The sequence below is a fragment of the Rhinopithecus roxellana genome, chromosome 21, assembly GCF_007565055.1.
Source record: "Rhinopithecus roxellana isolate Shanxi Qingling chromosome 21, ASM756505v1, whole genome shotgun sequence".
NCBI lineage: Eukaryota > Metazoa > Chordata > Mammalia > Primates > Cercopithecidae > Rhinopithecus > Rhinopithecus roxellana.
In genome coordinates, this window is record NC_044569.1 from 77,955,290 (window position 1) to 78,026,273 (window position 70,984).

Sequence of the window (70,984 nt, forward strand, 5' to 3'; positions counted from 1 at the left end):
GATAGGCCCTAGCATTTTAATTATTTTTTATGTTGTGAGTAATTTATTATTCATTGGCTATCTTCCCTGTAAATCTTGTCCTAGCTCTGTAAGGTTTTTCTTTGGTGTCCAACAAAGGGTTTCATTGCAATAAGAATCAAGGTGTGTCTAAAATCTTACCCAGAGCCCAAACAATGCCAGTCTTCCAGACCAGCCTGAGAGTTTGGGGTGGGGAAACAGAGTCATTATAGAGTATCTTCATCTCTCTGCCCAGAGAGCACCAGAGTTATCACCCATGCCCTCCTAAAAGGGTGTCTCGAAGCGTATTTTGCTGTAGAGCAGAATTCGGAACCAAGAAGACAAGGGCTCTAATTGAATCTCACAGGATTTGTATGCAAGAGAAACCCAAAGGAATGGATTGGCTCTTCTTCAGAAACTTTTGCCTTTTGATCGTTCTAGTGGTAAGTAGAATTTAAAGAGGTGGGAAGGAAATGCAGCCTCAAGGTCTTGTCTCTGTCAGCAGATGGGCTTTCTACATGGGATTTATTCCATTTTTAATCCCCTTCCTACAAACAGAGTTCTAGAAGTCCAGCCTCTGTTAATTTCAAACAACTCTCTGTGCCTTGAGGAACAAACTGCCATGGAGAAGCAGGATGAGAATCTGGCTGAATTAAATTTATATGCCCTCAGAGACATAATCTACTTCACTTTAAATGCTAGGACTATTTTAAAATTTTTAATTGGAAATAAAATTCATATTCTATGGTCATATAAATAAATCAGATAGATTGCTGTGAAAACTCCCAGTGCAAATGGGTTCCAAATTTGAAGGGAAGTTAATTGAGCCCATTTCTTTTCAACAGTTATCTCCCTATGAGTTTCTTTCAAAGTGGAGGAATGATAGCCATGTTGAAATTACATTGCAAATAATGATGAATATTTAAGTCACGAAAATTTTTTCCAGTCAGATATTGCTAAAGAAAAATGAAGCCCAGCCATCAAGACGAACCTTTTCTCAAATTATTAATACATTCCTACAGACCAGCAAAGAAATATTTAAATGACTTATTTCTTTACAGTAAACATGTCATTTTGGATATTATATTACTTTCCTCTAACCTTTGGGTGCCCAAGGTGTGACATGATTTCCAGACAGGCAGCATACATAGCAAGTATCCTACCCTAGAAAGAGATAATTCCAACTCCAAAGAACAGAGTTCCAGTTGGCCAATCACCAAACTATTGCCAATTCAATTAGAAAAGTTTTGTTTAAAGAATCAGTTATACTAGACTAGACTTAAGTCTACTGATGATTAAATGATAGAACAATTCAGTCCAAATAGCTGAGAAAAATAAGTGGGAAGATAAGAGGACAGGATTATTAGGAATTGTACAAATTTTTCGAAGTAAATTAAGATGAACGCATTATAGTTGGCCACACTTCAATCTCCCAGCAGTATCCACATTAGTGCTACAACCCACGCTTAGAAAATGATTCCCATCCTATTCTTAGGCAAGTGGCAATTATACCAGACTCCTCTGAACATCAGTTGTAAGAAACAGAGAGTAGCTAGGGCTGGGAGAGATGGGAGCACATCATTCTCCAGTAGGCACAATGAGAGCTACTCTTCTGGAATTCACATATCTAAACTTCAAGAGCAGCTCAGGAGCCAAACATTGCCAGCACACAACCCCAAGCTCAAAAGGGAACGTGAGAGCAGTGGTAGAATATTGCATCCTCTGAGTTTAGGAGACAGATTATTAAACAAGACAATTTTTGAAAAATATTTTTAAACTTAAAAACACAACCTAGAAGGGCAATATTCTGTTACAATGATCATTATTTATTTACTGCATAAAATAAATGTTACTAAAAGAAGAGGCAAGAATCAAACTTGGTCTTCAATAGAAATAGTAAGTTATTAGTATATACCTCTTGTTACACTTCTACTGAGTTTTTCATGCTTTGACTCAGATAAACTTTTGGTTTTCTGTAAGGAAAACTGTATGTGTCAAGATTTTAGAGGCCACTTCTGAGCACTAAATCTTACCTCCCATTGCCTTCTGCACAGGCATGTTTTATGATAATATTATTTAATTGAAGAGTTGATTATTCTCCTTGATCTTGAAAGAGTATTGTATTTCAGACTCGGGATATTTTTTGGTAGTATTTATTTATTTTCCTTGGTAACACTAGCATTTTTAATACTTAATTCCTCCTACTCCTCATTGATACTGAAGTCTTTGTGTTTGACATTTCATGGTAATTGTGAAAAAGTTCTTTATGTATTTTTTTCTTTATGCATGTATAATAGATCCCTTACCATATCAATCAATAATGTCTGGAATTGGGAGGTAGAGACTTCTAGCATGTTTCAAAATTGAAACAAATACAAGAATTGTTTAAGGAGAATCAATATGATGTTATAGATATTATAAGAAAGTAGGCATGCCTACTTGTCTTTAATTTCCTGAACTTGAACTCTGCCCCTTCTTCATTAATTAAATCAAAGACTTTCTGGGGCATCATTGCAGCTTACACTAATGAGGGTGTGGCAGCCTCTCAGAGACTCCCAGGTACTTTGTGTCAGCTACATCTCAACCGCAAAGAGTACTTTAAACAAAGCTCTGACTGGCTAACCAGTAAAAGGTACTCAAAACTCTAGATTACAATAGGGCATTGATTTTATCACGAGTCATTCGGCATTTTCTTCCTAAGGATGCTTATCGTGTTCTTCTCCTATAAAACAGATAGGGGTGGTGAGGGACAATCAACAGTGAATTGAGACTCAGAAGTCCCGGGTTTGAATCACAGCTCCTCTTCAAAGTGGCTGTGTGACTTTGGCAAAAGGACCCAGCTTCTCAGGGCTTCCTTTGATCTCATGTGAGAATATATGGTTAGACATGATGTTATTAAGTTGCTTCTACTGTAGAAACTCTGCAATTCTAAAATTATCTCCACTGAATACTTACATAGTAGAAGTTCATTTCTGGCTCATAACTAGTTTTCATAAATTTGGGAATCTGAGGATTTAGGTAATGCTACAGATTGTATAAATTTTATAAGGAAGGACTCACTTAAGGCAGGACAGTCATTAGCTGGAAGAGGCCTATATTATATCAAGTTGATAAGGTCATAAAAGACAACCATTTATCAGATAAGAATTTTTCTCTATGCGTGGTGACCATTCATGCTACATATAAGATGTAAACACTTCCATTAAATAGTCTGATTCTGGGAAGTAAAGAAGGTAGGTGGCTAAATATAGCTATTATCTCATTGCAAGTTGAGAGCAGGCATCAAAATTTGAAAACATATTTAAATCTAACTTCGCCACTTATCAATTTAGTTCTCACATGCACTCAAATATGTTATTCTAAAACATGGAACAGAAATTTGTTTTTATTTACTCGTCAGGCAAATTTCCAGAAGTATGATGGAGAGAAAAACACCTTATCTGATTTGGTTTGATATTTGTACTAAACAGAATACCCTAGATTGCTTTAAATGATCAGTTTCAGTACTGCTTATTACAGAAAGAATGTACTCATCACCCCAAAGGTTACATCAAAGCAAACCTCACCTATATTATTGTTTTGTTGATATAAGTGGCTAAGGAATTACTAAATGTATTTTAAATCAGTGGATAAGTTTATATTTTTTGCCTTCAAATTTCTGCAGAGTCCATGGTAAGAACCTTATATAAAAAGTTTTATATCCCAAGAAATATCTGGTATTACCATGACCTATAACTTAGTATCGTTTTCTCAAGAATATCTGCTTATTGACTTGCAGGATAAAAATTCTGCCCTAAAAAGATTTCATGGCCCTTGGGATTCTACGACCCTTTTCCTTTTTGAAAGATACTTTCTTTGTGTGGGGGAGAGCTTCTGGATCCTGAGTGCATAGTCTGATGACTCTTTTCTAGTTCTTAAGTATCCAGGAAGGAGTTCCTTATAGAGCAATGAAACCGTTGATTAAGCTGCAGTAATGTTTCCTTCCCTTCCCCAAGTGGGAGCACAGTTGGAATTCTTCACTCGTGGAAAGCAGCTCTGACTACAGGGTGTGTGACAACAGTGCCTGGAGGGAAATCTTTAGACATAACTTGCATGAGAAATGTTTGCCCTTCTTTTCTACACAGAAAATTACATGGCTTCCAAACTAAAACGTCATTATTGATACACCTTCAATTATAAACAAAAGTGGTATAATTAGGCTTGAACTTGGCAACTCTACCGTAGACCTAGTAGGATGGTAACTGCTTTACTCAATTATTATTATAAGCATTATTCAGGCAAGAACTGCTTATTAATGAGTTGGTCCTACATATGTGGATGACTTCAAAACTGACTACTTACTTCAGTAGCCTTGTTCTGTAGCTACCACTTTAAATACACTCAGAATGTAAGAGAATAATATCTATTCCAATATTGCAAGAAGCATATATGACTTAGAGTCTACATATCTTATGTAAAATCATCGTATTCTCTCTAGAAGTAAGTATTAAAAGAGAAAACAAGACTCATAGAAATTTCTGCAGTTTTCTAAAAGTTAGATGACAATACAGTATGGCATATTCCTCTATAATAATGTATTATATGTAATATATATGTATATATTCCTCTCTGGAATATATACATTATTACAGGTCAAAACTTGTCTTGCACACGGAGAACAGTGTCTGTCACATGCTTTGTCAATGAAAATGTTTCAATGAATGAATGGATTTAGTTTCTAACTTATCTTTCTTACCAAGTCACTTCATCATATATTTCCCACCCACATGTTGATGAGCAACTTTAATATGGTTAGTGAGCTTTAAAAAGAGCTCGACTGTTTCAAATTGAGACAAGGTGTTGGTTCTCTGAAGCTGCCAACCACTACATTTCCATTCTAACACCTGACATTAACAAAACATTTCACAGTTAACAAAACCATTTGAAGAGATTACAAAAGTCTCGAAAGGCAAATCTTACAAATTAAAAAAAAAATGTTCATGGGGTAAATTAGTCAGACAGCTCACAACTGGGACAGTCAGGATGTGAACCCAAAACTCTTTCCGCTCTGCCAGCATTGACTCCCTTCCCCTTTTGGGCCAATGCCCAACACTGTACATTCTTTGTTTACATTGCCTAATTCATCCCAATATCTTTTTTTATTTTCCTGCTTGCCTCCTGTTTTAACATGTCACTCTTTCTAGGCCTGTGTCTTACTCTTCATTTCTCTCTCAGAAATTACCACAGACAGAAATTTTAGTTTCTTTTCTTTTTCTTTTTCTTTTTTTTTTTTTGAGATGGAGTCTTGCACTGTCACCCAGGCTGGAGTCCGATGGCATGGTCTTGGCTCACTGCAACCTCCGCCTCCCGGGTTCAAGCAGTTACCCTGCCTCAGTCTCCCTGGTAGCTTGGGATTACAGGCACCCACCACCATGCCCAGCTAAGTGTGTGTGTGTGTGTGTGTGTGTGTGTGTGTGTGTGTGTGTGCGTGCGTGTTTAGTAGAGATAGGGTTTCACTATGTTGGCCAGGCTGGTCTCAAACTCCTGACCTCATGATTTGCCCATCTCAGCCTCCCAAAGTGCTGGGATTACAGGCATGAGCCACTGCGCCTGGCCAAATTTTAGTTTCTTAAGCATTTTTATATTTCCAGTAAAAGTCCTGTTCAAGTTTTTGCCATTAATGCAACCTATCGAAAGGACATCCAAAAATAAAGTGAAACAGGAAACTGTCATCAACCAGGCCCAGAGAGACTGTAACACACTCAGGATACCACACATCTCTCTGGGTTATGTTTGCTCCCTCAACAGCACGTGCCTCCAACTCCCTTTTCTAGTACTTTACCATTGTGATGACTGGCTCAGCCATTTCCATTCTGTGTGTGTGTCTTTTACTCAGGGCCTCAGGTCAAGCCACATCAGTGGATGATGCCTAAACCACATATTGCTCTGAAAACATGACTTTCGGGCTGGTCCAAAGGTAGTGAGTTGTCTCAACTGATTGTTCACAGTCACTTGCAGGTCAAGCTCCTTGTTCTATTCTTTCCCCCCTGTCTCACTACTGCACTTGACTGGTCTTAAGAAAGAAAAAATTTTTAAAAGACTTTTGTAGGCAAGGAATTTCCACAATTACCTAGGAGTCCATGACTACTTTTCACAGTTTAACTGAGGTTCATACAGTTATACTATGCTATGCAATTTAGGAGGCTGCTGTCATTCCATGCTTCTTCCAAAACACTTATTAACAGGTGTTTCCTAGAAAGTGAGGGCTCCTGATAGGGCTTACGATTTCACAGGGCCTGGGAGTAATACCTGGCAAGTTCCTTCCGGGAGACCTGTATATAAAGTGACAGGATTTGGAGAGTGTGGCTTCTGTTACCCTTATCCTTAGAACCAGCTGAGCAGGGAGCAGAAATACCACAAATGTACTATGGAAGCACAGCACAGGTTCTGCTAGATGAGAACCCTGGGTTCTAGTGTTCCACTTCCCTGGCCTGAAAATAACTAAAAATAAAAAATTCAGGGACAGCAAAAGGATGAAAAGGGGCTTATACTCAAAAATTCTCAGAGTTACTTCAGTTGAGCTGGGCTCCGTAGAAAGGATAAGACCAAGGTAAAATGAACTCAAAACTCCTCACCCCTTTAAACTACAGACAAGTCTGCTTGATGTGGCTACTTTCAAATCCTTAAAAATGATAGACTAGTACTTTTACATGTCACGGGGCACTATGAACGCGCCCTTGAAATCACAGAAGAAAACTCTTCCTTCATTCTTCCTTCCTCTTTACAAATGTACTGAGCATTTGCTGTGCCTGTCACTTCCACCTTGGTCATTCTATTTGGATCAGAGTCTGAAACAGGGAGAAGCCAGGGAATTTGTCCAAAACCACACTACTGAGTTCTCGCGCCCGCATGTCTCAAGAAATTTTTGATAAAACACATTGTTTTTTATTAAGCCAAATTATAATTTAAGACTACATATCCACTATGAACTATAAATCATTGAACTTCGAAATATACATGTGATATCAGCTTAATTGTTACTATAATAGTCTTCAAATTGGGACACATATTTTGCCGAATGCATATTCCTTTAAAACTCTAGTTTTAAAACTCTAGTTTTATTCTAGCATTTTCCAAATCCTCAACTTCTAGTCTTTCTTCAATTCAATCTACCTCAGCGTGCACCTGAACTTGAGGTATCAAGCTAGTCCTTCTCTCCCAGATCCCCCTTAAAAAGTCACACCTCTCAGCCATGGCAAACATTATTCTGTTGCACTCCAGTAGATTGTGAAATTATCTGGAACACTACACTAAGGAATAATGGAAAATATTGACATCAGTATTGAGAAAGAGAGTTAATTTCAAAGCACTTAACAAATCCTTTTGCAAGTCATGGTTTTCAATTATTTGTCTTCAACAAAATTAAAAGAGGACCTAAAGGAGTTGTCAACTTATACATCATTAAAAAATCATTTTGATGATAAATTGCCTGATAGATTTAGGTCATGTAATTCAGAATAAGTTTTAAGAATTTAATGACTCTGCTACCAGAAAAAAATTCCAGTGTCATCTGTTAATATGAACAAGTTTTCCCATTTCTTACAACTGAAAGACAAAACCAGACAAAATAGAATTGGTTCTGAAGCTTGTTTAATTCTAATAATAAGTAATATTTATTTATGAACTAATTTTTCTAAAACTTCGTCCCCGTGTTTGCAATGCATTTCCAATAAAGTTTCACTTTTCATATTTAATTATATTGCATTGAAATTTCAATATTTGCATTTTGTTTGCTCAGCTGTGAGCTAAGTATATTTGTAAAACTAATCCAATTCAGAGAAAAAAATGTTTCTTTACACTTAGAGTTTCACAATGACAGAAATTTCAATAAAATAAAATTTCTATTCATACCTGTATTTTCATTACAGACAAGTATGCTAGACTGCTCAACAAAAACCTTAAAATACATTAAAATATGTTTGAAGCTTGAAAATATATTCCAGTAGATGAACCTATGGAAGGAATAATTCATCAATAGAAAGGTGATATAAGAGTTCAAGGAGTAATAGGAGTAAAATAAATTCCAACTGACAAAGAACTTATTCATCTGTTTTTCTAATGGATGGCACTGAGCATCAGAGGGCAATAGCATGTAGATTCTTGCGTCTCCCACAGCTCCTCATATGTTCCCTCACCTTCCAGCAAAAATATTATTGACCATTTCTGGAACATCTGCTGACTTAGAGCCTTTACAACTGTGTTCTTGTTTCACCCTGGCTGAAATGTTCTTCCTCATCAATTAAACTAGCTTCATTCTGCAGAGCCCTTTCAAATCCCTACTCTCCTAGGAAGTCTTCTTGAAATTCACTTGGATAACTTGAGTTGCCTTCTCTATCCTCCATCAGGCCCACTGAGGTATCCTAACCTGCTGTATAGACTTATGTGTTTGTCTTCTCTAAAATGTAAATACTTTGGAGGGCAAAAAGTCTATTATTCATTTGTGTTAGCCATATTTATTTCATATTATCAACAAAATGTATATTTAAAAATGAATTAATAAAAGGAATTGTCAATGTTTTTATGACATGGCTTCCTCTAAATTATGCAGATTTATGCTAATGTGGTATCTTCTATTAAAACAGGTGGTGATGGAAGTAAACAGTGAATTTATTGTTGAGGTAATGTATAATAAAATTATTTTCTCAATTTAAAATTAAAACAAACACTGAATTTTGTAATGTGTTATATATAAAAATCAGAATATTTGAAATTGTAATTATCCAGATAAAAGTTAAGAGAAAGAATCTCTGGTGAACTGAAATAGCAATGGTAAAGCCCAGGCTCCCAAATCTATATGCTCTTAGGCCATGTGTTTGCAATAGCATGTTGTCTTAGTAACTCCTGTTTATCAAACTATATCAGTAGTTAACTTATTTATGTTTTCCAACCACTAGCAAAGCAAAAGAAGCAAAGTGACACTTTAAAGTGGGAAAAGACTGTTTAGACACATTAGACAGAAAGATAATTAATGGTTCACCAATGAGAAAAAGGACAAACATTCAAATTGTATAATCACAGCTGAATGGAAAACATACAATCTGGTGCCATTTAGAGTGGAACTCAGGACATAGAGCTGCTGTCCTCTATCTCTGGCAGAGCTTTATTTTATCACAGTAGTTAAATTTTCCTTATGATCCTCTCAAGTCATTGGGAAAAAACAAAATTACTTTTCTCATCTTTTTGGTGAAATAGGAAATAGGTGGTACATTTCAGTAAGTTGTATCAAAATGGGGAAATGATGTAAATACCCTGGTTGTACTATACGCTTCATTCAGTGAAACCCCTCCTTCCCACAAAGTGGTAATTAAATGAAGCTTAGCCTAAATAAACTTATAATCACCTGTGTTTCAGGGGGTACATTAGGACTTACAAAAATAAACACACACATATATATAGTTTATGCATATATACACATATGCTTGCACATGTAGTGACATTTCTAATCTCATTAAGAGTATGAAATTCTTAACTATACATCAACAGTAGCAACTTAAGGCTACAAAAGAAAAACCATATAGCAAGCACAGATACAAATGACAATATTGCAAAGCCTTATAGGTGTCCATGGAATTATTAGAGGAATCATCAATTCTTCCAATATTAATAATATGTTTCTAATTCCTCAAAAATATATTTGGGTGCTTAGCCACAGTGGTGTCCTTATCAACAGAAGAGAAAAAGTCTCTTCTCTCTTTTAGGTAAGCACGACTCACCAGCACAACTTTTATGTTATATGGGATGTGCATACATGGAGCAATGATAATCTTTAAACTCTGCAGACTATAAATTCTGGTGAAAGCTCAATGAAGCATGAGGTAGGCAAGGCTCCTATATGGTGAAGATAGATTGAAAAAAGGAAAACTGCCCAACTTATACAGTATAGCACATCATGAGCTCCTCAAGTAGCTGATCAAATTTGTTTCACTAGAATCAGATAACTGGAACCAAGACGATTCCAAAAGGAGTGGCAGCCAGGGGTAACCAAGCTGTATGTATCCAGAGTTGTGAATTCGTGAAAACGTTCTCTGTTCTTCAAATTCAATATCACTGTTTCTTCCAAATGCACCTTACAATATTAAATAAATGTCCTTTCTAAGTAAAATTGTTCTAACACTGTAAGACACCCGAACCATTTTTGCTTAAGGTGAAGGAATTTGACATTGAAAATGGCACTACAAAATGGCAAACAGTCAGACGACAAAAGCGGGAGTGGATCAAGTTTGCCGCAGCCTGTCGAGAAGGAGAGGACAACTCGAAGAGGAACCCCATTGCCAAAGTAAGTGACGAAGCAAGCTGATGACAGATGCTTTTGCAGAGCAGGGAAGCTTTCAAATATTTCCAAGATTTGCAGCCTTCACTGCTCCACAGTTATTTAAGAAGACAGAATGTGGTCATTTGCTCCAGTTGCTGAGCCTCCCTGCACAATTTGAATATCATGTGCAGGGAGGCTGATTGGGGAAGGCAGTCAATGCAAGTGATTCTAGAAGAAAGAGCTGGATCTCCAGCACAACTGGGCTTTGTTCATCCATTTGTGTTCTGCTCATTATTGCTTGTCAATGTCATAGGAAGTGTATTCACTTAATGACAGTCTGAAGACTGGCCCTCCAGAAAGTCAAGCTAAGTTTACGGCACTTGATGAATTCACTCCGAGAAAGTAAGGATAGTATCAAAAGTTCCCACCAGATTTCCACACCCAGAAAATAAGAGAGTCTTAAAAGACTTTCACAAGTAATGCCTACTGAAAAGAAGGAGAGTTAAAGAATGTGTAATAAATTGATCCATGAGGGATGGGATCCACATTAATAGCTTCATTCACTCTTTCTGGGCATCTTGATCTTGAACAGTAAACTGATCTGCAGAATTCCCTCCTTCCAGCTTTACATTGAAACGTAGTAAGCATCAGCAATGATGTTACAGATACAACCTTAGCTCAAGAAAACAGATTTATTCTCTCTCAGATGTTTTCAAATTGGAGGGATGCTTTTAAATTATTATTTCCATTCAACTCATAGTGGTAGCTTTATGTTATTCCACTTATATTGCATATTCTTTTCTTTACCTTTGCATTTTGGGAGGTTCTTAAGTTTTCTTCTATCCAAAAAGGGCCTTTGGATTAGAGTTGAGATAACCCAAGTTCTATTTCCAGCAGTCTTTATTCGACGGTGAATGTGCGGGTAACAAATCTTACTATTTTACTGAATGCTCTTATCTTTAGTATATAGGTGAGATTTCAAAACTGTTTCAGTTTAAATTTATCAGCAATAGATAAAAAAGCTACTAAAGCAAAATCTATGTGGCAGAATATTTGCCATAAAATCTATTTGGCAGAAAAGTGGTGCAGTATGTTTACATTTATAAAATTATTACCAATATCTCTAACCACTATAGTTCTCTGATATTCTCAATTTATAGACCATTTTGACTAAATCTCAGACTCCAGCTTAGGTAGGATACTTATTAATATGACACAAGTTTTTAAAAAAAAATAGTAAAGATTGTAATTTCTTTTGTGAAGCTCTTTCTGCATATGCTAAAAAATCAGAGAATTGAACAATGTGTTATTAATAACAAACCCAGCATCAAGTGTGTATGTTGTACACATTACCTCACATAATTCCCGCAACAAATCTGTGTGATAGGTAATATTATCCCCATTGTAAGCTGATCTGAGCAAAGTTAAGTAAATTTTCCAAGGTCACACAGGACTAATTCATGGTGCCAGGTTTCAATCCAAAGCCCATTTGGTTAAGAAGCCCATTCCCTTCTCATTCCACTACACTCTTAAGTATTATCTGCTCTAAATTGGATCACAATCCTAGTTATTTTTCTCATAGATTCGATCAGACTGCGAATCGAACCAGAAGATTACATACCGAATTTCTGGAGTAGGGATTGATCGACCACCATATGGGGTATTTGCCATTAATCCTCGCACTGGGGAAATTAACATCACTTCAGTGGTAGACAGAGAGATAACTCCACTTTTCTTGGTAAGTCATAGCCGTATGTTTTGATTTGTTCATATTAGTTTTCTTCCCTTTTTCAAAAAATATTGCCTTAAGATAATGGATTACTTTTGATAAATCATGGTAGACTGAACCCAAATAGAAGACTTGAAGGAATGGAAAGAGTGTGAAAATAAAAGTTTATAGTTTAGGATTCTCTGGTGTGTTGCATGTACATGTAGTCAAGTGTCTTGATCATATTTAAATTATTTGACTGTACTACAGTCTGAATTCACTGGAAAAAATTGTTTCTTTGCCTATTTTCTGATATATTTTCAAGCATGTTACTAAAATTCCTTTGGTGGAAAAAGACAGCTTTTTTCCAACTTTCCACAGATCTATTGCCGGGCTCTGAATTCACGGGGTGAAGACTTAGAAAGGCCTCTTGAGCTTAGAGTCAAAGTTATGGACATAAATGATAACGCTCCAGTCTTTTCACAAAGTGTATACACAGCCAGTATTGAAGAAAATAGTGATGCCAGTAAGTAGAATGACATTCCTTCTCTGTGTCACAGCGTATCTACTTCTCTTGGTCAAAAGCTTTAGAAGACTGACATACAGGAAATGTAAAGGACAGAAAAAGTCACACTTGTATTTTGAATAAACCCCACATATTTTAACTTATGACTGAGCTAGAAAAGGAAATCTATGTCTAAAATGATAAAATAAAATATCTTCTTACTTGCGGAAGATCCCTACAGGAATTTAGCAGGTGCTTAGCACCTTCCCTAGAGATTGTTACTGGGCACATGAACAACTAAATCCAAGTGAGCAAACTGAGGAATAAACCAGGAATGTTTAAGAAGGCTCTGTTCTGGTCTGTTACTCAAAGTGTTTGGCTGACCCACACCAGGTAGAGCGTGATGGTGCAAGCACGTGCAGTTGTACCCATCAGATCATTCACTAAGGGTAATCATTGATCTTCACAGACTACATAGCAAACTATATTCTATTCTCTCATTTTCTTTCATTTTTTTCCATTCCACTTAATTCCATTTCCAGTTCTAATACCCTCTGTCTTTCCTTCATATTAGTTCTCCTGAACTTCTTTCCTTCCTATTCTTATGCTTTTCTTATATGGCTATTTTCCTGTCTCTCCTCTCCCTTTGCCTTCTGACCTTGATTTTATGTCCAGCACATGAATATGTTTGTTCCCCAATCCTCTAATGTCCCTTTCCCTTTCAAATCTATGTCTGCCCATATACCTCTAAACAAATTTAGGGGGAAATAATAGGAAAAATAAATTTCAGGAGAAAAGGCAGATAAACACAGTATGTTTTTTTAAACTAGGATGGTCCTCCCATAGAGAGGCAAAGAGATTTTGCCTAGAAGAGCCAAAGTCCAAAGTCCATCTTTGATTACTCATGAACACACCTCAAGACAACATTGGTGAAGGAAGAGAAGGTGAAACCCACAACCAAGTCCCCCTGCCTAGGAAGCAAAAGAACATCAAGGACCTGACAATTCTGAAAAATCTGTCCTGTAGATTGATGTCTCTGGGGATTTGCCTAGGATATCTATTCTTTCTACCTATGAGTAGTTAGGAACTTCTTATATTGCTATGGACAAGTCTTCTTTTCAATAATTATATATTTGTGACTGTTTGGTAAAATGCTATCTTCCAGTGCAACCAGGAGTAATTATCTGCTTTCTGGATAAGTGGCAATTAAGAATACAGGTGTTCAATAAATAATTACAATGTTGAATTTAATTAAACTATAATCTTAATTAAGCTTTTGAAAATGATTTCGCAAGACGATGGCAAAAAATAAAACAGATAAAAATCTGTTTATTCAGCTTTCTGATAAAGAATCTATTGAACTTCTTCTTCGTGCTTTAAAGAGAACTATGTTTTGCTACTAATTTAGCATGTAATCATTTAAGGAGTGCAAGTACTTTTAAAACAGTAAAGGGTTTTATAAAGTAAACCACAATTATTTTTGTAATCACTGGTAGAGCTGAAAGTTATGGTACTATATTCCCATGGACAACTCAAACAGCGAGAATTCAGGAGAAGATCAACCACTCTGTCTTCTTATGCCTTATGATTTGCTGAATTTATTCTAGGAGTCCCAACCATTCTCCACCTCCATTTCTATTTCTAGATGCACTGGTAGTAAAGTTATGTGCCACAGATGCGGATGAAGAAAATCATCTGAATTCTAAAATTGCCTACAAGATCGTCTCTCAGGAGCCGTCAGGTGCACCCATGTTCATTCTGAATAGGTACACTGGAGAGGTCTGCACCATGTCCAGTTTCTTGGACAGGGAGGTAAAGCCTTCTGTGAATGAATAGGAAATAAAAAATCCAATTATGAAAAGACAAAGATAAAATGATCTATGTGTACCCTTACTCCAATATAAAGGAGTAATTTTTAATAAAAAATTTTAATAAAAAAATTTTAATAAAAAATTTTAATAAAAAAATTTTTAATAAAAAATTTTAATAAAAAAATTTTTAATAAAAAATTTTAATAAAAAAATTTTTAATAAAAAATTTTAATAAAAAATTTTAATAAAATTTATAAAAATTTTTAATAAAAAATTTTAATAAAAAAATTTTTAATAAAAAATTTTAATAAAAAAATTTTTAATAAAAATTAAAAGCTCAATTATATAAATAAAGGAGTAGAGAAATAATGGCATTGAATGCATTGGATTCTATTCAAAACAAACCTAAGTCTTACATTCTTTTTCATCTTGATTAAGCAACACAGTATGTACAACCTAGTTGTGAGAGGCTCAGATCGGGATGGAGCTGCAGATGGACTGTCTTCTGAGTGTGACTGTAGAATCAAGGTTTTAGATGTCAACGATAATTTCCCCACCTTAGAGAAAACCTCAGTAAGTTTGTATTCTTATCATCCTTTTACCACAAGTGTCAATAATCAATTTGCTTTCATGCTGGCTCATGAGCCTGGTTCTGTCTTACGTATGGACATACTCAACTTTGTTGTAGAAACTTTGGAATTTCTTATGTATAGTAATATACCTTCAAACTGTATATTTGTCTTTGACTCACTACTCCAAACAAGCCTTCTCTGTGAAAGCAATGAACTGTCTACTCTATATACTCTATTCACAGAAACACAGAAATCTGTTGATCTAATTCTGGGAATGACATAGCAACATTAAGGTTTTTGTACGTGCCTCATGATTTGCTGAATGAATTCTACTAGAGCCCCAAACATTCTCAACTTCCATTTTCATCTCTAAGCATGAAGAAGCATAAAATCCAAACTAGCAGGGCCAAATCTGACTTGCTGTCTGTTTCAGTTTAAAAACAAAACAAAACAAAACAAAAAACGTGTTATTAGAGAGCATAGCTGTCCTCATGTCTTTATATGTTGTCTGTGGGGACTTTGTGCTGCAACAGCAGAGATGAGGAGTTACAACACCAATTCTCTGGCCCACAAAATCTAATATATTTACTAGTCAGCTCTTTACAGAAAAAAATCTGATCCCCTGTCTAAAAGAATAAAGAAAATTAACAATAAGCAAAAAAATAAAGAAAGAAAGAAAAGAAAAAGAGATGAAGTGCTAATTTGATCTTGATTTTACATACAGCACATGAATGTCAGTGTTATTATCTTGTAATCATTTTATTCTTATTTTCCTGATTGGACTATGGGCATTTAATAATGGTGCAAAAATCATTGACATAGTTTGTTGTTAGTATTTTAAATAATAATTATGTGTTCTTAAGTACTTTTCTTCTTTTGAACATTCATTGACTACAAAATTGATCCCCGCATTTTAGTACTCAGCCAGTATTGAAGAGAATTGTTTAAGTCCGGAACTGATACGATTACAAGCAATTGATCTTGATGAAGAAGGCACCGATAATTGGTTGGCGCAATATTTAATTCTCTCTGGAAATGATGGGAATTGGTTCGATATTCAAACAGACCCACAAACCAATGAAGGCATTTTGAAAGTTGTCAAGGTACAGTATAAGGATCTGCAATATTTCTTCCGCAATATTTTCTTCCAAAGAAGTTTTAAATGACCTTAGAGACAGAATAGAATCTGCCTTCAGAAACAGTACTTCATAACTTTGAATATTGCTTATATCAAGGATCCTAAGTAACTACTGTGTCAGTCTGAGTCTCCTAGCTAGCAACACAAAATTTATTACCAAGAAAAATAGGAAGGCAGTTTTGTTCTGACAGTGTCCAGTATCTAGTTATGAAGATAAGGTAAGCACCCCCAAATTAGACAATGTATGGGAGTTCACAGTGTAATAAATAGTACAGATGTCATGATATAAAACATAATTAATTGCCAAGGGAATGAAATATGAAATAATGAATGAGATAAGAAATGGTGAGATCCTTCTGAGCTAGATTTGTCTGGAAAGATTTCATGCAGGAAACAAGACTTAAGCAAGATATTATAGCTAAGATTGCTAATGTGGGTAATAAAATAAACAAACACGCAGAGTGAGAAAACATGAAGCATGTTCAGGGCATGGTGAGCAACCCCGTGGGGCTGTAGTAGGGAGGTAATGAGAAGTCAGATCAGAGAAATGAAGCTGGAATCGATCCCCTGAGAACCTTGCATACTGAACTACCAGGTTTGATTTTTTTTCTATAGATTAATTTTTCTTTAATTTTCTTAAATTTTCTTTAATTACTTGCTTTTAATTCATAGACAATGATAAAACTGAAAAATTTATAATTATAAATGAATAAAACATGAGTTCAACTCTGAAAAGACCAAAGTTATCAAAATTATTATCGTATTAATTAAGTCCTGAGGTACTAAGCATCTGATCTAAGGCAATGGCAGTAAAAATTGAAAAAAAAAAAGGAATGGATATAGGAGTCATTGCCAAATACAACATGAAGAGGAATGGAGGAACAGGAGGTCACCTCCCACCATATCAAATTCTGAATATTTAGTCAAGTTTTTCTTCCAGGGATCAGAATTTGTTAAACCTTGCATCCTGGTTAAAAATCAAGAGCTAGACATAACATGGAATTCTTACCTATGTTCTTACCATCTTAGTGACTGACTTTGTATATTATCTCATATTATGTAACTTTTCTTCACTTTTTGATCTGTCTCCCAACCCACTAAAATACTAGAAGAATTTTGTGCATAAAGAACTTGATCTAAATATCTTTCTATCCCCAGCACCTGGTCCAGTGTCCAAAAGATAGTAGAGGCTCACAAAATTTGAGAATAGTATTGATGATAATATTTACCGGAAACTAATGGTATAGATATCATCCAAACAGAAGTCCCTGGACTTGACTGCATCATTTATAACTTCTGCATAAAATTATAAATATGAAAAAATTAACAATGCAGGCAATGTACTATCTGACTTATGCAATGTGCCTTCTGTGATAACAACATTTTTAAAAGATATACTTAATTGCTAAAAAAAAAATTGAAATATTAATTTCATGAAAAATTTGTCAATGTAATTTGGATGTTGTATATACAAAGCCCTATCTATTTTTTTCTGAATAACTTTCCAAGTCTCTTAAAAAGAGAAAAAATTTGCTTAAAAATACTAAAGTAATAGAGAAAGGCTAATTAAAATGAAATTTTATGTGTGTGTTACTACCTAGCCAAAAGAACTATTTCAGAGAACATAAGAGTAATTTTCTCATGTTTGACATTTTCAACAGCCAGAGGTCAGCCTCTCATTACAGATACATTTGGGATGAGGTTACTAATGTCCTCTTACATCTTCTCCATTTTCATTCAGGATACCCCTTAACTTGTGGAAACTGGCCCTTCATTAATGGATTTTTGACTAAGCTTTATATAACCCTTCTCTAGTCAGAGGAAATTACAAAGATTCTATTCAAAGGATTTAAAGTGGTTCGTGCCTGTAATCCCAACACTTTGGGAGGCCAAGGCAGGAGGGTCACTTGAGGCCAGGAATTCGAGACCAGCCTGGACAACAGGGTGAAACCAAGTCTCTACTGAAAGATGGGTGTGGGGCGGTCACCTGTAATCCCAGTTACTCGGGAGGGCTGAGGCATGAAAATCACCTGAACCCTGACCGGGGAGGCAGAGGAAAAAAAAAAGATGTATTGAGAATTGCTATGTGTTAAAGACATGAAGGCGAATAAGATATGGTCCCTCTTCTCAAGGAATTTACAGTTTAACAAGAGAAAGATCTCAGAAAAATGAAAGTCTCTTTGTCAATAAGAGCCTCTCCTTGGCATTTATTGATAAGTGTATATGAAAACACCAGCAATATAAATATGTGTGTGTGTATATATATATATATACATTGACTCCAACACTGAGAAAAAAGCAAAGCAAAATGCTACCCAATTGGAATTCTAACAAAAAAATTGATTCTCTATTTTTATAATAACTCTAACATTTATTAAGTAATTACTAAACACCAACTATTCTGTTATAAGGTGTATCCAGAGGGTTCACATATTTTATCTCATTTAATCCTCACAACTCTTGGAAGAAAATAGGGTTATTGTCTTTTTTTTTTTTTTTTTTTTTTGAGATGGATTCTCACTCTGTCACCCAGGCTGGAGTGCAGCAGTGTGATCATTGCAACCACCTCCTCCCAGGTTCAAGCAATTTTCATGCCTCAGCCTCCCAAGTAGCTGGGATTACAGGCATGTGCCACCACACCCAGCTAATGTTTGCATTTTTAGTAGAGACGGGGTTTCACCATTGTTGACCAGGCTGGTCTCAAACTCCTGACCTCAAGTGATCCACCCACCTTAGCCTCCCAAAGCACTGGGATTACGGGCGTGAGCCACCGCACCCAGCCAGTAATTCCATTTTTAGAGAAAGTGAAACAAAACTGATGAGGACAAATTGCTAGTCTCAGTTTACCCAGGTGGTAAATGGCAGAGACAAGATCCAGTCAGAACTCTCTGGTCCCAAAGTCATATTTAACTGCCAATTTCGTGTCTCACTGTGTAATCAGGGGCCAGTAAAACCAATTTTAAGAAAAAACTATTGGGAGGATCCGAGACGGGCAGATCACGAGGTCAGAAGATCGAGATCCATCCTGGCTAACACGGTGAAACCCGGTCTCTACTAAAAAATACAAAAAACTAGCCGGGCGAGGTGGCGGGCGCCTGTAGTCCCAGCTACTCGGGAGTCTGAGGCAGGAGAATGGCGTAAACCCGGGAGGCGGAGCTTGCAGTGAGCTGAGATCGCGCCACTGCACTCCAGCCTGGGCGACAGAGCGAGACTCCGTCTCAAAAAAAAAAAAAAAGAAAAAACTAGCACCCCGAGATTTTCCCTCCAAGTCTGTGTACCGCTATAAACTCCTTCCCAGCTGTGTGTGCCCTGCTTCTCTCTTCCCGACACATTTGTACCAGAAAATGAGCCTTCCTGGAAACAGAACACACACTCAGGCAGATATCTGACCATTTCCCCAGTCCCCTGCTGTTGAAAAACTGCTATCACATCCTCTTTTGGATGGAGACTTTTAACTTTCTCCCTCTTTCATACTTAATTTTAAAATGAATCAGTGTCCCCACTAGAATTAGCTGTGTCATATTAAATTAGAACAAAACAAATGGATGTGAGAATCTAAGCTTAGCTTCTGTACTACAATTTACAGAAGCCAAATCCTGCCAGAAGCCAGATACATTTCTGGATGTGTTATCTTCATCCTGAGCCCTTTCAGAGCCTCACTCTAGGTCACTGCAGCTCAAGCCCCCACCCACTCTAACACACGCCTGTGTGCCTTGTTAAGCAGTTATTCTTCATTTGTTCCTTAAACTGCAGAGACTGAGTTTCCCCAGCCTCTTCCTTTACTTTATGAAGAGACTCCAAGGTAAACCATTGTTTCCATTGCTCTTTACAATCCCTGACCTCTGGACACAATCAGAAAATCCTGACTAAAGGGCCCCACTTGCAAAGAATGAATAAACAATTTTATGCCTTTCCTCTATTTGGCTTTCCCTCCTAGAGGAAAGATTCACCCCAGACCAATTTCCTACTCCTAGATTATGTGAAGATCTTTAATTGATACAACTTTAGACACATATTGGTATATTTTCATCACACTCTATTCAATGGGGAGAGAACTATTAATATTCTTACAAACAAAAGTGCATTTGTGTGTATACATAACAAAACCACAAGAGATTTCTCTATCAGAATAGAGGTTATCAGGCCGGGCAAAGTGCCTGTAATCCCAGCACTTTGAGAGGCCAAGGCAGGTGGATCACCTGAGGTCAAGAGTTCGAGACCAGCCTGGCCAACAGGCAAAACCCTCATCTCTACTAAAAATGCAAAAAATTAGCTCGGTGTGGTGGCACATGCCTATAGTCCCAGCTACTTGGGAGGCTGAGGCAGGAGAATTGCTTGAACCTAGGAGGTAGAGGTTGCAGTGGGCTGAGATTGCACCACTGCACTCCAGCCTGAGCCACAGAATGAGACCCTGTCTCAAAAACATAAAAAAAGAAAAGGAAAAAAAAAAGAGGTTCTCAATTTTTCATTTATTTTAAGATGGCATGGAATTCTATTAAATAAAAAAAGATTTGTAGAAGAAAGATCTCTTCCGGTTGAAAATTGATTTTTGAGTATATAATTTGTATTCAGTTCTGTGCTAAATATCATGTGGGGTGGTCTATTATGTGGACCAGTGGACTAGGTATTATGTGGACCTGTAAACAGATGTGCAAAAGGAATCAATATCCCAGACCTGAAGGGTTTTGGCTGAAATTCAAGTGTGGCATGCTGAGCCATCTCCCAAGAAGAACCTAAGTAAATTTCTGTGAATGTTTTTCTTATCAGCTCTTCTGAAAAGATGTAACTCTAAAACCTAAGGAAACATTCATGATGTCAGGGAGTTTCACTGAGAAGCAGAGATTTACCTCAGAGTTCTGCTGATGGCAAGCCTTGCTGATATCTTGACTTCTGCTGTTGGAAATGCATTGCAAGTGATGCTTACCTTAGCTTCCAAAACACTTCTAAGCAGACATTGCTCAGCAATTCTTTCTTTGCAACTACTTTTTCACTTGTGACTTTTCATGTCACCACATCAATCATTCTGCATCAAAAGATTCTATTTTTTATCCAGAATACCCATTTCAAAGGTGACTTTTCTCTGGGCATGGCGTTTACTTATTTGAATATGCCCCATAAGGGCGTCTTCCTGTCCACCAGACCCAGCGACTATAATCATCATAAATTCTTTATAAGTTGTTTACATCATTAAAAAAATTACGTGTTTAGTGACATTATATATATTAGCACCTTTTTTCTGCTGATTATACTTTCAAAAGATTCTCAGATGTGAGTTCTAGAAAGGAAATTTGGGTACTATTTATTTATTCATTCAATAGTGTAAACATTTTTTCTTTTATTTTAAAGAATTTTTCATAAACACCTCATTTGGAAAATATCATTTTTCACTTCAGCATTTTTGTATAAAAAGTCCAAAACTCCAAAATTTTATTCCAATTTAAAATCACAGGCTTAAATGATCTACATAGTGGACTATGCTAAAAGATAAACAGAATAACATATCTCAGATACCTAATGCAGTAATAAGTAAATTCTTTTTCATTTCAAAATCTAAACAACATATCTCCTGGACTTTATTCTAGTGTGTGGTTTGCTTTACCATGGGTTCTTACTTTATCAAAAGAGAGTTCTTTGCTGTTTCAGAGTGTTTTATTTTCTTTCATTTCAGATGCTGGATTATGAACAAGCACCTAATATTCAGCTTAGTATCGGAGTTAAAAACCAAGCTGATTTTCACTACTCTGTTGCTTCTCAATTCCGAATGCACCCAACCCCTGTGAGAATTCAGGTTGTTAATGTGAGAGAAGGACCTGCATTTCATCCAAGTACTATGGCTTTTAGTGTGAGGGAAGGAGTAAAAGGAAGTTCTTTATTGAATTATGTGCTTGGCACATATACCGCCATAGATTTGGACACAGGAAACCCTGCAACAAATGTCAGGTACTGCAAATATTTTCTTCATGTTCTATGGTTCTATCCAGTGTTAATTCATGTAGCATGTGCTAGTATATGTTGGTTGTAATACTTTTGGAAGGTTTTATTGCTTTTATTATTCCTTTGATTTAAAAGACTATTAGAGCATTTGAAATCTTAGAATTTTAACAGTGTTTTAGAGGCTTCAATAATGTAAGGGCTCCAACTAGTTATAAAAGTAATCATGTCCAGTGAGCAATTGTAAGATCAAAGAGCCTCCTAAATTACTCCGTGAGTCTTTTTGATCTTTTGTGGCCAGTTTGTACTACCCTGGACCTGGGCCGATTAAGCCATACTGTAGACAATAAGACACCATAAAAGTTGAGTCACCGCTTGTTTTCTTAAACCTGTGTTACCTATGACTTTGAGACTAATTTCAATTCTCTTCTTAATCTCAGAGAAAAAACACAATCATAGAAGCTAAAAACAGTGTTTTAGAAATTTGATAGGCATAAGGAGAGTCAGAAGAGGAGAAATTAAAAGGTAGTATTGGGGCATGAGATACGTAGATTATATGTGAATTAGAACAGTGTAAAATATTCTGGAAATAACCACAGTGAAGTACACAGGTCTTCTCTATATCCTGCCCTTCTCTATCTCCTTTTCTTCTTCCCAATATTCTTGGAGTAAACAAAGTCTACTGACTTATAAGTTACTTTGATGTTCACAGTTTTAGTTATTAAATCAGTTAACAAATTGACAGACTCAAAAAAACCTGTGAAGTCTGCCAAGATGGGTGGAGGTAAAAGCAGTTCAGATAAAGGAACAGAAGACTTGAAATTGTGCCTGGTAGAGACCAGATCTTCTTCCAGTGAGGTCAAGCACTTTAAATCTATCATCTGTAACAAGATCCAGATAGACACACTGAACAGAGGATACCACAACCCCACAACAGGCCATCAGTGAGGTGCTCTGAAATCAACATGGCTGAAAAGCCACAAAAAAATCCTAAGTATACCACATGTGAAAATAAATAAGCCGGCCGGGCGCGGTGGCTCAAGCCTGTAATCCCAGCACTTTGGGAGGCCGAGGCGGGTGGATCACGAGGTCAGGAGATCGAGACCATCCTGGCTAACACAGTGAAACCCCGTCTCTACTAAAAAATACAAAAAACTAGCCGGGCGAGGTGGCGGGCGCCTGTAGTCCCAGCTACTCGGGAGGCTGAGGCAGGAGAATGGTGTAAACCCGGGAGGCGGAGCTTGCAGTGAGCTGAGATGGGGCCACTGCACTCCAGCCTGGGCGACAGAGCGAGACTCCGCCTCAAAAAAAAAAAAAAAAAAAAAAAAAAAAAAAAGAAAATAAATAAGCAATATTTGTTTCTGAAAATGAATAAAAGATGTTTTATATTGCTATTATTTAATAAACAGAGCTGAAATAAACTCATACATTTTATTAACAGTTATACTAGGAGCCAGAAGAGTAAGAATGATGAAATTTTAAAACTTGCCGATCTGTATATTAATGTATATATCATTGAATTTTTATTGATATATATACACTTTTTATAAACCAAGGCAATCATCACTATAAAACATAAAAACACAATATTTAAGTTTGCCACATTGTAGCTCTTATGTGATTTAATAGTACTAACTTTCATAAAAGCATAATAATGAATTTTTTATTTACAAACAGATATATCATAGGGCATGATGCAGGCAGCTGGTTAAAAATTGATTCAAGAACTGGTGAGATACAATTTTCTAGAGAATTTGACACGAAGTCAAAACATATTATCAATGGGGTATACACAGCAGAGATCCTGGCTATAGATGGTAAGAAAATTTATTTTCAGTATTTTAAGAAAACTAATACTATTATATTAAGTATTATGTTACTCTAATGCTGATATTTGAGTTACTCAAACGTTTTTAATGGTGTATGTAAGACATATAGAAAGTCCTAAGCACCTTAAATCAAGAATTGAAGTCAATTAAAATCATAATTTACACTTAAGCCATAGTTTATTTCATCTACCTGCAAAAATGAATTGCATATGGCTTCAAGCATAAAAGTTAAAATATAATTTATCTTCTGTTTATAACTTTGTTTCTTGAGTACGGCTAATCTCACTTGTAGGGTATGTTGGGAATGTTTACTTAAAGGAAGGGCTACATGCTCTCCAAAGTTCATTTGGGGATCACCTTGTGAATATAATTATTTTAGAGCCATTAAAACTGAACTACAGTGAATACAATTATTTTAGAGCCATTAAAACTGAACTACAGTGAGAAGCTTGTGTGAGTGTTGCTTGATTAGACATATTTCCGTAGTAAGATGCTATAGATCAAGAAAGCACAGGTTATTCCAAATATAAGATCCATATTAAAAGTCGTAAATGCAGATGCACTGACTTAACTTGTAAGTGAGCCACTTCTCACGTGGGAAAATCTATTAAGCAGTCCTCTTGGTGAGTAGCAACAGGATTTGTTTGTTTATCAATAGTTAATGATTCTATGAAGCAGTGCCCAGGAAACCAGCTGCTGTAGAACAAAACAAGAGAGAAAGGTCGGGAACCATGAAGGAAGGGGAAAGATAGGTGTCCGAGATACATGCCTAATGTAAGATAGATACTGTAGGTTTGCATTGAGTTTATAGCTGACCTTTCTAGCATCAAAACAAAAATAAAGATAAAGAAGCAGCATAAAATTCAAAAACAAACCGTGATAAAACCAAACCAACTATCGTCCATGCATCCTGAGCTTCACCCTGTGGTGAGTAACTTTTAATGCCTGGGTCAGTTTTATAAATAACATTGTCCTATTTATTATCAGTATTCTGGAAGATCTAATTAGAAAATGAATTCTAACCATGTTGATTGCACCCTATGTTTGCATATTGGTCATATGTGAAAATCTTCAAATGCTAGAACAAATAATTAGTCATTCCAAGCAAATAAAGAGAGAGAAAGTGCTGTCAAAATGTACCAAGAGAAATCCAAAAACAAAGCTGGTTGTTTATTCACCTAAGCAGAGTGTCTGCACTGGCACAGAGCAATCTGAATAGTTGGAATAAGTTTGCTTCAGCACACACCATCATCAGGTGAAGAGACAGACCTCTAGGAAGAGCAAACTTTATTGGGGAGGAAATGCTATAAGCAATAGCTTGAGCTTTGGTTGCCAATCACAAGGTAATAGAAGAACTACCAAAGATCAGAGAATGACAAATAAAACAATCTGTGGAATAATCTGATGGCTCTCTAACGAGAAACTAAGTGAAATCGACATCTTTCATCACCTGATTTCAGTGAAATCAAGTCCAATGCTGAATAGGGTATATAAACATATTACACAAAATCATATAGACTATACTAGGCTCTCAGTTTATTCTCATTCAGTTACCTCAGTGAGTACTACTTAGGCACACAGAAAACGTCTGTAAAAGGAATTTATTGCTTTCTCAGAAAATGACCTACTAAAGTACCCTAGAGATGACAATGTTCTAGTTTAAAAGTGAGAAAGCTAAAATTTTTTTCAAGTTAAAAACAAGCAAAAAAAAATTCTTTATTCGCTGTAACAGAACATAGAGTAGAAAAGTGGACTAAAAAGCTCCTGTACTCCTAATCTTTAGTCTTTGGCCTTTTCTGATCAATTATACTATCCAAAAACTTGTTTCAAGTGGATTAGGGAAAAATCTAATAGACTTATATTTATTTTCAGAAATGCCATTTCTGAAAGAAATAGCGTGTAACCGATGCAATTAAAATAAACAGTGAACACAGAAGGAAAACATCACAAGTATTTATTTCAACTGTACTTATTTCTACAAACACAGGACTCAGTGAGCATCCTGAATGGAGGTCCATAACTGATCCGGGGGTCTAATTTATGGGAACAGGGTGAGACTAGAAAGCAGTAAACCTTCTCTGAGGAAGAACATTTGATTTTGTGCCTTAGGATGTGTTAGAATTAGCAAAATGAATTGAGGAGGGAAAACATTTTAGAAAGGTTGAAAAGAATGTGCCAGAGTCCAGAGTAAAAAGAGAAACTTGTTTAAAGAACTCAAAAGAAGCAGTGTGGCTGGAAGGTAGCACACAAAGGGAAGAGTAACTTTGGGTCGCTGAAGCGGGCAGGAACTGTCAAGCCTCCCAAGTCATGTATATGTTTCCTACAAGTTCCATGGCATCATCAGGGGATATGAGAAAGAGTTTTCTCCCTAACACCATTTACCTCAACACCTATGACACTTACTCTTTCAGATGGCTCTGGAAAAACAGCTACAGGAACCGTATGTATTGAGGTTCCTGATATCAACGATTACTGTCCAAACATTTTTCCTGAAAGAAGAACCATCTGCATTGACTCCCCATCAGTCCTTATCTCTGTTCATGAACATTCTTATGGGTCTCCCTTTACTTTCTGTGTTGTTGATCAGCCACCAGGTACAGCTGACATGTGGGATGTCAGATCAACAAATGGTAAGTGAAATGTAAGCTTGCTTTTCGGACTTAAGTCCCAAAGCAAAACAATTACCAAAAAATGTGTCAAGTCACTTAATAAAACATTCTATTTCTGTTTCCACAATTCTTGCCATATTAACATTAAATGAAAAAAATCTTTCATGTACACAGAGGATATTTGACAAAATTTTGAACTGAAATAAGAGTCAAAATGTTTCATTAATATTGCATTTACAAATAGTAGTAGATAAATACCAGTTTACCCATCATTTTGAGTAGGTAGGACATTAAACCAATATTTATTCAGTTTAAAATAAACAAAACCCTTAACAAACTCATAAATTAAGAATGTCACAATTCCCTATTCTGAATAAACTCAGACAAATCACATAAATGTCTCTGAAACTCATATATCCCATAGATACATTTAAACATTTACTACTCAGGAGCACATAAGATCAATTAAATTATTTTTAACAATAACTATGAGTTCAGACTTATTTTTAAGGGTAAAAATTTAAATCCGAATTGCTCAGTATTAGAGGAATGATTAAACAAATTATACTACATATTATTAAGATGTGCTAATATACAGCCATTAATATTAGAATTATACGAAGTATGTAGATACAAAAGAATGCATAAACCAAAGACAGTAAAGTGAAAAGCAGATCACAAAGTTGTATATGTATGTATCTTGACTATAGCTACATACAATTGAATGGCTGACATCGATAAAAATTAAGAATAAATTTCAGATAACATAACATTTTATCTACCTTAGGTTCTTTTTCCTAAAATGTTAAGTGCATAATAAAAAAGAAAATGCTATGAGAGGATCCCATTTGGGCTTAGATAGCTCCCTAATCTCATATTCATGTGGGGCTACAGGGAAAATCTCATGGGCTAGTCGGTGGCCATCAGACTACAGAGCCCAGGGTGAAAGGAAATACTTCCCGCCTCTTTGAGGCCACCAAGCCCCTCTATTTACAGAATGGAGGAACCCTAAAATATGGTAGGAAAAGTACTACCAATAAAGACTTGGTCAAAGTGAGCAATTAGGCAATTTGTTTTTACCATCAAAACTTTAGCTCTTTTCAATAAAACCACTTTAATATTTTTTAAAGTTAATCACATTAAAGCAATTCCATTAATATCAAGTCAACTCTGAATATGCCATCTCCTATAAAGCTCAATAGCCCATTCGTAAATAATAATAATTGCTAACCACTTTTTTCCTCATTCAGATCCTAGATATTATGATTATACACATAAGAAAAAATGTTCTGCGTGGAGGTATATTATAGTTATTACAGGTTTGCCAATAAAAAAGATAACCGCACTGGAGATAATATTCCTAGAGACCAGTTTCAATGCTGGTGTTTTAGAACAGAATGAACTTTCCTTAATGTGCTGTGGCATTGTCTTATCTCATTTTTACCTTGTGCACAGATTTTGGTAGACACCAAATCTGGCTTGCTATCTAGCTAACTGAGGATAATAAACCATCATAATAAAAAATATTGTGTGCTATGGATCAATCAGTTACTATTCATGGTTTAGCTGCAAATTTAATCATCTCTTAATACTCCTTGTATTAATAAATAAATTCCAACCAATATTTTAGACAATATGTTTTATAAAAATTCATAGGCAATGATAGCACAAAGAATTAGGCCGATTTGAACAATTTTAAGTGAAAGGGCAACAATTTTGACTCAGATACATATAAACAGTCTTAAGGAGGTTATTGTGTAAACTGTAATCCTAAATAGAAGACTTCCAATATTTTCTTTCAACTTAATATTATTTATTCATTGGGCAAATATTCATTGAATGTATATTATATGCCAATTACTGTTGCTCCGGAAAGATGCAACAAGGTCCTTGCCTGCATTATAGAAGTAGCAATCCAGCAATAAGCAATACTTATTTAAAAATTAGTTATCAATGTTAGGAAAAAAAAAAGAAAAAGAGACTGGGCGCAGTGGGTCACGCCTGTAATCCCAGCACTTTGGGAGGCCGAGGCACGTGGATCACGAGGTCAGGAGATCGAGGGCATTCTGGCTAACACTGTGAAACTCTGTCTCTACTAAAAAATACAAAACAAAATTAGCCGGGCGAGGTGGCGGGCGCCTGTAGTCCCAGCTACTTGGGAGGCTGAGGCAGGAGAATGGTGTGAACCCGGGAGGCGGAGCTTGCAGTGAGCCGAGATCGCGCCACTGCACTCCAGCCTGAGCGACAGAGCGAGACTCCGTGTTAAAAAGAAAAGAAAAGAAAAGAAAAGAACAAAAGGCCAGGAACAATGGCTCATGCTTGTAATCCAAGCACTTTAAGAGTCCAAGGCAGGTGGATCGCTAGAGCCCAGGAGTTCAAGACCAACCTGGGCAATATGGCAAAACCCTGTCTCTACTAAATATATATCTATTAGCCAGGCATGGTGCCACGCACCTGTAGTCCCAGCTTCTCAGGAGGCTGAGGTGGGAGAATCACTTAAACCTAGGAAGTCAAGGCTGCAGTGAGTCATGTTCGTGCCACTGCACTCCAGCCTGGGCAATAGGAATAACACCCTGTCTCAAAAATAACAATAACAATAATGATAAATTAAATGTTAAAAAAAAGTACAAGGTGCTTTATGTCTAAGAAAGCATGAAAAATCAAGTGTTTTAAGTCAATGTTTGGTATAAGGGAGAGTTAACCACCACCCCCCCAACAACCAAGGAATTTCCATTTATTTTCTGTTCTGTTTCCTCTCTTCCATTTCAGCTACCTCAGCAATCCTTACGGCTAAGCAGGTTTTATCTCCAGGATCTTATGAAATCCCAATCCTGGTGAAGGACAGTTATAACAGAGCATGCGAATTGGCACAGATGGTGCAGTTATATGCCTGCGACTGTGATGACAACCACATGTGCCTGGACTCTGGTGCCACGGGCATCTACACAGAGGACGTAACTGGTGACACGTATGGGCCTGTCACTGAAGACCAAGCTGGAGTTTCAAATGTTGGTCTTGGACCAGCAGGGATAGGCATGATGATTCTGGGCATCCTGCTACTGCTTTGTAAGTACGCAACTAAATCCTTCTTTTCAACAATTCTTCAAAATAGGACTGTAACGAGGTTCGCTGGGATGGTTAGGTTCATGTAGCCATTTCTTTTTGGTATCTCTAGCAATTTTTGAGTGCCTTAGAAATAAACAATGGGACAGACAAGGATATGCGCTTAATCCACAATAATAACTAAGAAAGCCTAGAGTGAGTGAGAGTCCTAAAAATGGGAAACACATGCAAATCACTACATATACTACATAAAAGAACAAAACAAATCCCATCATGGAAATTTCCATGGAAAAGTTAGGACAATCTTTTTGGAAAAGTGGATTTTGAGGTAAGCCTGAAAAGCTGAGGATGTTTTTTCCTTTTTGCTTTTTTTTTTTTTTTTGAGATGGAGTCTTGCTCTATTGCCCAGGCTGGAGTACAGCGGTGCAATCTCAGCTCACTGCAAACTTCCGCCTCCTGGGTTCAAACTATTCTCCTGCCTCAGTCTCCCAAGTAGCTGGGACTACAGGTGCCCACCACCATGACTGGCTAATTTTTGTATTTTTAGTAGAGGCAGGGTTTCACTGCGATAGCCAGGATGGTCTCGAACTCCTGACCTCGTGATCCATCCGCCTCAGCCTCCCAAAGTGCTGGGATTACAGGCGTGAGCCACTGTGCCCTGCTGAGGATTTCTTTTAGAGGAGGATGCTGTCTAAGGAAATTTGAAAGGTAATCAAAGACAGACACACACATACACACACACACACACACACACAAAAGGGAGCAAGATATGGAAGAGCATAGCACACCTAGGAGTAGAGAGGCTAAAAGGGAGGCTGGGAGCCAGCATGGAGGCATGTTCATGACACACCAGGCATTCTGGGCTTCAGTACCGTGGCACAGAAGAGTCGATGAGGGCTGGTAAGCACAGGTGACCCTGCGGTAGGAAGCAGGGAGAAGAGACTAGAATAGAGAATTACCCTCCGGGCTCTGGGTGTGTGCCTAAACGAAGACTATGGTCACAGAAATGGCAAGATCTCCAAAGAAAACTTTCCCAAAAAGGGCCCTCCTTTCCCCATAGTGTTTTTTTAAACATATAGATCCTCAGAAGAAGGATACTTTATACATTTTAGGTTGCTCTTGCAATACTTAGGTTTCATGAGGATCAAAAGCTGGGTTGTAAAATTGGAGAATTAAATTTGTCAAACATATTGTTGCTATGTTTTCAGTGATGAGCACTAATTAAAATGTAATCACTTCAAGGCACAAAAAATAACAGCTGACTTTCGGGGAGGATTTCTTTCTTGAAATAATCTGCGAGGTTTCAAAGCTATGCAAAGATCGTGAGTGATTCTCACAATGATATTAGAGATATTTTCCCAGAATGTAACTCTACAGCAATTGAGTAGTGGTTTCAGGTAAGCTTTGAGTTAGTGGTTCTCAACCCTAGTTGTACATAAGAATTAGTTAAAGGTCTTCCAAAATTACTCATGCTTGGGTCATACTCAAGATGAGACTAAGCATCGGCATGTTCAAGCCCTTTGGTGAGACTAATGTTCAGTTCAGGGTTAAACCCAGTGCCAGCTGCACTTCCAGAAGGTTAGCACTAAGAGTTTCAAGACTTTTCCTGACCGGGTCAAAGAAAGCAGGAGACTTGTTCAACTGATTGATTGTAGAATAGGAGAGGAATACCCCTATGGACACTTGTTTTCAACGGAGAAGCCCATGGTCGATTTTAGGAGACAGGGGGCAGTGTGATGGTAGTGGGAGGGATCTGAGCCCAAACCTATGTTCCCGAAGGGCCTCAAATTGACACTTTTGATGTTAGCTCCAAATGAGATTACACATACAGTAATTGTATTGGGTATGCGCTAAGAACACTTCATTTATTAGATAGTGCCTTTGTTAGAGTTCATGCCTGTAATGGTACATGATCCAGCTCACATTTAAATTCACAGAAATATAGAATAGGTGGAACCATGGCCTAGGGGCTACTAATTCTAGTTTTAGCCCTTTTCCAGAAAATGCTATGGAAATATATAACTTGACTTTTCACTGTTCGTAGTGCAGATGGCAAAATTGCCAAATTAATTGTTGTAATAAGATTAAAGCTGATTTTGCAGCTTTGATATTCTCTTCTTTTGTATCTGTTTTTAATTTTTAATTTTTGTGGGTACATAATAGATATACATATTTATGGGGTACATTAGCTGCTTCGATACAGGCATGCAATGTGAAATAATCACATCCTGGAGAATGGGGCATCCACCTCCTCAAGCATTTATCCTTCCATTCTTTATCTTTAATTAACCCACTTAGTAAAATGCATGCCATGCTAGAGAATTAGGAAACTATGAAAAGCAACTAGAGTGGGCCCAAAGAACTAAACAGAGTGTATTCTAGAATCTTAGAAAACTTAAGCAGTGTCTGTATTTATGGATTAAAATATAGAATTGAGGTGATTATTAGGGTAACAAATAGGAAATTTCCTCTTGGAAGAAACACTTGGATAGCTAAACATTTTTGATAGCTTTAATTTTTCATTATAGTCTATAAAGAAGTCTTAAAATAATTGTAAATATCTCCATTAAATTTAGTGAGTATTATTTGACTTCTATTTTAAGTGTAACTGTAATAAGGACTGAAGAAAGGTCCTATCTCCAGGTCCTATAGCTGAATCCCGTATTCAATCCTCTTGATAACATATATTCATGATGTGTTTAACTTACATGTGTGTGTGTATCTGCCCCAACCAGCTCAGGAGTCTTAGACTAAGGACGACCTTACTTTCCTAATCTGTCAATAAAGAAATTCAATTACCTGATCTCAAACTCCTTGCCATCTAACGCTAAAGTTCTATGTGATTTGGTGGTGTTGTATTTATAAACTTGGATATATATACTCAATCCTCTAAAGGAAAAAAATGAGATTTTCTTACATATATTTGTATTTTGTTCTAAATATAATGCCACCAAATGCTCCCCAAAATGATTCATCCAGTGACTTCCTAAACTGAGCAATTTGTGTAAACTCGTTGTCACTTTCTTGAGCAGTGGCTCCACTCTTGCTGCTACTGTGTTGCTGCAAACAGAGACAGCCTGAAGGCCTGGGAACAAGATTTGCTCCTGTGCCTGAGGGCGGAGAAGGAGTGATGCAGTCTTGGAGAATTGAAGGGGCCCATCCGGAGGACAGGGTGAGTGGACTATCACTTTCCAGAGAAGTGTGGAGTTTCAGTGGAAATTAAGCATGTCTTAACAATTACATGCTGCACAAAAATGAACAGATGTCGGTGTTTAAATGTTTAACATAAAGCATTTGTTTTTCAAATGTTTATTTTTCTTTTCAGGATGTGTCAAATATATGTGCACCCATGACAGCCTCAAATACCCAGGATCGGATGGATTCCTCTGGTCAGTAGGCACCAAAATCTGCTTTTCCTTTTAAATTTTTCAAAATTATTCAACCAGACCAACTTCATGTAAAAGTATCTTAAGGAAAAGTCTGTCAATCTTTTGACAATATAATTAGAGGAAGTGTGACCTGTTTGGAGCCACTTTTTTTTTTCTATCTGAAACTACGGACAGTGAAGTATGACACAGCAGTTAAAAGAGCAAACTCTGGAAGCAGAATGCTTGGGTTTGATTCCCAGCTCTGCCACTTGCTTAAGGGCTGCATAGCTTTTATCCGAAATGCACAGGACCATGAGTTTGAGTTTGGCTCGACCTTTTTGTGCCGTGGTGATCAAAAAGTTTCAGATATAGGAGCATTTTGGATTCTTGATTATTGGATTTGGGATGTTCAACCTGTAGTAATAAGTCCTTAGTCAACACATTTAACCTCCCTGGGCCTCAGTTTCCTTATCTTTGAAATTGAGCTTATGAGAGTACCTACTTTAAAGTGTTGCTGTGAGGAGTAAATAATGCATATTATATATGTAATATATCATACATGCAAATATTGTATAGATTATTTTATTATGTATAACACACATGTGTATGTGTGTGTGTATATATACACACATACATATATAAATATGTATATATACATATATCACAAAATATGCATTAGAGTAGTGCCTGGCACAGAGTACATGCTACTGTAGTCATTATTTATAATACAAGCTGGTTTAAAAAAAAAAAAAAGAGCTAAAGAAAAGGCAGTAAATGTACTCTAATAATACACTGAATAACTTTTCTTAAATTCAGACAAGCTTTTGCCTCAAGAGAGTGTCTTAACCTCTCCTATCTTACCAGCCTCACGTATATCTAAGAATATTGAACACACTACTTAGCTATCTGGCAATGATTGCACCAAATAGAAAGGGTGCTTAATTCTGCAGTGCATGTGAGTTTTCTCTGATGGTTTCTTAGTATTCCAAGTTTGGCCCTTCGCATGCAAAGAAGCTCTGTGACTGAACATCCCTGTGAGCCCAGCTCCGTCCTGTTCCGGAGGGAAGGAGGTCTATGAGCTCAGTTTCTGCAATCACGCCGCTGGCCTTGCTTTGGAGGGCTCCCGGATGGGTCAAGCCCGCAGCAGCCACGGCGGGAACGGGCGTCTGCTTGCAGCTCCTCTTGGCAAGTTCTACACCTTTAGGTCTAGGGCTAAGTCTGTGCAAATGTGGGAAGGCCACGTCCCACCACTGACTCCCTCTGTGTCATTAATTTACTTTTCTTTCGTCAACAAGCCTGGAGATGTATCAGTGTAACTCGTATCGCTCTTTGTCAGCGTTTTAGCGCTGGGTGGTGGTGGCACCGCAGATGGTGGTGGCGGCGGCGTTTTAGGCAGATAGCACTGCAGGCAACTCGAGCGCTGTTCCACCAACATCCTCCCTTTTCAGAAATCTACACCAACACCTATGCAGCCGGGGGCACGGTGGAAGGAGGTGTATCGGGAGTGGAGCTCAACACAGGGATGGGGACAGCCGCTGGCCTCATGGCCGCAGGGGCCGCAGGAGCCGCAGGAGTCGCAGGAGTCGCAGGGGCCGCAGGGGCCGCAAGGAAGAGGAGCTCTACCATGGGAACCCTGCGGGACTACGCTGACTCCGACGTCAACATGGCTTTCTTGGACAGCTACTTCTCGGAGGTAATGCCCTCACACACAAAATCATCTTGAGACTGAATAATAATAGTAAAATACAATAGCAGTAGGCCTCTTCTGAAATATACTGTTATTCTCAACCCTATCCCAAACCTGAATAAAAAATATTTCACTTCTCCTTAAAACACAAAATACTAATTTGCTGCAGGATTTCATATTCAACTACCATAGCACATCTTAGTACTGTGAACAAGGCCACACCCCTCATCATTCTCCACTTCCCTTTTCCATTTTTCTATCTTCTGTTTCCTTGATTCCTCACCTTGTTTCCCATAGCAGTAGCAAAGCAGGAAAATGTTCATCAAGGGGGAAAAAAGGTGCGTTTATGACCTCTTTTTTTGATGTCCTTCATGTTCTCCGGGAGCCTCCAACAGAAAAGAGAAAATAAAAAGAATTGGGAACGAAAGGAGTTAAAACTCAGGAACACAGCATCACCACGACTTGTGCTAGATTAAGACCTAAGATAGCTCTCCTATTCTCAGTCCAGTGACTTATCCACCAACTGACCTTCACTAAGAAAAGGGGTCCAGCAATAGCACTGCTGGTATATATACAAAAGAAAGGAAATCAGTATATCAAAGAAATATATGCACCCCCATGTTTATTGCAGCACTAGTCACGAGGCCAATACATGGAATCAACCAATACAATCATTAACGGATGATTGGACTTTTAAAATGTGATACACACACACAATGGAATATTATTCAGCCATAAAAAAATGAAATCTTGTCATTTGCAACAACATGGATGGAACTGAAAGACATTGTGTTTAGTGAAATAAGCCAAGCATAGAAAGACTAACTTGACATGTTCTCACTCATTTGTGGAAGCTAAAAGAAAAAAACAAATTCATTGGAGATAGAGAGTAGAATGACGTTTCTGGAGGCTGACAAGGGTAGTAGGGAGGGGAAACAAAGTGGACATGGTTAATAGGTATGAAAATACTGTTAGATAGAATAAAGAAGATCTAGTATTTAGTAGCACAACAGGATGACTATAGTTAACAATAATTTATTATACATTTTAAAAGAACTAAAATAGAACTGGAACGTCCCTAACACAAAGATATCTTAAATTCTTGAAGTGAGAGATACCCGGATTACCCTGATTTTATCGTTATGCATTGTATACCTGTTTCAAGACATCCCATGTGCTCCACAAATATATACAACTATTATGTATCCATGAAAAAAAGAAAAAAGATCATGGGTCTATCAGCAAAAAAAAAAAAAAAAAAAAAAAAAAAAAAAAAAAGCCCTGTAGACATTGAGTTGGCCTAACAGAGTAGCATCAAGAGTAAATAAATCCCCTCATGAATTCCTATTTAGTAAGTTTACTCGGCTTAAATAGCAACCCATTTTATCTCATATTTCAGTTAACCTGCTTTATTCCCCATCTGGTGATACATGAATTTCACCATTATTCTTTACAAAAAAAAAAAATGCTGCAGATGTTGTTGCAATTGTAAACTATATCTTAAAATTGGTAGTTACAAATACTATCACAGAATGTGCATGAATAGTATCAATTATTTTAATGAGTGACTGATACCATTATTCAGTTTATTCCGTAACAACTTAACTCAGAAGTCTCTCTGAGGGATTGCTGTTATTCTTCCTCATTTTAGGGGAAGAGAAATTTCTAATTCTGCACTTCCTTTTAATTTTAGAAAGCATATGCTTATGCAGATGAAGATGAAGGTCGACCAGCCAATGACTGCTTGCTCATTTATGACCACGAGGGAGTAGGGTCTCCCGTAGGTTCTATTGGTTGTTGCAGTTGGATTGTGGATGACTTAGATGAAAGCTGCATGGAAACTGTAGATCCAAAATTTAGGACTCTTGCTGAGATCTGCTTAAACACAGAAATTGAACCATTTCCTTCACACCAGGCTTGTATACCGATCAGTACTGACCTCCCTTTGCTCGGACCTAATTACTTTGTCAATGAATCTTCAGGATTGACTCCCTCAGATGCTGAATTCCAAGAAGAAGTGGCAGCATCTGAACCCGTTGTTCATGGGGATATTATTGTAACTGAGACTTACGGTACTGCTGATCAATGTGTGCAACCCACTACAATTATTTTTGATCCTCAACTTGCACCCAGTGTTGTAGTAACCGAAGCAGTAATGGCACCTGTCTATGATATTCAAGGGAATATTTGTGTACCTGCTGAGTTAGCAGATTACAACAATGTAATCTATGCTGAGAGAGTACTGGCTAGTCCTGGTGTGCCTGACACGAGCAATAGTAGCATGACTGATGGTTGTATGGGACCTGTGATGAGTGGCAATATTTTAGTAGGGCCAGAAATTCAAGTGATGCAAATGATGAGTCCAGACCTTCCCATAAGCCAAACTGTTGGCTCCACATCCCCAATGACATCACAACACACAGTAACACGATACAGTAACATACATTACACCCAACAGTAAGTGCTTTATAGTCAGTATTCTCTATGGAGACCTTGCACCATATAATCACAAATGCATCCACCAAAGATATATAATGTACCATATATTTTAACAGTCAACAAATAGATATTCTAAGGTCAATGTCATTATTTGATTATACAATTTTGAGGGTGAATATGGCTAGGAACTTTAAATAGGCCTTATTAAAATTCTTTCTGATTTTAAATAATATGTCAAAAAACATGCAGAAAGTGTATTGCATCCCTTGATACTGTCTAATGAATAGGACATAACTTACATTGTGAATCCTATGAGTCTTGAGGCCTGTAGCACCAATCTTGTCAACCAAGATGCCTTGTTCTTGGAAGTTACCAAAGAAGCCCTGTCTACATCCACAAACCATACTTTTCTTTACAGAAATATTTATATTAAAATTTTTAATTGAAAAATTGAATGAAATGTACATTTCTGAAAGGAAATTGAAAAGGAATGTAGAGTATCAGTCAATATCTTCAGATATCTGAAGTCATTTGCCTCTTCAAAAGATTTTTCAAGATTATGTGCTATTAAGCAATAGGTCATGCTTAATATAGTAAGAAAAGAGTTTGCCAACTGAAAGCATCACTGGAAATAGTTCATTGAAGAAAAAAATATATGTTTTTATTAAACTTTATTGATTTATATGATTAACTATAAATTAATCTAGAATAGCAAAAAAATTATGACAATCCTAAAGTAAAAAGAGTTATTGGAGAAATACTAGAGTTTTCCCCACTTACAGGGAAGTTTTCCCTACTCTTGCCAATTGTGTCAGAAAAAATACATGAAATATGGCTTAATCAATTTCATTGAACTGAATCATAGAGCTTTCAATTGGCAAACAGATATTCTCCAAAAGCACTCTGTAGTTATTCATATAGTCAACAATATTTATGTAGAAGCAACTAGGTGTTGAGTGCTAGTCATGGCTCTGTGAATATACAGGTGAAGAAGACAGACATGGTTTCTGCCTTCATAGAGTTTCTATTCATTTCTAGACTTAAAATAAAGCTCTGGGATATGGCTTTAATTTCCTAACAACAATAATTAACCAACTATTTAAGTCCATTACCAAGTTGTGTTTCTCTTTGCAACACTACTCTTTATGTTGAATAAATAAAATGGAAACACATATCATAGATTGCTTACTTTTAGTAGGCATAAAGCTGACTTGAGAAAAAGAAACTAGCCAGGTAATTTTACTTAATTCTGTAAAATATGTATAGAGTAGCAGCAATAATGCGACTGAGATAATGTAAATGAAATAAACTTATTTTCAAGGCCTAATCCTTTTGAAAACAAATAATTGTAGTGCTTCTTGCCTATCTTTTGTTCCTTTATGAATAAAACTATTGTAGAATTTAAGTCATCTCAGATAACCTCTTACCCAATTCTCTCATTTTCTAGACAAGGAATCTAGAAATAGAGAGGTTAAATGATCCCAACCAGCTAGTTGTGCTGCAAAGCCTTGAACCCATTGTTCAGATACTCTAGCCAGTTTGCTTTCTTATACTATAACTTCATCAGATATGAAGAGGACCCAAATTTGCCTGTTGCATACTCTTTGCTATTCCCTAATTGGAAGAAAAATTGTCTCTCAAAAACTTAAGTGTTATGAAGTATAAGCACAGAACAGCTAAAACATTGTAATGCTAGAAGGTTATTTACATATTTCCTGATATTTTCCAAATTATGTATACTGACAGCTGCTACATCCATTTCTCACTTTAGTATATTTTACTACTCTATAATTGATGAAATCCATGGGGTGGCTAAGGAGCATTGGTCTCATGGTGATTTAACACTCAAACAACAACCAGCCACATAGCATCTGGTACACACTCCATTCTGTGGCAAATCCTGACATGGGCATTTCTCTCTTAAAGTTTGCATTGGATGGCTTTTGTTAAGTCAAAAACTAACATGTTGGTGAGACAGCAGAGAAAAGGGGACACTAACACAATGTTGGTGGGAATGCAAATTAGTCTAGCTACTGTGGAAAACAGTTTGGAGAATTCTTAAGGAACTGGGAGTTGAATAGCCGTTTGACCAAGCAATCCCGTTACCAGGTATAAACCCAAAGAAAAATAAACTGTTCTACCAACAAGACACCTGTACCCATATGTTCATTGCAGTGCTATTCACAATAGCAAAAACATGGAATCAACCCAGGTGCCCATCAACAGTGGATTGGACAAAGAAAATGTGGTACATATACACTATGGACTACTATGCAGCCATAAAAAAGAATGAAGAATGAAATCACATCCTTTGCAGCAACATGGATGCAGCTGACGGCCATTATGCTGAGCAAATTAATGCAGGAACAGAAAACCAAATACCTTATGTTATCACTTATAAGTGGGAACAAAACATTGGGTTCACATGGATATAAAGATGGAAACAATAGACAGTGGGGGTTATTAGAGGAAAGAGAGAAGGAGAAGGGCAAGGGCTGAAAAACTGTCTGTTGGATACTATGCTCACTACCTGAGTGACGAGTTCAGTCATACCTCAAACTTCAGCATCATGTGATATAGCTTTGTAACAAACCTGCGTGTGTATTCCTTGATTCTAAAATAAAAGTTGAAAAAGAAAAATAACAAAATAAAAAATTTTTAAAACAGGTATCTTTTTTATATAATGATTTCTATTCTTTTGGGTAGATGCCCAGTGGTGAGATTTCTGGGTTGAATGGTAGTTCTATTTTTATTCTTTGCAAAATCTCCATACTGTTTGAAATTTTTAAACTACAAATGGATAAGTAGGATCATACTCTTGGTATATAGAAACACATGTTGCTGTTAGAGAAATTTGTTGAGTGTATTTTAAATTACTGTTATCGTTTAAGATTTAAAACATGTTAAAAATTATAAAAATGAACTCAGTAAGTTTTCTCTTCTAGAACATAGTGACTATTTTAAATTTGGATTTTTTTATATTTTAAACTGACCAAAAGAGTGGAAATTGACCTGCAAAACTAGAGTTTGCATTCTATTAGGACAATCATTCTAAGAATTATAAAATAGTCAAAACACTATGAGATTAAAGAAATGAAGAATAATACCAAGCATTTAACTAATAGATTACTTTTTCTTTCTTTCTTTCTTTTGAGACAGTGTTGCTCTGTTGCCCAGGCTGGAGTGCAGTTGCATGATTTTGACTCACTGCAACCTCCGCCTCCCAGATTCAAGCGATTCTTGTGCCTCAGCCTCCCAAGTAGCTGGAACTATAGGTGAGCACCACCAAACCCGGCTAAATTTTTTGTATTTTTAGTAGAGACGGATTTTAGCCATGTTGGCCAGGCTGGTCTCAAACTTCTGGCCTCAATCTACCCACCTCGGCCTCCCAAAGTGCTGGGATTGCAGGCGTGAGCCACCGCGCCTGGCCCTGCTTAACAATTTTTAAAGGAGGTGAAAACACAACTTGTGAAAGGATTAGAAAATGTTCCCATGAGCTTTTTCTTCCCTTTATCAATACACAAAGACTTAAAGCTGCTTCCAAAGAAAAGATTTACCTCTAATAGATGCCCTCCTCCATACTATCTGTGAAAACAAGAGCTGAGCAATGTAATTTTAATTTTCTCTCAACATTGTTAGTAAGGAAGAACTCTTCCACCATTCCAAGGTGATCAGTATCATTCAGATGCAACTCAAGCTTCCAAAATTGACATATTTTTTAAATGTCATCTCAAACAAAACAGCATAAACCAATATTCTCTTTACTGCTTAAAACTCAGGGTGTTAATTTGTGTAAGAAGTAAAAACGATATCGTGTTTATATTAAGGTTTGAAAATGAACCCAAAAGCTCAAGAAATTATATTTTATAAATAAACATGATAACATATAGTCTGAATCATATTTCCTGCCCTGTGAAATTACTTGAGGGGGTAGCATCATTAAGTGAATTAATGGGTGATCTTGGATAAGTCTTAGGTGAAGGGAAAGGAAAACATTAAGAACACAGAATTAATAAACTTGTTCAAGAAAAAAAGTTACTTTCTAAAAAAATTCTTCTTTTGAACTAGTTATTTCTGATCATGGTGTATTAATTACTAAATGTAATTTTTCAATGTATTTATTTAAAAACTACATATGATGAGGAAACAATGTTTTATTTTCTCTTTGGTGAATGTAGTATTTCATATGTAAACACAGACAAATTCAGAAAATCTTTTCCCATTTTATTGATCATCATCTTTATTATTATGTGCACAGTACAGGGTCATGAATTCACTTGTAAATTAAAATTTAGAGTAATTCATTTGTTTTTTAATGATAAAATTTGTCAATAGAATTATTATTTTATTAGTAAATGCTCATTACAAAATAACACATAAATTTAATGAACTCCATAAATTATTGTAGACATTGCAATTAAAAAATTAAGTATCACCACAGAATACTATGCAACCATAAAAAAGAATGACATCATGTCTTTTGCAGAAACCCAGATGGAGATGAAAGCTATTATCCTTAGCAAACTAATGCAGGAACAGAAAACCAAATACCACATGTTCTCACTTATAAATGGGAACTAAATGATGACAGTACATGGACACATAGAGGGGAACAACAGACAATGGAACCTATTGGAGGGTGGAGAGTGGGATAACGGAGAGGATCAGAAAAATAACTAATGGGTACTACACTTAATACCTGGGTGACAAAATAATCTGTACAACAAATCCCCACGACACAAGTTCACCCATATAACAAACATGTACATGTACCCCTGAACTTAAAATAAAAGTTTAAAAAAAATTATCTCTTCCCACTGGATTCAATCTTGGGGCATGAGATTTAAGAAATGAATTTAAAATAAAATAGTACCAAGCATTTAATTAATAAATAAAAATTTTAGAAAGAGGTGAAAACAGTACTTGTGAGAAGGGTAAGAAAATTTTCCTGTACAATTTTTTTTTCAGTGATTCTCTATTCACCAAAATTATTACTATTGTTTCTGTACCAGAGAAACAATTTCTGTAGAATAAGGAAAGAATAATTATTTTCAATCAGGGGACTTGAGGAAGGATCCTTGAAGATGATGTAGAATTTTCTCTGATGGAAATTACAAAGATATAAAAGTCAAAACACAGGTAAATCCAAAGACTATTAAGTAGCCAAATTAAACTTACTTAAAAATGTCTGAAACAAAATAGGAATTTTAAAATTATCATATAGTCAGTCATTTTTAAATGATGGTTACTGCATTAATTGCTCAAAATATACTATCCTACTGAATTATCAAAATAACACTATGAGGTATGATTTATACCCATGTCATAGATGAAGACACAAAAGCTGAGCTAAGAGAAATCCTTTTTTATTTTTTGAGATGGAGCCTCACTGTGTGTCCCAGGCTGGAGTGCATAGCGCGATCTCGGCTCACTGCAACCTCCACCTCCGGGGTTCAAGCAATTCTCCTGTCTCAGCCTCATGAGTAGTTGGGATTACAGGTGCATGCCACCACACATGGCTAATTTTTGTGTTTTTAGTAGAGACAGGGTTTCTACTAAACCAGACTGGTCTCAAATTCCAGATCTTAAGTGATCTGCCAGTCTCGGCCTCTCAAAGTCCGGGGATTACAGGCGTAAGTGACCGCCCACGGCCAGAAATCATTTTTGTTAGAGCTTAAGTGGGTAGCAAAATTAAAAATCCAAACCCAGGACTCACTCCAAAAATCTTACTGCTATACGCCAAATTCTTTTTATTTAATACTGGAAGGATATGTGAAAGGTAGCCTATAGAAGGATCTTGAATCCAATTAGGAGGCTGAATTTAACTTGGTAGGAAATTGAGAACCAGTGAAATTTTTTGTGCCGGCCAATGGGCAGGCCCAATTTTATGAGGTGGCACTGAGACGGCCCTCATGAATCCTCATGATAGTCTGTCTGTGTTCTGTTGAGACACCCACGTGGCTTGTTCACTGAGGTGGAGAGCCTAGTATTTGTCTCTGTGGAAGTCAGGATCTTCTGATAAGTCATCATTCCAAGCCTAGGAAATCCTTTAGCTCACCACTGAGGTGAGCAGGTCCTTGATGTTTCTAAAGCGATTTCAATTAATCATCCTACTTGTTAGTCAAAGTATTTGCACATTGACTGCCCTTCCCGTTTTTATCACTTTAAGTGAGGTGTTTGGACGAATTGTAGTTCCTAGAACAGGGCCTGCTTTCTCATACCTCTGTCACGCTGCTCCACCCTAGTTTCTTAATCTGGAGCCCTCGCCACTGCCCTCAACTGTTTGGCTTTTCCTTACTCACCTCAAGCATTGCCACTTTCCAGAAGCATTTCTTGTTATCTCTTCCACCACCCCAGCCTGCTGGGGTGCTGCTAATAGTTTCTCTTCTATTAGGTTGATATATGATTAGGTATGCTGATAATTCTGACTATTGTTATAGCTAGCTCTCCTTTATTCCCTTCAGAAATTACCACACTACTTCCCTGTGCTTGCTAGCCTGTGAGCCCCTTAAGAATAAGGACAATGCATTTCTCTTTTCTGTATCCGTGGTGTTAGAATGTCTAGTATATAGCATGCATTCATTTAATTTTAGAAGTGAAAAACATAGTCAAGTTCTCTCAAGCACCTGAAAGTGTCTGCAGTTCAACAGTGTCGCCTCTAGATAGCAGCCTTCTGAATGATCTCCAAAAAGCTTGTGTCAATGTCACCCTTTAGGAGAAGACGCAAGCATGTGACAATCACATTTCCAGAGAAATTGATCTTTTGCAGAAAGAGTACTAAAATAAAGTCACGGAAAATAACTTCACGTGCTTTTTGAAAGAAACTGTGATATAGATGGATAAACTAAATTCTAAAAATGCTACAGAGAAAGTGAAGCTGAGAAACGTAGTTCCACAAAGGCCTTAAAAGTGGGTGATGGAAGAGCAAAATTGACAATTGGTAATTATCAATACAGCACAGATACCCAACACAGCCAGTTTTTAAAGTAGTGGCAGCAGATTTGCTTTTCCTACAGTTAGCCAAACAGAGGTATTAGAATGTGAATTTAGTGCCAAGAGTTTGTCATCGAATTTTTTCTAGCATACTTCTCTGTAGCTTGATTTTCTCACGTTATCATGAACATCCTGTTGTGTCAGCACATGTTTATCAACATCATTCACTCAAAAATCTGCATAATATTCATAAATTTGCACCACACCTTTTTAACCATTCTCTTATGACCAGAAAATTAGGTTGATTTCAGTTTTTGCTGTTACAAATAATGCTACAATGAATATTTACATATCTAATATAGACATAATATACATGTACATATAAGAACAAACACATGGAAGTTGAAATATTTGTCTAGGATAGACTCTTTAAAGAGGGATGCTGTATCAAAGTATATGGACACATAATTTTTATAGCGTTTTCCCAAATTTTTCTGTCAACAAGAATGTCCATTTACACTTCTGCCAGCTGTTCTTGACAGGGCTTGCTTAGCCATAGACCTAATAATAATTGATGTTATCAGCTTTTTAATGTTTAATAATCTAATAAAGATTATAATTACTTGATATTACTCATCATTATACAGAATTTGGCATTCAGTAAATATTAGTTGACAATACGAGAATAAATTAATCAATCAATATTATAAATTACCATACATACTTAAGTACATTTCTAGTCTCTCTTCTATTAGATTGATATATTATTGGGTATGCTGATAATTCTGACTATTGTTAGAGCTGTAGTATACTGTTTTCAGTGTGTTTTACTATCTGGTAAGTACAGTCCCCAATCCATTGACTCTTCTTTTATTATTATTATCTTGGGACTTCTAATACATTCAAGTTAAAAGAAATTTGCAGGATATGTTTAGGATTAATTAAAATTAAATTGAATTTATACATTAATAACTTTGATGTCTTCAAAACTCCAGCATTAATTTGTAACTTTGCGTTTTCCATTATGACATTTACACAGGATAAATGATTTAGAAGAATGTTAATACTTCTGGAAATTTGCTGATCACTGAGAGAGGCCATTGATAATAAGATTGCTTTCATTACAGCCGTTAGTTGATTAATAACTTTTCTTTTCTTTCGAAGTTATTTCTTACGTATAAATTCAGTAGCAAAAAAATTATATGAGAGGCAGCAAAATTAGAGCTCTCAGCATTAAGAACCAGATAAAAGTTACTTATTTTAATCACATTTTCCAAAGCAACATGAAAGCCAAATAAATGATTCCTAAACTTTAAACTTACATGTCACATGGAAAAATCCCACTTCCAGAAAGCCAACTTAATATCAGTAAATATGAGATAACTTTCAATTTTTATCATAAATGTTGAAATATGTAAATGGTTGCTACAATATTTTAAACATAGACTAAATATCAAACACAGACAATGGAAATTAATTTACTAAGACAACTTATTTAAATTCTATTTTAGCTTACTTGAAATAACAGTAGGCTGAAGAAACCCAGTTGATAATGAGAAGGAATTACTGGCAGCAATTTTGCCAATGCTTTTATGGATTAAGAAAGCAAACAAATAAAAGATTGTGAGATGTCTTATCATTTTTGAAAATAATAAGGTAAAAGGCAATAAAACTATTCAAACAATTATATAAATTATACACATCCATTTATATATTTATATATACATTTTTATAAATAAAATTATATAAATCCATTTTACAGATAACAGTGTGTATTGTCTGGTTACTGAAGTGTTGGCAGGCAGGTAGCATGTGCTAGCATAAAGTGTTTGTTCACTAGCTGAATTGTGCATGAGAAAGGTAGTGTCAGGGTGCCAATATATAAAGTAGATAAAGTGAGTTGAATGAAAGGGGAACAAATGAAAATTGAAGACTACCTGTATTTATTGCTGTTGGCATAAAAGATTGACCCTAAGCATTGAGAAAACTCTTCTTAAAAAGCAGACCACAAAATATAAATCAAAACCACTGTAAGACAGCATCTCACTACAGTCAGAATGACTTTTGTTAAAAAGTCAGAAAATAACAGATGTTGGCAAGGCTGCATAGAAAAGTGGACACTGATACACTGTGCGAATGTAAATTCCTCCAGCTACTGTGGAGAACAGTTAGGAGATTTCTCAAAGAACTAAGAACTGATCTACGATTCCACCCAGCAATCCCATTACTGAGTATACACCCAAAGGAAAATAAATTGCTCTACTAAAAGGACACATGCACCCATATATTTATCACAGCACTATTCACAATAGTAAAAACATGGAATCAACCCAGGTGCCTATCAGTGATGGACTGGATAAAGGGAATGTGGTATGTATTTACCATGGAATACTATGCAGCCATAAAAAGGAAGAAAATCATGTCCTTTGCAGCAAGGTGGATGTAGCTGGAGTGATTACTCTAAGGGAACTAATGCAAAAACAGAAATCCAAATACCACATGTTCTCAGTTATATGTGGGAGCTAAACATTAGGTACCCATGGACATAAAGATGGGAACAATAGACATAGGGCCTACTAGAGTGGAGGTGGAGGTGGGTGTGGGACAAGGAATGAAAAGCTACCTATCTGGCACTGTGCTCACTACCTGGATGACAGTCATACCCAAACCTCAGCATCACGTAATATACCTTTGCAACAAACCTGCACATGTACTCCCTGATTCTAAAATGCAACTTTTAAAAAATGAAAAAAAAAAGAGAGAGGAAAACAAAAAAGGACCATACGTTGGTTAGAAATTCACAGAGCTAAGGTTTTCTGAGATTGATAAGATTACCGAGTTAAAGGCAAGAGAGAGGCTGAATGTGTGTGTGATAGGGAGGCAGCAAGTTTGTGTGGTGAGTGATGGTGAGGTGTTGGCACAAAAGCCACCATGCATGCATGTGATCAGAATAAATATTGATTGACTAGGAAGTCTTGTTAAATACACATTATGTATTTAACAAGGAGGCAATGACTGAGTGAGGACTTTGATATCAGTGTGGCATGAGCCACCATATGTAAAGAACATGAAACTAGATAGGAATCATTTTTAAAAAAAGTAAAAAGTGTTTACTAGTATGTGTCTAGCACTAGGCTAATTGTTTCTCAAAATTTTTCTTATTTAATGTACCTTATGATCTTTCTTTTATAGATGAAGAAAATTGAAAAGAAAAACTGTAAGGAAATCACCATGAACCAATTCCAATGCTCATTTATTCATTCATTCATTGTTTTTTGAGCATTTTCGTTATTTGCCTATGAGCTAAGGGCTAGGGATAGAAAGGTGAATTAGGGTCCTTACCATCAAGGACCTCAGTCAGATTCAGGAAGAATTAAAGGGTTGAAATACAGTATGAGATACAGTTATACAAGGGGGTATGAATGAGAGTGTTAAGGGAGAAGAGAAGGGGGGCCTAGCCTTAATGAGTTGGGAAAGGCTTCCCATAACAAATGACCTTTGAGCCAAGCCTGGAAGGAACCACAGGAAATACCCAGATGAAGAAATGAGAAGAGCATTCCAGGCCAATAGGATGGAATTGGAGAGAAGGAGAGAAACAGGGAAGATGAAGAAAGACTGGCTTCTCTGACAACTGGAAGCAACTGGTAAGGCTGAAGAATAAAGGCAGATCATCACAAGACAGGAAGGAGTCAGAAACTTGGAAATGAATGACATGCTAAGGAATTTCCATTTTAATCTGAAAGTTAAATCTGAAAGAGAACCATTGAAATGCCTAAAGGAGAATAGTGAATTTGAAATCACTTGTGAAGTTTGCCTTGGCATGCATAGGAAGAGAATGAAGCTGTTGATGAGAAGACCAGCAAGGAGTTGTTTCAATGAACCAAGGCACTGAAGAAATAATATGCTTTCCATCTACACATCTTAACCGTTGGGATAACTGAATTATTAGCTGCCCACATCACAAAATCGTACTATAATTGTGTGTTTCACATCATCAGCAAATGGTGGTAACGAGTGATGCTGGCTATATCCCAAAGGTGGCGCTGTAACCTAAAAGCACGGAGCCCAGGAATTGCCCTGCAAGCTGTAAGGGTCTCTATATAGGACTATGTGCTGAAGGAGCTGACTCAGACCTAGTCCTCCACCTCAAGAAAAATATGCCTTCTACATTTATAAGGAATAGAAATGAAACGAAAAGAAAAACTCTGTTAAGATGTCAAGGTTTTTTTTTTTTTTGCTCTTGGTGCAGGATGATTGTTTTCCTAGTATAAAATTAACATATGCTCATTGTAGAAAATTTAGAAAATGTAAAAATATAAAAGAAAATGAAAATCATTTCCCATTACCCAGAGACAACAACTAACACTATGATAATTCTCTTCAACTAATGCTAACACAGCTCTACCCTTCAACTGACAGGTAAGGCCTAGGAAAACCAAATCTGTGACTGAAATTTAGCCTTTCTCTAATACCCATATTCATTGCATACATTATTTTTTAAATTAAGATTATCCTATATAAAAGCCTGTGCCTGCACTTTATGCTTAATATTTTTTGTAAAATACTTTAAGAGGCATTTCATCCCATGAAAGGACACTGAGGTTTCCTCTACTCCTTCTATATTATAAGTGATAGTGTGATTAATATCTTTGTGCATAGAGCTTAACATGCACTTTACATTATTTCCATTAGAATTGAAATTTTGGGGTTAATGACTATGCACATATTTTAAAATCTGTATATTACAGCACATTGTTAACAAGATAGTCCTTGATGTTACTGAAGACACCTTATACATCAAAGTACAATAATCATAGCTATAAATTTTTTTGTATCTCTGGAGTTCCAGTTTTCCTTCCAGTTCTGAGTCTGTGAATTCAACCAATATCATTATGAAGCTTATATTTGTTTATAAGGATGCCAGCATTATAAAGGCATATTTAAATAGATAACCCCTGCTACCAAGGGTTAGGTTGTTCCAGTTGTTTTTGATGGCCGTAAAACTTACTTGGTTTTTGGACTGAAGACAATATAGGCTTTGCTATCTACAATGTGTCCAGCCTCTATCTACAAATAGTATAGTCCTAGAACCAAAGTTATAGGATGTAATTTTCTAAGAAAGAACCAAATTATATCTAACAATTCTAACCCTGAAGAACTCTCTCCTCCAAGAAAATAGACATGAGAGGACCTGAACCACAATGCCACAAGAGAATCTCCTAGGTATTACCTGTGGTCTGATTGATAGAACTCTGTTGACAGATATCAGTAAGTATTCTTAGATTTAAATACATGTTTTAGAGGAAAAAAATATTCCCAGCTTATTCTTCAATGCAAATGAGAACAAGAATATATATATATATATATATATATATATATATATATATTCCCAGCAAAGAGGACATGATCTGACATGATAATGGTAGATCTTATCTGAGATGGCACTTATTACTTATCTTCATTCCTAATTTCAAACAATTGAAGATTTTTACACTGTCCAGAATATATTACACTATGACTAATTTTTCACAATTTGTGGATTTCATGTATTAGCCTGCTCTTTGTTATTTTCTATTTCCATAGTTTCCATTTCCACCCGTCTCTTTGCTTTCCTTAATTTAGGGAACGTAAATGCTCCACCTCAACTGCACTGTGATGTTGGCCAGAAAGAAGGTACTGTGACAACTGACATTTTGACTCGCATAAAATGTTTTGTTTTATCCCTTGGATAGGATGGAAGACCTGGACATGTGAGGGAACATTCCGTTTATATAGTAATCACTTTCATAACAGTTACAAACTGGGTGCAAACTCCCCCAAACAAATGTCGCAAGCTAATAAGAGTCACTAACTTTTTCTGATGGCTGTTATCTATTCATACAGCAGTATAATCTTCACAGCATGATTAGCATCCTTTACCAAAGACTCAGAATGCCTCCACCAACTACTGAAATCTAGTAGTACTTGAGGACCAAGTCACAGAACAAGTGCTAAAAAAAGTTAACTGGAACCTTACCACTTTTTCACTCATCCCAATTTCATAAAATGTATCAGTAAAAAACAACCAATTATCTAAATAAACAAAAAGTAAAGAAAAATTCTTTAACGCATAGGTAACTTGGTATCAACTAAGTAACCGATCTATTTTAATTTAGGAAGCTAATGTCTTCCTTCTTCAATTTTCAGATTTTCTGAGGGGAGGGTCAAGAGACTTGAGAGGCTCTCTAAAAGGAGAAAGCAAGCCAGAGAATCTGAAAAAGTGAGCAATTCACTAGCAGAATAAGACAGAACAGGACACCTACCCTCTATTAACTCCAGCCTTTCCCAGTCTCTCTCCAAGGCATCAGCTCTTTTCTGCCCTGCATCACAGGCTACCTCCAAAAACAAAGTCCAGAGCATCAGTAGGGCACTGGGCTTCCCCGATTCCTCCCTCCACACTCTTCTCTCCCCTAAAGGGCGAAAGGAGGGGATAAAGAGAAAAGACCACAGATAATCTCACTGGCTTAGGAATTACGGTTTCCATGGAATAAAAAGGAGTGTTCTTTCTCTGAAGATGAGGGTGTGTTCATTTCACTGCATGTTTTGGCAAAGTACTTGTCAAGCATCTTCAGCTAAGACAGAAAAACAAGTAGCTTAACAAGAAAAAAGGCTGAGAAATGAAATCTGAAGTTGAAACCACTAAGCTCCATGACAGGCAGATAGATTAGCAGTGACTACTTGAAAGAGAAAACATCCATCAATTTACCAACAAGAAAATCTGGTCAAAATAAGGAAATGCTTTCTCATGAGTTCTGAAAGGTGAAACAATTGGTGACTCTAAGGGTTGGGTGCGTGATTCATAGCAACCATACCTCCTGAATTTTCAGGGCAGGTTCGTAATTATTATCACCACCCCTCTCAGGCTTAACTTAAAATCATCCACCTGTTGTCCTCTTATGTATACATTCTTGTTACATTAAATTGAGTTTTAGAAAATACAATCACCGTAATGGGCATTCATTAAATATTTGTCAATTTTGCATAACCAATCAGTCATGTATAACACTTCACAGCATGAATTGAATTAGTTCCTTTCTTTCCATGCCTATTGGCATACCCTGATCCAAAATTATACCATTATCTCCTTTATCTTTATGGCTCTAGGTCAGACTGTGTTCAGTACATGTTAGGCACTAATACCTGCCTGTAAAATGAATATTTGTTGAGTTATCCTTCTTCAGTCACTTCTTAACATTTTTACCAAAATCATCTCTTCTATTAGCTGTAGATTATGGGAAAAATCTATCTTTTAAAAAAATAAATTATAAAAAGATGTGCTATTAACCTTTCTGGGATAAAATATTAGATCCTTCAGCTTCTTGCAACCAAGGCTTGCAACTTTGCATGACTGGATTGAGAATTCTATTCATACTTTGGTCTAATTCTTGGATAAGTCACATAAAATCTGTTCTCATTTCTTTGCTTATTTATAAAATTAAAGAATTTGACCAAATCTGTGTTTTTCAAATTTTTAGTCACACCTCCAATTATGGGTCACAAAGTCAATTTAGCATGCCTATCTAGACAAACATTTTTAATGAAATTCAATAAAATTTTTTAAAAATCTGAATACATCACACAAAGTAAGAGTAAGTATTGCCTTAAAAATTTTGTTTTGTTTCTGTACATGTGTCTGTGTGTATGTGTGTGTACTTGTTGGTGGCATAACTATGTTTTTAACCATGAGTTGTGGTTAAAAGAAATTTGAAAGCCACCAGACTGGTTCATTTTAGGTTTCCTCAGGCTCTCAAATGCTTGAATTCTGTGAGTAAGTTGAGAGAGATATAGGAAGGATTTTAGTGCTAGGAAGAGGGAAACTAGAGCAATAGACACAAGGCAGGATCCCCCGGAGCAGAACAAATGCTGTGCATGTGAGAGATACCATCAGTACACTCAATATTATTCACATCACAGGAAGTTAAGCACTGGGTAGGTCCTTTCTACAGAATACCTCTTCTGGAAAAGCCCTGGGAAAATAAGAAAGTCATTAAATCCCTAGAATGCAAGAGGAGAATTTGTAAAAATGAGTACTCAATGATCCTCACCTACTCTAGGCTCACTGTAATCGCTACTAAGGAGAGGCAGTTTATCTACATGGAAATAAGGCTGTGGTTGTAGGTGCATTACATTTCTTCACTCATTTAACTGAAGCCTAGAAAACCCCACTTTTGACTGTCTTTGCTTTGATCTTCAACTTTTGAAATATAAAATTAGACCACTTCCTGCAGATGTTGATACATGTCCCCCTTATCTACTAGCACTTTGTCCTCAACACTGGCAGGCCGTGGAAGGGTAGACCAGTCCCTTATCCCTCTGGGCTTCACGGTCATCACCTTCAAAAAGTGAGTTTCTTGGGCAACATAATCTCTGGGTGTTAAATTGCCCAGTTGCCCAAAATCTGTTCTCATTTCTTTGCTTATTTATAAAACTAAAGAATTTGACCAAATCTGTGTTTTTCAAATTTTTAGTCACACCTCCAATTATGGGTCACAAAGTCAATTTAGCATGCCTATCTAGACAAACATTTTTAATGATATTCAATAAAATTTTTTTAAAAATCTGAATATTCCTGTTTAGCAAGATAATCCCTGTTGAATAAAATATCTTTCCTGAATGAGAATGACTTGAAGATTCCAGGCATTTTGTTCAAGAAGAAATCAGTCCTAAAGGATCCTCTTTGTGAGTAAAGCTGCAGGTATGCAATCCCTAGAATGTTTTATAGTCAACTGAAGTATCCAATCCCCAGAATGTTTTATAGTCAATTGAGAAAACTGGACAAAACCTCTTGGAGAGCAATGAACAATTGTTCCCTGAGGGACAACTCTTCGAAAAGGAACTCCAGAATTATTTGGGATTTTGTGTTAACCTCACCTCTTTCCCTGTGTTATCCTTCTTGTTGGGCTGAAAGAGAAGGGGATGCTCACACCTTTGTCAGGACATCCATCCCCCTGATCTATGGATGATGATAGATGATAGATGGATCAGGGGGATGATAGATGGATCGGGGGATAATAGATGGATCAGGAGGATGGATGCTTGAACCTGACCCCAGTAAAGGTGGGGGTCACGTTTCCCCCTAACACACAGTAGTTTGCTTTTCTTCAAGCTCTTGCACAGCAGATTTGAATTAAATCTAAATGAACATCAAGCACTTTAATTAGTTGATTTTTTTAAGAGTGAGAAAAAGTTATTTGGGGACATTTACATACTTTTTTTTTTTTTTTTTTTTTTGAGACGGAGTCTCGCTCTGTCGCCCAGACTGGAGTGCAGTGACCGGATCTTGGCTCACTGCAAGCTCCGCCTCAAGGGTTTACGCCATTCTCCTGCCTCAGCCTCCCGAGTAGCTGGGACTACAGGTGCCCGCCACCTCGCCCAGCTAGTTTTTTTGTATTTTTTAGTAGAGACGGGGTTTCACCGGGTTAGCCAGGATGGTCTCGATCTCCTGACCTCGTGATCCGCCCGTCTCGGCCTCCCAAAGTGCTGGGATTACAGGCTTGAGCCACCGCGCCCGGCCTCCATACATTTTTAAGTGAAAATGCAAAACACAAAATTTTCCTCTGATAAAGAGATTGATACAAGTTTCAGATCCTCATTCTGCCCAGAGGTAATGAGAAAGGGTGAAAAGACAAAGGAGGGAAGTAATAGAAAAAAAAACACAGAAAGAGAAGAATCAACAGGCAGAGAGGGAAAAAAATGAAATAGCAGGAAGGAAAAATGAGGGAACAAGAGACAGTAGAAAGCCAGGAAAGAGTAGGCTGAGTCCAGAAAGACAGGAAGAAGGGCACACCCTGAAAGGTGATTAGAAGCCAGCCCCTCCCATCCAGCCCAAGGCAGAGCAGAGGGAGAGTCCGCCTTCTAGAACACAGTCATTTCCTGGTTTGGAGTTGGGTGCACTAAGTAGCTGCCTCTTCTGATTCCTTAAGTTTCAGACACTGAAACTTGCCCATATCCTACTGTCTGAATTGATGTCACTGACCCTAATCTTAGATTTCCTCCCAGGACCCCTCAGCTCTGTTCTTTGATGTAACCCTCAGAGGAATGATTTCTAGCTCATATTTTGCTCAGGCTTTTAATCCACTGAGTTCACTTCAGCTCAACAAATATTTATGCAGTATCTGCTATGAATAGACTAGGCATTGGGGGTACAAAGAGAATCCCACCCTTGGGGGGAATCAAAGGCCAATAACAGATCAAATTTAAGCAAACATTTCAGTATAACCTTTAAGAAAACTCTACCTGGGTGCTGTGGGCATGCAGACACAGAGCACAGCCTAGTATGCAAGCTCAGAGCCGGGTACCTGGAGAAGACGGATCCTGAGCTTAGTGATAGGGAAGCAGCTAGGAAGGGGGTGGGGGAGTCCTGTTCCAGCAGTGGTGGGGGGACCACCAGCAGTCTGGTATGTCACACACATAAAGAGCATAAAGTCATGCCAGGGAAGGACAGGAAATTAGACTGAAAATGTCGTTGACCAAGCTTTGGAAAACCATGTGTCACTCAAAATAGCTGGAAGTTTATCTTACAGTATTTGGGAAGACACTGAAAACACTTAGGTAAGGGAAACACATGTTCAGGTTTGCATTTCAGATGTGTATTTTTAGTGCCTCTTTGGTGCTGGCACCGAAAAGACACATCTGAAATGCAAACCTGAACATATGTTTCCCTTACTTAAATTTCCTTTACTTAAACTTACTCTTATTATTTATGGAGAGTAAGTTTAGATGAAAGCAGGAAATTGGGCTGGTCCAGCTTTCAGTTCTTTATTTCTCAGCCCATCTAGACCTGTAACAGTCTGGACCTATTGGGCACCACTGAAGTCAGCTGCACAGATAAGCCGCTTTGTCTTTAGACCTTGAAGCATATTACCATGAGCTAGTTTAATATCTTTAATATTTGGTGTATTTTTGCAACTGTTGAAATATTTTGGAACTTATTTCACAGGTTAAATAGACCATCACTTCAGATCACTAGAATCTTCCTTGGGGTCTTCATTCCTATTTAACCTGAATCAATTAGCAGCATTCAGACAAAAAAAAAAAAAAAAAAAAGCCAAGTATAGTAGCTCATGTCTGAAATCCCAGCACTTTAAGAGGCCAAGGCAGGAGGAAAGCTTGAGCCAAGGGGTTTGAGATTACCCTGGGCAACATAGCAAGACCCCATCCAACCTTATTTCAAAAAAAAAAAAGAAGCAAGTGGGTCAATCATATGTTATGGTGTCTTCTCATAAGATGCAATATGAAGTATTTAGGATGCATTCTGGACAAAAATATTTAATTAGAATTTGACAAACCTTTAAATATAGGAGTAAAACACAAGAGATTAGAAATCCAAGGATAGAGGAACAAGTTAAACAACATCTCAAGACCAATACAAAAGTGGAACATTTTGTGGGATAACTGCTTCGGTTTTTTTCAAGTTGATATTAAAAAGAATAATTAAATAAAAGGACACTGCTAAAGTTAAAGAAATTTGAGGAAAAAATTGTGTTTCTGAATCAGATCCTGATTTGGACAAATGAACTATAAAATCATGTTTTGTTTATTTGAGGAAATTTGAATATGGACTGAGTATTAGAGAAGATAAGTATTTACTGACATTAAGAAGATGAATATTTAATGAGCTCTAAAAGGTAGAGCTCATTCACGCAAAAAGCAAGTAACAAAACAGCACTTACAGTAGAATCTTACCTTGGTACAAAAAGACAAGTAAATGTGAATAGAAAAGTAACTGGAAGAATTTCAATCAGGAAAGGGAACTAATATTTATTAACTACCCTCTATGTACTTAAATGTTATGCTAAGTATTTTTTTAACATCATTTGTTTAATTATTTAATTCTCCCAAACACTTCTTGCAAAGAAGATGCAATTTATCCCATTTTACAAATAAGACATGTACTTTAAGGTTTTAATAAAAATACTCTCTGGTGGTCAGAATTTGGTGACTTTAATTTCTTTTTGGACTGGGTGTTCTAACTTTCTGCAATGCATATTTACTATTTTTGTAATACTAAAAAGGGTTTTTTTTAATTATGAAGACACTTCTAAATAATACAATGGTCAAAGAAGAAATCTCAAGATAATTTTAAAATGTTTCAAACTAAACTTATGATATTTGTGGAACGCAGAGAAAGCAGTGGTTAGAGGAAAATTTATAGCATTAAATGTATACACTAAAAAAAAGAAATATCTAAAATCAATCATTTGAGTTTCCACCTTTGGAAACTACAAAAAAAAATCAGATTAAGTTCAAAATAAGCAGAAGGAAAGAAATAATAAAACTTAGAGCAGAAATCAATGAAACTGAAACCAAGGAAAACAATAGAGAAAAATCAGTGAAATCAAAAGGTGCTTCTTTGAAAAGATAAAAAAATCAATAAAATTCTAGCTAGGCTGAGTAAGAAAAAAAGAGAGATGACACAAATTACTAATATCAGAAATGAAAAAGGGACATCACTACAGATCCCACGGACATTAAATGCATAGTCAAGGAATAATATGAATGACTCTATGCCCACAAATTAGAGAGTCTAGATGAAACAAACGTATTCTTTGAAAGGCACGATCTGCCAAAACTGACACAAAAAGAAATACACTGTCTGAATAGGCCTCTATCTGTTAAAGAAATTTAATAAATAAATGATAACCTTTCCAAACACAAAGCAACAGGCCCAGATGGGTTCACTGGTGAATTCTATCAGATATTTAAAGAATAAATTATACCAATTCTCTAAAGTCTCTATCAGAAGATAGAAGCTGAGGGAATACTTCCTAACTCAATCTATGAGGCCAGCATTCTTCTATACCAAAACTGGACAAAAATATTACCAAAAAAAAAGAAAACTGCAGACCAGTATCTCTCATGAACATAGATACAAAAATCCTCAAAAAAAAGTAGCAAATAAAATCCATCAACATATTTTTTAAAATATACACCACAACCACATGGGATTTATCCCAGTATGCAAAACTGGTTCAACTTTTCGAAGTCAATTAATGTAATTCATCACACCAACAAGCTAAAAAAAAGAATCCAACCCTCATTCATGATTAAAAAAAAAAATCTCAGTAAACTAAAAATAGAGGGAAACTGTCTCAACTTGATAAAGAATATTTACAAAAAACCTAGAGCTAACATCATACTTAATGATAAGAAACTCTAAGATTTTCTCAGTAAGATCAGAAAAAAGGCAAGAATGTTTCCTCTCACCACTCCTTTTTAATGTCATATTGCACTAGTTAATGCAGTAAGACAAGACAATGACATAAAAGGAATATAGATTGAGAAGAAAAAAAATAAAACTGTTCTGTCTATGTAAAGCATCTGAAGGAATCAGCCAAAAAATTTCTGAAATAAGCAATTACAGGAAGATTGCAGGATACAACTTAAAATAAAAAATTCAATTGCTTTCCCGTATACCAACAATGAACAAGTAAAATTTGGGATTTAAAATACAATGTCATTTATATTACCATCCCCCAAAATTCAGAACTTAGATATAAATTTAACAAAATATGTTTAAGATATATATGAGGAATACTACAAAGCTTTTGAAAGAAATCGAATAAGAACTAAATAAAATGGAAAGATATTTCAGGTCCATGGATCAGAAGCCTTAATATTGTTAAGAGGTGAGTTCTTCCCAACATGTCCTATAGACTTAATTATATCCAAATCAAAATCCCAGAAAATTATTTTGTTGATACCAACAAGCTGATTCGAAAGTTTAAGTAGAAAGGCCCAGGCACAGTGACTCACACACACATGTAATCCCAGCATTTTGGGAGGCTGAGGTGGGCAGATCACTTGAGGCCAGGAGTTCAGGACCAGCCTGGCCAACATGGCAAAACTCCATCTCTACTCAAAAAAAAAAAAAAAATTAACTGGGTGTGGTGGTGCATGCCTGTAATTCCAACTACTTGGGAGGCTAAGGCAGGAGAATCGCTAGAATCCAGGAGGCAGAGGTTACAGTGAGCTGAGATTGTGCCATTGCACTCCAGCCTGGGCAACAGAGTGAGACTACATCTCCAAAAAAAAAAAAAATACAAACAAACAAAATAAAGTTTATGCAGAAAGGCAAAAGATTCAGAATAGCCAGAACAATTTTAGAGAAGCAAAAAGTTGGAGGACTGGCACTAAGTGACTTCAGGACTTGCTATGAACCTTGAGTAATCAAGACAGTGTGATATTGGCTAAAGACTAGCCAATTAAATCAGTGCAACAGAATAGAGAGCCCAGAAATAGACCTACACAAATATAGTCAACTGATCTTTGACAAAAGAGCAAAAACAATGCAATGGAGAAATGATAGTCTTTCATCAACTAGTGCTGGAACTGGACATCAACATGCAGACAGGTGAATCTAGACACAAATCTTGTACCTTTCACAAAACTAACTAAAATGGATCATAGAGCTAAAATGTAAAATGCAAAACTATGAAACTTCTAGAAGATAACATAGGAGAAAACCTAGATGACCTTGAATATGGCAATGACGTTTTAGTTCACAAAAGACATGATCCATAAAGGAAATAATTGGTAAGCTAGATTTCATTAAAATTAAAAATGTCTGCTCCGCGAAGACAATGTCAAGAGAATGAGAAGACAAACCACACACTGGAAGAAAATATTTGTAAAAGACAAATCTTCATAGAAGACCGTTATCTAAAATATAGAAATAACTCTTAAAATTTAGCAATAAGAAAACAAACAACTTGATTTAAAAATCAGCCAAAGATCTTAATAGACAGCTCACCAAAGAAGATACATAAATAGCAAATAGATATGCTTCATATGATATATCATCAGGGAAATGCAGATTAAAACAACAATGAGATAATACTACATATCAATTAAAATAGTCAAAATGCTGACAACACTAAGTGCTGTCAAAGATGTGGAACAACAGAAACTCTCATTCATTTCTGATGCGAATGTAAAATGGTACAACTTCTTTGGAAGACAATTGGCAGTTTCTTAAAAAACTAAACATACTCACTCTTACCATATGATCCAACAGTCACACTCCTTAGTGTCTACTCAAAGAAGTTGAAAATTTATGTCCACATGAAAACCAGCATATAGATGTTTATGGCAGTTTATTTCATAATTGCCAAAACAACTGAGAAGCAACCAAAATATTCTTCAGTAGGTGAATGATAAATTAACTGGTACAGACAGACAATGGAATATTATTTATCACTAAAAAGAAGTGCACTATCAAGCCATAAAAAGACATCTAAGCACTATAAACATATATTGCTCAGTGAAAGAAGCCCAATCTGAAAAGGCTACATTCTGTATGATTCTAACTATGTGACATTATAGAAAACACAAAACTCCGGAGACAGTAAAGATCAGTGACTGCTAGGGGTTGGGGAGGGAGACGAATAAATTGGCAGAGCACAGAGCATTTTTAGGGCAGTGAAAATACTCTGTATGATACTATAATGGTGCATACGTGTCATTACACATTTGTCCAAATCCACCAAATGTATAATACCAAGTGTTCCCTAATGGAAGCAATGGACTATGGTGATTGTGATGTGTCTGTGTAGATTCATTACCGTTAACAAATATGCCATTCTGGTGGGGGATGTTGACCATCAGGGAGGCTATGGGGGGTAGGGAGTATAGGGGAAATCTTCTGTGCCTTCCTCTCATTTTCACTGTGAATCTAAATACTTCTCTTAAAAATTTGTCTTTAAATTTTTTTGAAAGAAAAAACAAGTAACTCATGACTAAATATTAAGATATTGTAATTCCTTGATTTTTTAAATATAACTTCAAAGATAAAGATTAAAACAGTTTAAGAAGAGAATGAACACAAAATACACAAGTACAGTATTTTTCAACTTTTATAAACCCACATCCCCTTTTGATAAACATACAAATCTGTGGTTATTTGAAATTCTAATAAATACCATGATTTTTAAAAACCAAAGTCATAGCAGATAAGACTGCTTTGTTTTCAGTCTGCAAATAAGGGGACATGAAGACTAAAAATGCACTCTCTACCAAATTATGAACTGTTCTCTTACGTAGTTATGCCTTTCCTTTCAGAGTCATTGGCGCTGTGGGAAAAGCATGAAGTTTGAAGTCAGACAAATCTGGTTCAAATATTCAGCTACACCACTTACCAGTATGATGATTTTGAATAAATTACTGGGTTCACCATTTCTGAGTGTTTGTTGCCTTGTCTATAAAAAGAGTTAATAATCTATTCCTTACAGGGTATTTGGGAAATTAAATAATTAAATACATAATATTTTTAAAAATAGCACCACAATTAAATATATAAAGGGTATTCAGTAAACATCATCTCCCATGCTCACTTGAAATAAAAGTGCATTTGGGTGTTCAATGATCTTTAGACTATAGCCTCAAGGGGATTATGGGGACCCCTGGCTTCTAGCTTTTATTTGACTAGCTGTATCTGGAGCACAGCTAAGGATCACAATTCAATTCCCTTCGTCTCTACTCCCACATCCAATGATTCATCCTTCCACTTATTTACTCAACAAGTAGCTGTTGAAAGCCAAGTAGTGGACCAGGTGAGAAGTAGCAAATGAGAGACCTGACCCCCGCCCTCTGAGAGCTTACAGTCAGTTCCTCCAAAGGAGACCTACTCTTTTGGGCTACATGCTTTTTCCTGAATTGCTTGCGTGAATTCAGGATTGCTTTGATTTATGATCCAGCCACACATCTGAAGCCACTGCCTAGAGACCCCACTTCCTGTCGTGGTTAGCCTCTTGAATTAGACCCATTGGACAGAGATGCTGGCTCACAGCTGACAAGACTCTCCCAGATCATTGCCTTGGGCTTGATGATGAGGATAACTAGCCTCTATGCTCACCTGCTGGGAACTACCCACCTGCTATGGGCCAGAGTTTCCAATGGTACAACTGGGATCACTTTTTAAAACTTTTTGTGCTCCTAGAAATTGCTAGTGAATCACAGTGCCCCTAGTAATGTCACTTTTTTATTGACACCCATTGCCAGGACAGCAATTCTCTCCCTCTATCTTCAGCAATGAGAATGTTATTTCCAAAGTAGTGAACGATGCTCTTTGGGGATTTCATTTCAAACTGCTAGTAAAAATAAGGTTCTTCCCTATTTTTTCCCCTGTCTCTTTTAATTCAAGTGCACATCTCTATCAGTCATGTGAAAAATAAATGAACACAGTTGATCACTCTGTCAATACCTTCAGCAGCACAAGCAGAACTGACGCATGTGTTTTCAGACCACATTGTTCTTATTTAGCGCAAAACACTTAACTCAGAGAAATCCAGCAGCAGAGTATTTTTATGCTATTTTTGTTACTAGACAAAGCTCAAAAATAACAATTACACATGTATATATATAAAACTTTTCCTAAATAGTTTTAAACATCAAATAGTAAAGTTCATCTTTTTTGAGATTTTTTTAAACATCAAATACTAAACTTTCTTTTATCTTAATAGTTACTACTTTGAAAGGAAATATATTAAACATATCAATGACTTTTTGTAATTTTAATGTTTCAAATACGTATTTAATTTGACATAGATGAATAAATGTGGTGTTAGGATACGTATTCCAGAGTTCTCAGTGAAATCTTTTTCCATTTCCTTTATAGCTTAGCTACCTCTCTCCTCAGTTAAACACATCATAGTAGTGTTTTCTTGCATAAAAAACCCACTCTAATAGCCTGTCTTGATCCTTCACAGTTTTTTCTATGTTCAAATAATCATTTACAGTCATATATAATACACACACACACACACGCACACAATACTACATTCACTATTCTATATCTTGCTCTTCTCACTCAACAACACCCAGTACATATACCTCTAAGTCACCTGGTATATCTCTAATTAATTATTTTTATTACCTGCCAAATATTATACTTTATGTATTCTATGCATCTATTCCTAGAATAATGACATATCTGTTAAATGTTAGGGAACCAACATATTAGATGCAAATGAGAAATAAGGTATAGAAAAGAGATAAAATGTATATACATAAGCTTTATAATTTGTAACATAATAGATGTGGGTGATATGGTTGAGATGGGCAGTCACAGTGAGCATCCTAATACTCATCTCAGAATTGAATTTTCTCACGCAGTCACAGACAACCCCCATAACCATGGCAGAAAGACGGAGGGTGTCTCTGTGAGCTTACAGCTAGCATAAGGACAAGATGCGTCTTGTCAACAGACTGGCTTCAAAAGAGAGAAAACTCTAGATGAGGATTCATGGGGGCAAGGACAATGGGCTGAACCAAGCAAGTTTAGTTTCTTCTCCCAACCTCATCAATCAGATGATTTCTTCCTACATCCAAAAACAGGCGCGAAGGAGAGATGGGGAGCAAGGTCAGCTTTCCTGTAGCTGAAGCCTCCCACATAGAAATGTGCGTTCAGAAGCAATAATTATGTCTAACAGTTGCTTTTTGAATAACAGTATCCTTATAGTAAATTTTGATATCTGGTAAGACAAAGCCCTTCAATATTCTTCATAATTATTCTTTTATTAGCTTTTAGGTACATATTTTCTTTCACATAGACTTTCAGATTTTTTTCATTCTCTCCCACCTCTATTCCCCATTTATACTATGGGTCAAGTCTGAGAATTGCATTAAGCATTTTTTTAGAAATTGGTATTTTATAATAGTAATTATTTTCATCCAGAAATCTAATAATGTCTTTTTATTTTCTTTGATCCTATTTTATGTCCTTTATTAATATTCTTCTGTGGATTCTTAGGAAAGTAACTTGAAATAATTTTACAATTTTTAACTGAGATTGTGAATAGATTCTTTTTTTCGATTCACTCTCTAGATCCTTATTACTAGGATAAAGAAAAGTTATTCATTTATATATTTATTCTATAAAAATTTACTTTAAAATTTCTAAGAAAAGTACTAAGTGCACATGTGTAATAATAAATTTGAAAACATTGGGAGATATAATTTCCTACAAAATGTAAATTATCAAAATGTAGCCCCCAAAAAGGAAAACCTTAATAGATCAATTGAATATTGAGGAGCAGCCTAGCGCAGCAGCTCATACCTGTAATCCCAGCACTTTGTGAGGTCAAGATAGGTGGATAGCCTGAGCCCGGGAGTTCAAGGCCAGCCTGGGCAACATGCCAAAATGCCATCTTTACTAAAATATATATATATATATATATATATATATATATATATATATATACACACAAAAAAAATAAAAATACAAAAAATTAGCCAGGTGTGGTGGCGTGCACCTGTACTTTCAGCTACTTGGGAGGCTAAGGTGGGTGGATCACCTGAGCCCAGAAATTCTAGGCTGCAGTGAGCCATGATCATGCCACTGCACTCCAGCCTGGGCAACAGGAGTGAGACCCTGTCTCAAAAAACAATAATAAATAAAGAATATTGAGGAGCTTCAGTATAGCAACACTTAGTAACTGGAGATAAAATTTCATAAGCTCAAAGCACTTCCCTTAAATGAAAGCAGACCAACCCAATTTAGCAGAAATTGCATCACTTCAGAGTCTAAAGACATAAAGAGGTGTTCTGAGAATCTGTCCATCCTGACTTCACACTGAAGACTGACATTAAGCCACCATGTTGCACAAGTTGAGCAACAAACATCCATAAAATTAGCCTGGTGTCTAATGCATCAAAAAGGAAGCCTAAACTGACTCATGGACATGCTGTGCTAATGAAGAAGAGCAGAGGTGGAGTTTTCTCTACCTTTAATCTCTTTTAGGCGTACCTTGCAGAAGAAAGGCCAGATATGTTGCAGCTGTGCCAGTCTCAGATCAAAAACATCAATTTATGCTGCAAAAATTGTGCTTTGAGAAGCACACCTAGAATTCAGACTGAATGAATCCATGGGAATCTTAAGAAGTTTCAATAAAGAAATTGAAATGTTGTTAAATGTTAATATGAAACAATAAAGAAAAAACTATAGGCTAATAACGCATTTTTCTGTAAGACAGATTTTTTTTAATTTAAGTAGATAGTTTATTTGAGTTAAGCTAGAGGATTGCAACCCAGGAGCATAGATAGAAATTCAAGTTGCCCTCAGTATATACTCCAGTTAGCAACAAGTGGATTTGTAAAGGCAAAAAATGGGGACCAGGAATAGGCTGATACAAAGTTGTTTGTCAGAAATTCTCACTGGTTTAAAGAAACAATACTGATTCATGATTGGCTATACATTGTTAAGCTATAGGATAAGCTTGTCCAACTTGCGGCCCGTGGGCCACATGTGGCCCAAGACAGCTCTGAATGCGGCCCAACACAAATTTGCAAATTTTCTTAAAACATCATGAGATTTTTTTTTTGGCTCATCAGCTATCATTAGTATTAGTGTATTTTACATGTAGCCCAAGACAATACTTCTTCCAATGTGACCCAGGAAAGCCAAAAGATTAGACACCCCTCCTGTAGGTTACAGGTTATGGTGTCCAGTGCGGCATTATTAAGTTAATTTACAGCTGCCTGTGGCAATAGCAAGGAGTTTCAGGAGATGAATACATAGCTCAAAGGGGAGAGTAGGGCGTGACTGCAGTCTCATTTTAATGTATAAGACAGATTTATTAACAATTCAGGTAAGTAATAGATTCTAATCATCTTCTTAACGTCAGTGAATAGAATATTGTGTTTATTCAAAGGAAGGTCAGTTAAACATGTCCAAAACTGCAGAGAAAACAGTCGTGCGTGTAAACTAAAAGTTTGGTGCTTTCCTAAGCACTACAGATCCACTTGAGATGAAAGCGTTATTCTGTCACCCGAAAAATGCAGCCAAAAAATAAATAAATAAGACACTTGAAATGGCTGTTCTCTCTGAAATTAATCTTTTCAGGAGGTTTTGTAGTTCCTTCTTAAAACACCAACACTAAAACACAGAGTACAATAAGTTGTGCAAGTTTTACAGGTTTGACAAACGAACCTGGAACTTACTAATCATAAAAGTATCAGTCTGTGATGCCCCACTAGGTAAAAAGCTGGTAATACATGAGTCTTTGGTAGAAAAATGCGCTGACTCTGAAGAATAAAGAATGACAGGCTCCTCTTTTAGAAGCATTTCCCTTCCTCCTCATGGTAGAGCTAGTGGTTGTCAACTGCAGTCATTCCTGAAATCCTTGGAGGTCATTTCTCCTTAATGCTCCACGCTGTTTTCAGACTCCATTCTTCTACAGATAGGCGTCTGCGGCATGGCAAGAAACACAGATGCTGCTTCATACATTTCCATTAGCAGGCAGGACCCCAGGCTGTGGTTTCAGAAGCCGGCGGAGCTGTCTACATGTTATTCCTTCCCATGGGTGGAGATCTAAATTAAAACACTCATAAAAAAGAAAATCTCCCTCCTCAGAAATTACCAACAATAAGACAGATACAATTTGATTACTAGAAAAACAGAAGCCAACTCTCCCATGTTACTTAAAAATACTTGAGGACTTCTGAGAATTGTGCTCTTTATCATCAAAAGGAAGATGTAAAATATACAACTGAAGGGGACATAGCAGAACCAAAGAGTGTAGTAAATTAATATTTGACTTTGCATAGTTGGTTCTCATCTTTTCATATCATATCATCCTATCACCTGACATGATGGAAGAGTTAGGACAATGTTAGGTTCAGGAGGGATGCCAGGTCCCCTGGGTCTAACCAGGATCCAGAACTTTCTAAGTTCTCAATCTGGTGTCTTAGGTTGATATACTATTGATATACTTTACCTTATTTTAATTTCTTATGTTGTAATAAATTATTAGAATATTTAAATAACATTTAAATTTCTAAATAGAGCTAAAATATGTTTTTTCATGAGTGCTATATTTCTCATAAAAGAAGCAGAAAAGATTTACCAATAACAAACTTTATGGGAGGGAGACAGACAAGGAGGAGGGACAGGCATTCTCTTACATTATCGGTGGGAACATAAATTGGTATAGTCTTATGGATGACAATCTATGAAAAAATTGGCCTATATGTGCCTTTTGATCCAACAGATATATTTGCACAGATTTTTAAAAAGTAATTTCATTTATTCACTCTGCAAACTGTTGAGAATATTCTAATCAAAGGAATAGACGTGATTCCTCCCCAGTCAAGCTCACGGTTGAGTGGTGGAGAAGGGCAATACAAGCAACCCAACTAAGAAATAAATTCTGCCGTGTATACTAAGCACTATACAGGAAACAGACTGGGATAAATGAATTTTTAAAATAGGGATAAGGGTGCTCAAGTGTTGGGAATAAAGACATCTCTGAGAAGGTCTCATTAGCTACCACTAAATGATGGGGAGGTTCTGCGTGAAGACTTGAGGCAGAAAGAGCTTAGCGCTTTGGAAGAATTAAACGTGCGCCTATGAGAGAAAGGGAGTGGGCGATGTACCTGGAGAGGATAATGGGGAATGGGTCAGGCAGTTCCTTATACGACATGACAAGCAGTTTCTATTCTGTTCCAAGCACACTGGAAGCCGTGATCTTTTTAGAAATAGCACTCAGTGTGCTAAGTGAGGGACAAACTGGACGAGAGATGAGAAAAAAGCAAAAGTTCAGTTAAAAGCCCACTGCCCAGGCTACATGAGAGATGTTAAAAATTTAGCTAATGATGAAGCTCAGAGAAGAGAACTAAAGTGGATTCAAAATACATTTTCAAGTAAATCAAATCTTATCAGTTGTACCTCTGACAAATAAGAACTGAAGAAGAGATTTTCCTAAAAGAAACATTTTCTTAAAGTGAGCATTAGGTTAATTTGGAAAACTCCTTGTCATACTTTTTATAACCTTACAAATATACTCACACAAATAAGCAATTACCTGACCAGACCAAGTCAGAGTAAAAAGAGGTTGACTCTGGTCCACAGCATAAGTAAAACGTTTAGAAAGTTATGTTCATCTACATTTACCCTTCTGAAGTCTGGGTTTAAATCAGCATATGATAAAAATTTTGCAAATCTTTTTACAGAAGTAATTCCAGGGATCAGAGAAGCATGGTGAACCATGTTACACACCATCTAAAAGGAAATTGGGTCAACAGCTCCTTTTACTAATTACTCAAGTACAGACTGTTCTCTACAGATGCACAATTATTGCATTTTGTTACATTTCTGGATATTTTCTTTTTTTTTTTTTTTTTTTTTGAGACGGAGTCTCGCTCTGTCGCCCAGGCTGGAGTGCCGTGGCCAGATCTCAGCTCACTGCAAGCTCCACCTCCTGGGTTTACACCATTCTCCTGCCTCAGCCTCCCGAGTAGCTGGGACTACAGGCGCCCACCACCTCGCCCGGCTAGTTTTTTGTAGTTTTTAGTAGAGACGGGGTTTCACAGTGTTAGCCAGGATGGTCTCAATCTCCTGACCTCATGATCCGCCCATCTCGGCCTCCCAAAGTGCTGGGATTACAGGCTTGAGCCACCGTGCCCGGCCAGATATTTTCATATGATGATCCTAAATGGAAGAGTTGTATGATTTCGATTACTTTGAATAACAAAAAGTGATGATAGATCATTATTTTTGCAAGCCATTTCAAGATGTATGTGTAACTTTGGGTTTTTTTGTTTTGTTTTTTGAAACAGAGTCTCACTCTGTCACCTAGGCTGGAGTGCAGTGGCGCATTTTCGGTTCACTGCAACCTCCACCTCCAGGGTTCAAGAGATTCCCCTGCCTCAGCCTCCCAAGATTACCCTCCTGGGATTACAGGCTCGAACCACCACGCCCAGCTAATTTTTTGTATTTTTAGTAGAGACGGGGTTTCACCATGTTGGCCAGGCTGGTCTCAAACTCCTGACCTCAGGCAATCCACCCGCCTCAGACTCCCAAAGTGCTGGGATTATAGGCATGAACCACCATGCCCGGCCCAAGATGTATATATAATTTTGTTAGTGCATGATTTGTGAAACTATGATCTCAATTCATGAATTTCTGGATATTCAAGAATAATTAAATACCAAAAAGTAGTAATGTCTGAGATATAAGATACATTACACGTTTCCCATCAAAACAAACTAAAGCCAGTGAAGGCTTGCCAGTGAAAGCAAAGTTAATTAACATTCTCTACTTAATAGACAATAAAAGTTCTGTAGATAATGAGCTCTAGAAACATTATAGAAACCTCTGAAGACACTGCTCATTGGAATAAATATTCATTCTTATTGCTTCACTCCTTATGTGACAATATGACATGGTACAATTTCCGCCAAAGAGAGGAATGGTTTCTTTAGCTTTTTCAACCTGTGATGTGTTGTACCCACTTTTCAACTCATATATTTTCAACAAGGCACATTAATTGAAGCACAATCTACACACAAAATGAAGATCCCTTTTAGTGATTATGATAGTGTTATAATTCTTATCTTTATTTCAACCTCTTGAGTAAGATTCAGTTTCAGGTTGGGCTTAGGTTTCCAAAGACATTATCCAGAGAGTAATAACATAACCACTCACCAGAAAACACGGGAAAATTTTTTCTTCTTCCCTTTTCCAAACATAAATGAGAAGAAAAGAGAAAGAACTGCTAAGTCCAGAGGCTCTACCCAAATGCACGTCCTGGCAGGACTAACCTGCACATTACCGTCTTAACACCACGTAAACGTGGCCCCAGTACAAGGGTGCTTTATTACCATACGGAGGTCCCCAATCTTCCAAAGGAAAGGAAGTGTTGGCTTAATGCAGTGCTGTCAAGGGCACTTGGAAAGATGAGAGATCCCCAAATGCCTGTGGACAGCACGATGAGATTTGTCATTGCGTTCTACAGTGCTCCTCTACAGGGACAAGAAATGGAACCAGCCTGCATCAGACCAATGTGCCATATGACGCTCCTATCAAGGCTGCATTTGCTCTTAATATACTACCTGACCAAAAATCCTTAGATGGCATTTCAAAATACAAAAGTGAATTACCAGTGAAATCCTTAACCTGTGTTCAGGTAAGCTAACGGTGGAATGATCATTACCATTTTTAAGCACTAATTAATTAAAATTGTTAACAAACTGGAGTTTTAGAAAATGCAAATCATAACAAAGTGAATCATATCTAGAATTTAGTCCACAATGCAACTTAATAGGTATGCTTACAAATATAATTCACTGGCTATCATTTTTAAAAATCTCCTTTGCCTTCATCACAATAACACTCTGAAGAGTTGCAATATATTAAATGATGGGGAAGAAAAAAATCTAAAAGCGTATTGTTTGTCTCTTCTTCCCTGCCTCGAAGTTTAGAATGCTATTATTCATAAAGGCCAGCTTTGTTCACATTATTTTTCAAATAACTTTCTTTTTTAATTATTAAAAAATGTATTCTCATTAAAAAAACAAAATCAGAAAATATAACATATAAAGATGCAATGAAGAAAAATAAAAATACATCTACAATCCCCTCATTCAAAAAATAAGTTCTAGTATATTATGGGGTTTGTCCATGCTTATATATGTCCTCACATTTTATTATAAGAAAAAAGCACCCATATACATCCACATGAACCCAAACTCTCACCAGTGTTAAACAAATTCAAACACTAAATTCAGAAAAGTAACCAACATTTTGGTCACTGAATTCCGCATTATATAAATCACTGACAAATTCAATAGTACTCAGCTCAGATTTTATCACATTTATTTGTTAACTAGTCTAGTCACAGAGAAATCGCCTCCTAACTCAGAAAAGACCTTGTCCTGTGTCTCAGTTTTCTCATGTTGGAAAGGATTCAGTAGTAGTTCACTTTTTGATTTTAGTCAAAAAGTGCATAAAATATGATATATAGAATTTAGCGGGAACTCTACAAAGAACACCAAATCTGGTCTTTTGAAATTTTCCTTCCTAGTGGAAGCAGATTTTAAGGGTTCCCTAATTATTTCTCTATTAGCATCAACACTCATCAGATTTGTCACAAATACCATTTAAGATATATGGTATCACTCAGGGATGAGCAATTTTTCTTTTTTTCTGTAAAGAACAAGAAAATATTTTTGACTTTGTGGCCATACAGTCTCTGTCCATATCAACTCTGTTGTTACAACACAAAAGCAGCCATTCACAATGCATGAACAAATGGGCATGGCTGTGTTCCAATAAAACTTTATTTACAAAGTCTTTATTTCAAAAACAAGACTTTTCTGGAAATGAAGGGTGGTAATGGTCGTGGATGCACAACAATGTGAATGTATTTAATACCACTGACTTGTATACTTAAAAATAGTTTAAATGATAGATTTTATGTTATGTATATTTTACCACAATTTAAAAAGTAACAAAAACAAAATTTTGCTCACAAGATATTTTTTCTAACTCCTAGACTATACAATCCTTTCTGCTTAAAATACTCTGTGATTGGTTGGGTGCGGTGGCTCACGCCTGTAATCCCAGAACTTTGGGAGGCGGAGGTGGGTGGATCGCCTGAGGTCGGGAGTTAGAGCCCATCCTGGCCAACATGGCTAAACCCCGTCTCTACTAAAAATACAAAAATTAGTCGTGCGTGGTGGCGCGTGCCTGTAATCCCAGCTACTCAGGATGCTGAGGCAGGAGAATCACTTGAACCCGGGAGGCGGAGGTTGCAGTGAGCCGAGGTGGTGCCATTGCATTCCAGCCTGGGCAGCAGAGCTAGACTCCATCAGAAGAAAATAAAGACGACCAAAGAAAGAAAGAGAGAGAGAGGGAGAGAGAGAGAGAGAGAGAGAGAGAGAGAGAGAGAGAGAGAGAGAGAGAGAGAGAGAGAGAGAGAAAGGGGAGGAAGGGAAGGGGAGCGAGGGAGGGAAAGAAGGAAGGAAGGAAGGAAGGAAGGAAGGAAGGAAGGAAGGAAGGAAGGAAGGAAGGAAGGAAGGAAGGAAGGAAGGAAGGGAATTCCTTTGTCTGTACTACTCGGGAGACTGAGGCAGGAGAATCGCTTGAACCCGGGAGGCAGAGGTTGCAGTGAGCCGAGATCGCACCACTGCTCTGCAGTCTGGACAACAGACCAAGACCCCAATTCAAAAAAAGCAAAAAACAAAAACACTCTGTGATTAAGTGGTTTCTAAAACCTGATGTGTAATACTTCAAAGATAAAATTGCTCTTCCACCAAACCTTTCTTTCAATATTTCTGAAACTGTAAA

The 70,984-nt window shown here is 36.6% G+C and overlaps 1 protein-coding gene across 1 annotated transcript; it reads left to right on the top strand.

Annotated features, from left to right (window-relative positions):
• Positions 1 to 392: 392 nt before the first annotated feature.
• On the top strand, positions 393 to 36,986 carry DSG4 (desmoglein 4). Its single transcript, XM_030926145.1, has 16 exons — positions 393 to 440; positions 8,619 to 8,654; positions 10,181 to 10,312; positions 11,871 to 12,026; positions 12,378 to 12,522; positions 14,147 to 14,313; positions 14,751 to 14,885; positions 15,802 to 15,987; positions 21,691 to 21,962; positions 23,631 to 23,770; positions 26,194 to 26,412; positions 29,161 to 29,457; positions 32,487 to 32,626; positions 32,780 to 32,843; positions 34,271 to 34,515; positions 36,203 to 36,986. Exons 1-16 carry the CDS (start codon positions 393 to 395, stop codon positions 36,968 to 36,970), a joined length of 3,150 nt encoding a protein of 1,049 aa, XP_030782005.1. The 3' UTR covers positions 36,971 to 36,986.
• Positions 36,987 to 70,984: the final 33,998 nt, after the last annotated feature.

Bases quoted from the DNA above. Each gene is read 5' to 3' on its own strand.
- DSG4 (XM_030926145.1), top strand. From the start codon at position 393: ATGGATTGGCTCTTCTTCAGAAACTTTTGCCTTTTGATCGTTCTAGTG. The intron at 26,413-29,160 runs GTAAGTGAAATG...CTTCCATTTCAG, and splicing joins GGATGTCAGATCAACAAATG to CTACCTCAGCAATCCTTACG. The intron at 29,458-32,486 runs GTAAGTACGCAA...TTTCTTGAGCAG, and splicing joins GGGCATCCTGCTACTGCTTT to TGGCTCCACTCTTGCTGCTA.